Genomic DNA, 72,089 nt, shown 5'->3' on the forward strand with positions numbered 1-72,089 from the left:
CTACTTTCACTGACCTATCCCAGTGGTAGACTACGCTTTTAATAATTATGATTATGTCCATATTTACACGGCTGAGTGGTTTTTGCGAACATTGAGGTGAAATGAGTCATGTCCGTTAGTATCCATAATTGAGGGATATGGCTGTTATCGAGCCTTTCGTCAGTTGTTAGCTTCCTCTTGTGTGCCTCGAAGAACTGGAACAGCTACTTTGCGACGATTTTGCAACATTTCAGTGGTCACTATTTGAGATTTATGTGTAAAGATCCTCAAAAGGAATGAAGCTGTTCGCAATTAAGAATCCCAGTCTTTGACGATGTCAGTTTCTGACAATAAAACTCTGTTAGAATACTGAGGAGAGAAATACAAAGAAAGACCTGCACCGGAACCTGAAACGGAATGTAGCATCTCCCAGCTGGGGACGAGTAGGCCGGTCAACAGCTACCCACCGAGTCCTCTTTGTCTGTTTTGGACGACGAAAAAAAGGGGGCAGGGGTGATTGTGTATTAAACTGGCGAGGGTGTCCGGTTGTGTGCGTGGGCCGCGGGGTGCGGCGAGCTCGGTCAAGGGCGAAGGGTTTCCCTGTGACGGCAGGGCGGCAGCGGCCGCCGCGGCCACAGCCAGAGGAAAGCTGCTGCCGCCCCCCTCTGCGGCGCGCCTCATATAAAGGCGGCCGCTCGTCTCCGGCAGCCACAGCGCCTCACAGGTCCTCCGCACACACAGCCACCAGGCGTCTCAGCAGCAGCTTCCTAACAGGTATGCCCCGGCTCCGTCCTAGTAGCTAGTCCTACCATTACGGTTGCGACTTTCCGCGTAGTTTTCCCTCACCTTTAAACCTAGTATCTTTCCTGTTTCAGTTCTCTCTCCATGTACGTGTTCGCTATGATAAGCAGTATCTATACCAAAGTGCCACACAACTACAACAATTTTTGTTGTGCGCTTGAAGTACAAGCATCAACTGGTTGTGTGTGTGTGTGTGTGTGTGTGTGTGTGTGTGTGTGTGTGTGTGTTTCTGTTTGAGGGGTATGCTAGGAAGAATTTTTTAATTTGGTTTTTCCAGTTTACAAGTCATTTGGAACATAGAAGACCTTACTACAGTCTTATTACGATGATGTTTTTCAGCTGATACAATTCTAACAGCTGTTAAGCTGAGAGAACAAAATGGCTCTTTGGTTTTCGTAACGCTGTGAGTCCTAATGAATAGAAGAAAAGAAAAATTTTGATGTCTCGAGAAACGTTTACAAATATATTTTTAAACAAAGCATCAAAGTGAGCTGAATGTAATGCCGCAAGTTAAGGGTTCTTGGGACGTTCTCAAGCCGAAGATTCAATTAAGCTATCCCTTGTAGAGCAAGCCAAGGACTTTGTCGCAGTGGTAACATCAGTTCCGTCAGATCACTGAAGTTAAGCGTTTCGGGCTTGGTTAGCGCTTGGATGTGTGACGTCCGGGTCTGTAGAACGCCGTTGGCAACTGGAGTGCGCTCAGCCCTCGTGCGGCCCATTGAGGAGCTACTTGGTTCAAATGGCTCTGAGCACTATGGGACTTAACTTCTGAGGTCATCAGTCCCCTAGAACTTAGAACTACTTAAACCTAACTAACCTAAGGACATCACACACATCCATGCCCGAGGCAGGATTCGAACCTGCGACCGTAGCCGTCGCGTGGTTCCAGACTGTAGTGCCTAGAACCGCTCGGCCACCACGACCGGCTTGGAGCTACTTGATTCAGAAGTAGTGACTCCGGACACGAAAACTGCCAACGGCCGGGAGAACGGTGTGTTGACCACATGCCGCATCCAGTGACGTCTCTCGGCTGAGGATGGCACGGCGGTCGGTCGGCACCATTGGGCCTTCCGACGCCTTTGGAAGGCAACCTATAGTTGAAGACTTCGAAAGTCTTTATAACTTAAATTTTTCATATAGAAAAATCGAAGCCAGAAGGGAAACAAATGATACGTTACAGATACAAGTAATATAAGGAACTGAGGTTTGGGCCAACGTTTTTGGTTGCAATTTCGTTTCTTTAAACAGATATACAGGAAAAATGTGTGATTTATGTGTTGAAAGTTAATCTCATAACCATTGGTGTTATTTCGAAAGATTTCGATTCCATTTGTTTCGTCAGAATGAAACATATATTTCTTTCTTCTTATTTTTTAAACATTATATAAAATTGACATTTTGCTGAACCTCCTTAATTTGGCATCTTACGAAAGTTAGATTAACGTTGTTAAAATTCAATGCATTCTCGTTGGTTATTGGGTTACGGTGACAACAACGTCAAACGACTGTGCATAGTGTTCTTTACGTTTACAACTGGAAATATGCGTGCACACCTTTCTGTGTTTCACCTTGTCAAAATCACTCTATTCATTGTGCTCGCTATAGGAACAAATGACGATGCGTTGCCAGGCCATAGGTTCTCCAATTCCAGCACCACACCTATGTCTGTTGCTCTTATTTGTCTCCCGTCTATCTTAGACAGTTCTACCAATCAGTTAATCCCGCACTTCCTGTTGCCCTAACTTGGCAGTATGGCGTAGGGGTTTGAACAAGCTCCTCCAAGCCAACAAGAATGGGTTTCGAAAATATAGATCATGTGAAACTCGAATCGCTCTTTTCTCGCATGACATCCTGAAAGCCGTGGATCAAGGCAGTCAGGTGGATAGAGTATTTCTTGATCTCTGAAAAGCATTTCACTCAGTATCACATATATTCTTACTGTCAATAGCACGATAGTATAGGGTATCAGACTGACTTTGTGACTGGATTGAGAATTTCTTGATAGGGAGGGCCATAGCATGTTACCTTGGATGGAGAGTCGTCGACAGGTGTAGAAGTAACTTCGGGTGTATCCCAGGGTAATGTGTTGGGTCCCTTGCTGTTCATGTTGTATATTAACGATCTTGCGGACAACATTAATAGAATAATCTCAGACTTTTTTGCAGATGATGCAATGCAGTTATTTACAAGGAAGTATAGTCTAAAGGAAGCTGCACAAATGTTCAATCAGACCTTGATAGGATTTCAAAGTGGTGCAAAGATTATCAATTTACTTTAAACGTTCAGAAATGTAAAGTAGTCCTCTTCACAAAACGAAGCAACATAGTATCCTGGGAATGTAATATCAAGTGAGTCACAGGTGGAATCTATAAACTAGTACAAATACCTTGGTGTAACACTTACATAGGCTGATTCGTAGGTAAAGCACGAGACAGACTTTGGTTTACTGATAGAATACTGGATTAATGCGATCGATCTACAAAGGAGATTGTAATCGCGTAGGTTTTCTTGGCTTGTTATGTGATTATGTTCTTCACGGGTATGCTGCCGGATATAATCGTCTTCAATACACGACATTCTGGCGATCCATCTGGCTGCCATCTTCAGGTGCGATCGATGAGACACAATCACGCACCTGAAGATGGCGGCCAGATGGATCGCCCGAATATCGTGTATTGAAGACGATTATATCCGGCAGCATACCCGTGAAGAACATAATCAATACAAAGGAGATTCCTTAAAAATCACTCGTTCGACCTATTCTAGAATAAGGCTCACGTGTGTGGGACTCATAGCAAATAGGACTGGGAGGGGATACTGAACGTAGACAGAGAAGGGCAGCTGATTGGTCATAGGTTTGTTTGACCGGCAGGAGAGTGTCACGGAGATGTTGAAAGAACTGAGCTGACATGCTCTTGAAGATATATGGAAACTATTCCAAGAAAGTCTACTAACAAAGTTTCAAGAACCGGCTTTAAATTACGATACTAGGAAGATACTAATACCCACTACATATCGCTCCCATAGGGATCGCGAGGACAAGATTAGATTAATTACAGCACTCACATAAAGGTTTTAAATAATCATTCTTCTAGTGCTCTATACGTGATGGAACGTGAAAAATCCCTAATAACTGGTATATTAGGATGTACCCTATGCCAGAAGTAGCTGTAGATGTAGCTACGGTTGATAACGCAGAAGACACTCAAATCCCCTTTCGCTAATCCATGTTCAGGTGTATTGTGGTTTCTATGAATCGATTAAGGTGAATGTCTGAACGTTCCCTATGAAGAGGACAATGTTTCCTCCCCCACCCTTGTCTACTCTGAGCCTGTGTCCCGTTTGTGACAACCTTATCGTCGACAGGATGCTAAATCCTAATCTTAGTTTTCCTCTCGACCCAGCTCTGCACGGAACTGACGCAGCGGTTACGGGCGCACAGGTTTTGGCCGGTCACTACCAAAAGCAGGCGGCGCCAGCAGAAGCCGCCGTGGGTGTACGGCAGCTGACGGCGCCGTGGGCGAGGACGCGCTACGCTTTCAGGCGGCCAGTGAAAGTCCTTGCTTTCTTTGGATCGGCTTTCTCCTCTCTCTCCGTGCCTTACGGCTGACCTCCCGTTGCAATCGCTGGCCCAGGGGGAACGCCCTTTCCTGCCCCGGTGTCTCCGTAAAAAAGCAGGTAACGGGAAGGCGGGCGCTTCTCGCTGTTAACACTGGCTACACGCCGACGACGGCAGAGAATAGAATTGTGAAAATAATGACATAATGAACGTTATAATTGGAACGACCTGTTTTCTGTTTAATCGGATTATTCACCTACGTCGAAACACAACCGCTATTTCATAGACTTGATTCAGAAAGTCACTATGTAATTTTTTCTTTCCACTTTATTAACAAAATTGTTTCCAACGCGTAATGATTTTGAATACTGTCTCCTTTGATAGCTAGAGAGCGAGGTGATGTGGTGGTTAAGGCCCTGGATCCTTAGGTGCTAGGTATTTTATCGCTTCCTATCGCTAAATTACTGTTTAAGATAACATTATTGTTATTCGATTTCCAGGTCAATAAAGCTGGAGCATTCTCTTAGTTCAGACAAGAGCAGAGCTGTCGCCTACAATACGTTGAAGCTACGAAACAACACTCGCATAAATTCATTTTGTAAACTACGGGAAATGACTTTTGAGTCACCGTGACTCAAGCCACGAATATTTTAATGGCTGAGCCACTTCATTTGTTTATGACGACTCACTACAAGCGGATCAGAGCTTCACGGCTCTGAATGGATACCACATTCGTGCGTATGGAATCCTCAGTCTGACACGTTACTAGAGAGTTTAATGTGTTCAGTGACTCATATTCACTTAATCCGATGATGAAAGCTAAAACGTGAAATAAACAAATTACTAACCCTTAGAGTGCATTAGCGTTATATTCGTCCCAAGCTTTCAGGAAAATCTGTGTTATTAATTGCTCTTCCGGTCGTTACAGTACTATCTTGAACTAATTCTTTATTACTTTGCGGTCTATTCGTTGTTCTCCGCATTACCGCGTAATTCAGAAATATATGTTCTTCGTTCTTATTCTAACGTCCCCATCCTTGTTGAGAGTTCAGTAAGACTGCATCAGAGAAATAATCATAAGTAGCAGCAAAACAAGGATGCTGAAGGAAATTTACGATCTCAGTGCTTTAGGCGTTCTTTTGAATGAATCAACTGTACGCGGAACAAACGTATGCTACTTCTTGACAATCAGGGAACGCCCCTTTCATGTGTAAAACAATGACAAAGAGTGAGAACGTAATACTTACTAATGTCGCAATCACCACGGCATAGTTTCCGCTACAGGCCTTTACAGCGCTGTTGTTTGTAAACGGGTGCAAAAAAGATTCGAAACAGGAAGCTTAGAAGATTAGGGTTTAACGTTCCTTCGACAGCGAGCTCATTAGTGACGGAACACAAACTCAAATTCATTAAGGAAGGGGAAGAAATCAGCCGTGCCCTTTCAAAGGAACCACCACGGAATTTGCGTTTTGGGGAAATCACGAAAAACAAAAATGTGAATAATCAGACGCGGATTCGAACCGACATCCTACCGAATGCGAGTCCAATGTGGTAAAAAATGCGCCACCTCACTCGTTGTAAAGGTTCCAGGCTGGTACTCAAGACAAGCGGCATCCAGATACTGACCTGGTCATTATGATTTCAGTTGTCCTGCAGGTCACTTAAAAACCACTTCAAGCGAGTGTCACGGACGTTTCACCGACAAAGTCTCGGTTTCGAACGGCGTCGTTGTCGTCAGGCCATTCTGGTCAAGCTCTTCTCCTCCTCAACAATTTTAGACATAGCGGCTATGAAATTACATATACTGATTCTTAAAAACTAGTCGTGAAACAGTCCAAATCGCTTTTTATTTATTTTAAGGTGACCGTTTCAGTTAATCCAATGCCTTCAGAGGAAAATTTGTTTGGACAATGCGTTTTGGTCTGATGACCCGGTACCAGAATTAAGAAGTTACTTGAACTATTTCAAGATAGTTTTTCAGCCTGCTGAACATTGAACTGGACTTGTATAAACCCGTGTACCTGAACTCGAGAAACGTTAGCACTTATTAGAGGCTGCAGGACTGCAGTAAGGGTGCGGCTGCTTTCTGCGCTCACGGTTAATAGAAAGAGAGAGAAACAGAGAGAGAACCACGCCGGGTCGCCTGTCAGCAGAGGAAAGCGTGCCCCCAGCTGTTGTGGGCAGCTCCTCCGCCTCCGTGTAAAGACCAAACCAGGTGGCGCGCTGGTTAAGGCACTGCAGAAGCGGTATTCAAATCTCCATCTGACCCTTCGCATTTATATTCCCCGTGCTATCACTAAATTGCGTATTGCGATCGCCGTGCTCATTCATTTGAAAAGGACACGACCTACTTTCCACATATCCCAAATTTGTCAAATTTTTTACCGAATGAATGGCAGCCTTCTTTGAATGTAGATAAAAATAATTCCAACAACAAAGAGGAAGCTCCTCAATACTATCTAATTACAAGATAAGTGCTGAACACCTTGATCGCAACACATCGTTTAAGTATGTAAGACACGATCACATAAAATCAGTATTAAGACAGGCGCACGGAAGACTTTGGTCTGTTGAAAGAGTTCTGGGGAAATGTAATGCATACAGTTGGAGTCATTAAACGGGCATGACAACAGACATCGAACGAATTCAGAGGCGCAGTGCTCGACGAAGACTGTTCGATCGTTATGCTGCCGCCAACGTATGTCTTGGGTAGTTTTAACGAGGATAAGGTAAGAGAACTTGGAGCACCTATAGAGCCATTTAGTCATTTTCCTCTCCCATTACGCTAGTGGAATAGTAACGAAAACCGATAATACGATGAACACTCCTCCATACACTGTACAGTGCATTACGGAGTATGTAAGTAGGTGTAGATCTCATCGTCGAAGACACGTTAAACCCTAATATTTTTCCTTCCTCGTGCACTTTCTTCATTTCCATCATTCGGAGTGTAACACCGATATGGTGGACAGACCATAATAAGATACTAATTTCAAAACAAATTCATGTTATTAAACAATCCGAATAGAATTTCAGAGATTTGCGATTTCTTGGTTGTCAACTGCGGTTGCCTTGTGTTATTGTGCACGTGACGCGACGTCAAAGATCATACTGCATGATTATAGACGTCAGATGTCATCTGAACGAAGAACAACACGCTCTTATTTGGGAGAAGTACAATAAATTTAGCTACCAAAGTGACTGTGAACCTCCACCATCAGAAAGAGACCTTCAATAACACCGCGTGTAAACTACTTCTGTTTCTGATCTGTTGTACGTTCCACGCTGTCAGCTCTTATGAATAACTCAGATGTTATGGCTATGTTTACACAGTGTTGCTTCATTCAGAAAGCTGAATTAGCAACCAAATGTAGAAGTCACATGGCCTCTCGTGGTAAGCGACGTTATATAATGCGTAATCACGTGAAGGTCTACCTTCCGTGAAGCGCTCTGTGACCATTGGCCTCAACCTGGTAAGATTACTAACGAAAAATATTAATCTCCACCAATGGGAAAAGCATCCAGAATTATTAAATGAATTAGGGTTTTTTAGTATCCACACTGCACTGCTATAAACATGAATATAACACGAAGACAAGCAACAGAAAAAAGTCACAGTTATCTTGCCCCCCCATCTGTTCTTGAACTTCTAATTCAGCCCGGCAACACGTGTAGAAGCAGCTGCTAATACCATAAGCTGTTTTCATTCTGAATTTGAGTTTACAAAGTAGAAAGAAGTTTAAGTCCAGTAGGTTTCCCTGCATTTCTAGTTGTATTACCAAAAGTGAATTGCAGCTACTTTTTTGGCGCCGGCATGTATACCGACGTAACAGATCTATAAAGATCACAACTGGAAGCTGAGGGAAAGGGAAATACGTTTTTGCCCCTGGAGTGTAATTTCTGCTTTTGTTCAGTACATATATTATCACCATTTCAAAACAATTCGAGATTCAATACAAATAAATCTTGGTTGTCCGTAGGCAAGAAGCTTCTTTCGTAGAACTCACACAGGAACATTTTGCAGCCCCTCCAAGCGTGTAACCAAGTTTCACGCCTAGTAGGCAAAGAAAGCGAACCACATTGACTTCATCCCAGAATCTGTCGCTGCTGTAAGGAGTCTGGCGCAGAAAGTTGAAACGAACAGTGGGCGGTAATGGGAGGTGAGAGGTCGCTTTCTCGCCGCTGTTGCAAGTGCTGATTTCCGAGAAAAGAAGGAACGATCCGAAAGCTAAATCCACGCCTACGTCAGCGATCCAAGTCGGTGACAGACCACAAAATTTCTCTTGCCATAACGGCCTCTCGCGTGGGTGACGGTGCTGAACTTGTTGACTCCTCCTGTATAACTAGACGCGCTATACTACCCACCATCAATTAAAATTTACGAAAACTTTCTCGTCGCTCGCAAATGCCCACGGTATAGATCCCTGCTGCAAATCATTCCACTTTTACTTATAGCACTTCACTCACTGCTACCTTACCGAGTTAATGCCGCGCATTAGTTGTTATAGAGTACATGTCGTTGTCCAGAAGACACAACGGTGTCGAGCTGGGTGACAAATTTCCAACTATCTACCGACTGAAACAAGAACACTGCTTGAGCCAGTGCTTTTGAGTGAGAGAACATACTCTCTCTTTCTCTCTCTCTCTCTCTTTGCCTGTGGCTAGTTAGCATTAAGATCGCTTCACAATTCGTGCAAATCATGGACTGCATACACTAAGAATACATGTTTTTGTCTCGGACATACTTGCCCAAAAACAAAACGATCACCAGTCCCTTAGTTCCGAAAAAGGTTTGCGGAAGATTTCCGTTCCTTGTAAGCCAAGTGCCCGTACAAGGAGTCTCTTCCAATACATTCCCAATAGGGAACGCCTTTGTCCTAAAACTAGTTCACTAGAATTTGATTGAAAAGAACGTAGCTGTTCAATGGATCGAATGCATGTCAGACCACCCAAGGGGGAGGAAGTTAAAAAAATAGCGTATTGGCAACTTTTCATCACCCTTTTTCAGCTTACGACGAACGTGTGAGGTCTTGAGACACACAGAGCAACGTGGTACGGTAGCTAAGACGCCGGATATGTATTCCGAAACACCTGTTTCCAATTTCCGTCCGACCATCCAGATTCAGCTTTTCGATTGTTTTCCGAAATCACGTCACATGAATGCTGGTATGGTTCCTTCTAGATTGCCGCATGCGATATTATTGCCCACCATGTCGAACTGAGTTAATGCTCTGTCTGTAATCACGTCAATAATTACGAAATCTTAAGTAGAAATTCTGCCTTCTCTTTTTGAGATATACTTTCATTTAATATTAAGTCTGTATTATTTTTTCATGAAAGTTCTACACATTTCCTAGCAAATGGAAACCGCAAAGCCTGTAGCTGTCCATACTCTCCCAGAATATCAGTTATAGAAAGAAAATTTTCTAAGGAAAGTGACTAGCAACTACATACTCTACCACAGAACCGAGGAAGTGAAGAAGTTCGTAAGCGGAATATTTTTGTTTAGTGGTATTTTTGTCTTTCAGTGTTAAGTCCAAGGAGAATTACTTACGTCTACAATAAGTTTATGCTCTGCAACTTACGTACAATAACCCATGGAGGGAGCATCATACCAGTATTGTCTAATTTCTTCTCGATTCCATTCAATTGTATATGCCTCCGTAAGTGCCGTAATTTCTTCCGAAGATTCCCGTTTAAGTTCCTCGAGTAAATCTGTTTTCGCTTTCATTTGGAATATACCGACCTGTTATGATTCTAGGCATCACGTCTCTGTTTTCGATGATTTTTGTCATGAATGGGACACAAATATTGGGACAGTACTCTAGAACTGGTCGAACTAGCGTCTTGCACGCGATTTCCTTTGCAGAAACTTTTTATTTTTTCAGATCTCCTCCAGAAAATCCAATTATCTCATTTGCCTAACGTGCTATGAATTTCAAATGTTCGTCCCATTTCGTATTTCTGCTTAATACAGTATTAGCACAAAACACTTACCTGAAGTTACGTGGGACCCTGGCTATGTCTCTTTGTTATAGTCATTAAGTATGTTGTTTCGTTCTTACAGGTAAAAGATAGCATGACTGGATATTTGTCGGACTTCTCGATACTATTATTACTGACTTCCGATTTTCGGCTCCCCGGATGTCCGTCTCGCCATCCATTTGTCCGAGTTTACAACTTCCATAGATGCTCCCCAGGTTGTACACGGTTCCTCCGGTTCATGCCACGGACATTCGAGATGCGTTGGAAGTTAGAGCCAGTGAGTGACAGTTGCTCGCACTGCGCTCGGCATGTCCGTGACACGCCTGGCAGGAACGCTGGCGACATTTGCGGCCGGCGGGCTGGCATTGTCTCCGTGTGTCTTTGCTCGTCCCACGCGGCGGCATCCGGCATCCAGGGCAGCGCCGGGCTGGGCGGAGCGAAAGTGAAAGCAAGCCGCGCGGCAGACGTGGGCGGCGGCGTCGGCGCTTCCCGCGCGCCTCCGTCCGTTTCGTCACAGCAAGGAACTTACGCACCACACGTATTTGGCAGCTCGTGCTCGAGCTGGCCGCTCGTCACCAGCCCAAATGTCTTCCCTATTGAAACTATAACAACAGAAACGAACTAAAAATGTTTCCGGCAGCGTAATTTATTTCACAACAGCTCATTTTTTTCCACATACTTGTAAATAATTCCAATAGCGCTTTCTGATGTAATATTTACAAAACTTTTCAATTAATGAGAACACGCTTACTCATCGTTAACAGAGAACCCACTAGTACTCGATAAGAAGATTAATGGTCAGCTTCTTGGAGTTCGTCGCAGCGTGAAAATATTTAGGTAGAATGCTAAGAAGCCCTGTGAAATTATACAAACTCGTAAAAACCTGCTGCAGGGAAAGTGAAGGGATCATTTTGTATTGCTAAAAGAGTTCTGGGGAAACTGAACACAAGACGCTAGTACGACTGATTCTCGGTACGGAACCATTATCAAGCAGACATTAAATTCTTCATTTGTGTGGCCATATTGTCCGTAGTTGCTTTACAGTTCTTGAGGGTATTTTTATTCTGTCGTAGTTGAAACGACAGAACAAATACCCGCAAAAATTATGAACTAGGTATGACAACGGGCATCGAACGAATTTAGAGAGGCGTAACAAGAATCGTAACAGATCCGTAAAGTAAGTTACTCTACAACACGTGGCGAAGCCCACTTCATACCATTACTACCGGTCCCGTCGTCTCTTTTGTTTGCAAATAAAGCAGCGAAAAGGTGATCCCGTACTAGATTCCGTCATAATTTCCCTCTTCTTATCCTTGTGGGTCTTAAAGCGAACATACTAGAACGGTTTTTAAGTATTTCTTGACAAAGGATGCTCCAAATACGACTGGCACTATCTCAGGGGAAGAACATCGTCTTTTGCTCCTTACGGAATAGATTTTCATATGGACTTCATCTCACAACTATAGCCGCCGTAGAACGTATGTTTGTAGCTTCAGACTTCCCCTTCTTTCCGATTTGGGAAAGATTCCAAACACTCCTATATTACGGAAGACTATATCAGATACAGCCTCTCGTACCTGATGCACCTTCCAGCAACATATTCCAGTACAGTAACTTCTCCTTAGAACTCATTGTCACGATTCGGTGCGGATGGTGGATTTTAAATGGCACTCTTTTTCGGAAACTTCCACAGCTACTCACGTCAGACTTGATTTTATTCATAGAAAAAGCAGCAGTATAACTGGAAATTTCAACTGCGATATTTTCCAATTGTAATGCAGTACAATATGTTTACGCTATTTTCGTTAGTTCATTATACAATTTTTTGCGTACCACTTCGGTGGCGCGCAGAAATTCCAAATCCTACCTACTGTTGTTGCTTTTTTCAGTCGTAAGACTCGTTTAATGCACATATGCTCTGCAAGTCTCGTCATCTCCCAATAACTATTGCGACCTACAAGTATTTGAACCTGCTTTCCGTATTCATCCGTTATTCTCCCTCCACAATTTGTACCTCCACCTCCCTCCCCCCCCCCCCCCTCGCCACCACATACACTTCTGTGCATCAGTAAATTGATGATTCCTTAATGCCTCAGGTTGCATCCTATCAACCGATCCGTTCTTTTAGTCACGTTGTGTCCTAAATATCTGTCCTTAAAATATAACATTCCTATACGAACAACATCGACGAGGAACTCAATCGTTTCACTCTAATTTACTTTCAGCTCGCTTCATGTCACAAAAGTTTACAATTACTTTCTGTTGCAAAAACTATATCTTTGAACAATCTGCTTCCTAATATCAGAAAAAACATATTATTCACCTGCAAAAGTAAAGAAATACCTTTTGTGTTTAAATAAAAGCTGTTGTGAAACTTCCTGGCAGATTAAAACTGTGTGCCCGACCGAGACTCGAACTCGGGACCTTTGCCTTTCGCGGGCAAGTGCTCTACTGGAAGAGCCTTTCGCGGGCAAGTGCTCTACTGGTAGAGCACTTGCCCGCGAAAGGCAAAGGTCCCGAGTTCGAGTCTCGGTCGGGCACACAGTTTTAATCTGCCAGGAAGTTTCATATCAGCGCACACTCCGCTGCAGAGTGAAAATCTCATTCTGAAAAGCTGTTGTCCCTTTACTTCCCACAAATCTCAAAACGTCTTTACCTAAAGCCTAAAACAGATTATAAGGCCTTCCTCCTTTGTTGCTGGTGGATCTTCCTGGTTGCAGGGTCGTGAACCATGAAACTTTTTTTTACTCACTGTGGTTCAGTAATTATCGTATAGCAGTTAAACTTGGTGGGTTTGCTAATGCGTTAATGCGGAATTGATTTACACTGGAAAACAAATTAGTTCCAGTTCTGGTCAGCACTGCATATCGAAACATTTCTATACGTCTTTCTTGTATTCACAGGTCCAGATTTGCCCCTGGTGGCCAAAATTGTAACTAATTTTTTTCAAGCATAAATCGGTTCCTTGTTCAAGAATTAGAATATCTACCAAGTTTCGCTGCCACCCGATAGTTACATCTCACACTTGACCTCTCTGAGTAGCTGCATTTTACCATGGTACCACGACAAGGAGGGCTTGACCAGCAGATAAAATCCCTGTCAAAGATGAAACTTAACTATCGAACAATCGTCAGTCAAAGATAAAACTTATATATCAATTCTGCAGGGCTATAATCCCACGTAACTCTGTATGAAACGTTAGGAATAAAAAAGTTTCAAGAACCACCACCACACAACCAGAAGGTTACCAGGAACTAAGACAGTTCGCGCAAGCTTCCATTTGTATGGTCTTCTTCCTTTGAAATTTGTTTCTCTTCTTTTCGTCCTAAGTTTTGCTCATTTTCACAGTTATTTTCAGAACTCAGTAACGGATAGGAAACTATTAATCTCAGCGTTTGTTATATTTTCCTTAGCCACAAGTTTCAGTAATAAGCATCTTCAGTTTATCCATAAAAACAAACAATTATAAAAGTCCAACAGTTGAAAATAGTCATTTGACGAAGTTCTTTTATAGCGAGCTGTACAGGCAGCGAAAGCCATGTGAATTCTTTTTGTGTTTCGCCACTGAGAGTTACTTTGCATTTCTGCGAGCAGGGCTTGGCACGTGATGAAGCTCGCGACAGCATGGCGGCTGGCGGCGCTGCTGCTGGCCACGACAGCGGCGGCCACAGCGACGGCGACGGCGGACTCTGAGGACTGGTCGTGGGGCGGCGGCCGCGACGCCAGGACGCAGCAGCTGGCGCCCTCCGCCCCCACGGCGGCCGCCTCCGCCCCCGGCGCTGGCGTCCCGCCCTCGGCCGCTGACCCAGGTGAGGCGGCGCTCGGGCGCTCTCTACCTCTCCAGTAACGCTAGAGCTGGAGATCGGGCCCCCGTCCGCACTTATGAATTTTAAAATATTGTAAAGTTTTAACTTACTGGGAGACTGAGTGGTGTTGGCTGGATGCCCTCCATGTTTTTCTGGTGGCTAAAGGCAGTACCAACCTTCACCGACAAGTCCAAGCATGGAAGAACCGTCATGAACACTTCAGACTACACATTAGTACAGATAACATTTTTTTTTTTTTTGTCTGGTTACTAACACACAGCGTCAGTGTCAGATCCGGTCCAACTGTCTCGGTGGACAAGTAAGAGGAGACTCAAAGCATCGTCTGAATAACAGCCGAGCATAGCACTTTGAAGGTGTAGCGGTGAAACTTTAAGTTCCGTGCCACCCTCCGACGGTGGAAGGACAGAAGAGGGGTGCAGCAATGCGACAACTCTATGGTCATGGAGAAAAGTGGCTGGACGTGAACAGGCCACTGCTAGTGTCTGTACGAAACGGTCAGAAAAACGTGGTCGTATTGCGCCTATCGTCAGTCACAGCCCGAATCCGAGTCCTCCAGGATGGTGAGCGGAACGGTGCCAGCGCCGTGGAACTGTAGTGGCGATGGTTTGGAGTCCAGCGATTGTCTCACGGAGGACGTCCACTTTTCTGTACAGTTCTCGAGCCTTACGGCGAATGGTAGTCTTGAGTATAGAGAATACTTAACACCTCTTATCATAGATCTGCCAAACATGAGTACATTCAAGTACTTTCGCTCAAAAAACGCTGACAACGGCTCGCCCCTGCCCGAAATCTGAAACCCCATTAGCAATGCATCGCTTAAATAGCGGACAATAAATGATGTGCTTTGTAACAAGAAGATACCGGACCGACTCATGCCGAATTTACACGATCCAATCACATTATTGTGACCACAGCCTATGTTCGACGTCAATGTGCCATAACAACTCAAAGACAACAGGTGGCAGCACTAGCGAAGAAAATATGTGGAATGTCGGGGGAGACAGAAAATACAGCAGTTGCTGTCGTAATGCGAAATCGGAGCAATTTTATCTGACGCCCAAAACGGCACGATCATTGGCTTTCAGGCCAACGGAGGAAGCATTTCTGATACGGCTAAGTTTCTAAACTGTTCGCGTGCCGACATGGTAAAACATACCGTGCATGGCAAAATGGCACTATCCAAAATAACCGACGCAACTGTGCTGCAGCATGGGACATAGATGGCAGATGACTCCTCAACGAAAATTCAGCTAACGTTGCTGCGTATGGACCTCCCCAGCAGGCGCCTCGTTCGTGCAGCCATGACATGCTCATTCTTCGTTTTTGGCGAAAAAACGTGGTCAACTTGCTAGAAATATTCAAGGGTCTCTTAACGAAATTATCTGAGGCTGTCAGTTTTCCTAACATACCTGCGTTACGAGGTATGAAACAAAACCGCAGATCTATTTTGCAGGAAGCAGACTATCGAGTCGTAGTTGGATCAGATACATCACTACGCCAAGTACACTTCGCAGATCTTCTTGCCCTTGATATGACAATGAACAGAAAGTTCTACTGTTTCTTTCGTGAAGAGATACATAGAAATGAGCATTACGGAAAGTTTTTTCCTAAGATACAGGAAGTGTAGAATAAATGTTTTTCGATATCCCGCATTATGTGTCACTTTTTTGACGGAGTACCAATAAAAGCTTCGATTCGCAGTAAAGTGCATCTGTCTGGTAGAACTGTACACTTACGTAGCTATAACAAAAAATGTCTTTTTTTTTTTTTTTTTTTTTTTTTAAAGTTACTTCACAGCCGTTGGCAATTGATTAAATTAAGACATGTTTCTGCTGACGCTGTAAGTTTATGTCCTACTTCTATTTGCTATTGGCCAGTTCCAATCTCACGGTGATCATCAAGCATTTTCATGTACATGGTCATCCGTCTACTGTTTATAGACCGTACACGAAGTCAAAAACTAAAATATTAGAAAGAATGCCGCGGCGTGTTGCATCCAACGTTGTCAAACCACGGCGTATCGACAACTGTTACTGCACGTGTGTGCACCTTGCCTGGTAACAGTAGACATATGTCCATATACAAGCAAATGTTTGACAATGAGGTGGAAATTTTGAAAATAAGCGCATACTTGTCTTCATTTAGAAAACGTAGTGGTTAGAAGTGAACTGGTCACCGGCTAGGAGTGAGCCCGGTTGCTAGCAGAGCGCTCTCGTCTTGCCCGCAGGCGTGCTGCAGCAGGTGGTGGACTCGATCCTGCAGTCCGGCCGGCAGGGCCGCAACCTGGACGGCTACGACGACGTGTACAGCGACCCCAACGTGCAGCACGCGCTCACCGCCGGCAACGACACGCAGGCGCGCCACTACATCCGCGAGCGCCTCTGCAACCTGGGACTCATGGCGGTCAGTACCACATCTCCACAAAGCTGTGTCGCTGCGCTACAGCCAAGTACATATTTAGTGGAACACTAATGCAGGGGCAACTTCTCTGGTGCGCTTTCCATTCCGATTTTTGAAAGAGTATGGCCTTACTGCTGCACTCAGCGTCAGTCATTGATTTCTCCCAATATTGTGTGTCTACCTACTTAAATTCGAGCACTATCAAAGACCTTCATATCTGATGTTCATTGTCCTTCGTACCCGTATTAAACTGACAGATAATAACAATTAACTCGCTGGCTCTCCATAGATCTTTCCACACCGTGTGGACTGCAATAGACACTGGTACTGGAGAGACTGCAGAGCATATCATCCTGTTACCGGTGTCCTTCCAAGCGCTGCACTCACATTCTGGAGAAGTGTGGTTCAAAATCCTCTGCGTCATCAACATTTAGATTTCCCGTGGTTACTGCTTGTGTTTTGTCTTTGAAGACATAGTCGCTGAAAAGTCGTTAAGAGTTACTTTCCTCTCTACAAAACGTCCAAATGAATTAAAATTCTATCCATCCTTACGGCAAGACTAGAACTTACTTCCTTTGCTCATCCATATTCCTCACCGACAAATACAGGTAGCCACACCAGAAAAGAAGCACAGGATGCCTAAAATGTATAGACGAACAATTGTAATGAAACACACATGATTTTCGATTATCTCAGATTTATGTTGAATAAAATTTGCTACCAGTCACAACTGGGGATTGATTATTTAAATCGCGACCGGTATCGGGCTTAAGACCATCTTCATGTGACTATGCATCCAGTTTTATGCTTCCATCTTCAATGTTGTAGCTCACAGTTCAACCTAAAAGGGAAGTTACACGCTGTTGACTATGGAGGCGTAAGTTACACCACTTGATGTGGCAAAATGCCAATGTACTTACATATAGATGGTGTTTCGAAATGATGACAAATGTGCCATTACAATTTGGATACATATGAAGTATCCATATCGTAAAAAAAATGTGCAATAACAATTTGAATTTTCCATCTATATGTAGGTACATTCATCACTTTTCGCTTTGCCGCATCCAAGGTTTCACTAATGTCTTCCTAGTCAACATCACGCTAACTTGTCGTTTAGGTTCAGCAGGGAACTCCAAAACTGAATCTCGACGTAGGAAATTGAATGGATGATAACCTGAAGATGAGCAGAAGCCCGAAACACCTTCAGTTGTGACTGGTAGTGTATTATATTCAACGCACCCTTTAAAGGACCAGCTACGGAGCTGGTTGTTTCAGGTTTATGCTTAGCCTTACAATGTAAACATAACATACATAAGAGCCTTCATGGAGTATTATATGCTGCAAAATTTCATTTTTTATTTTAAAAATACTATGAACAGAAACCCAGGTTTCTAACATATTTCCTAGAGTCCTTTGTTACCGTTAGGATTTCACCAAATCCGAGGAGGGGGGGGGGGGGGGGTGCCAGTTGTGGGTATAGATGCACGATGTGCCGGATACGCTGTCATTCAACATCTCATTCAGAGCTGAGAGACGGCACTGAGCTCCATTTGCGCAGTGAGTCTGCACATCTCCTACAGTTTCCTTTCATTCTGTTCAGTGTAGGCCAGTGCTCACGTTGTCCCTCAAACACCATATCTTACACGTATCCTTCGCCTACCAATCTAATCCATCCAATGGTCTTCTTTAAAGTCATACGCTTGCAGCATGTGGCATTAGTCTGAAGATTATCACGGGCTGATCGAAAACGGTTATGCTGTTTTGAAATACCCACACTATTATGTCGTAGAAATGTGTGACAAGAATAATGGAATTTCGCATGGTTTACTGCACTGTCGGGAGTCTTCGAACGCATAATTTCTGCATTCTTGTCACACCACATAGGTCATCCATGCTTTGTCACATGACTGATTTTCAATTTTCATTTGGCTGCGCAGCTTCTGTGCGTCTTTCACACATTAACTACAGTCTGATCCATGAACGATGGCGGTTCGTGTAGCTCCTGACACGGACGGGGATTGTATTGTTGCCGGTTCAAAGCAACTGTTGCAGTAAGCGCATACTTGTGCTCTGCGCTTGAAGAAAGCGTGTATACTGCAAATTATGTCTCTCGCTTGCTTATGTAGAATTTGTCGCTTACCACTACCAGCAGCAGTGACAACTCGCCAGAAATAGAATAAAATAACTCGCTACGATCACGTTTAATACTCACATTGGCTACGATTTTCACAGCAGAGCGCTCAGAACACTAGTGAACGCTCATTGGCTGTCGGAGAATACGTGACGTGGATGCGCGGTACAAACTTAAATTCGCCCGCCATCGTTCAGGACTCCAAATAAGGTGTAGTGTACGAAGCAGGAATGTAATTTCCGGTCACGCCTGCCCCCACAGTGCGACGACGTGGTGCCGAAGCGGCCGTACGTCGAGCCGCACGAGCTGATCTACGCGCAACCCGTGGCCATCAAGCCGGTGGGGCATCCGATCCCGGCGGTGCCGGTGCGCGGGCCCCCCAAGAGGCTGCCGCCTCCGCCGCCCCCGCACCACATCCCCCACATCCCCCACAGACCCCCGCGCCCCTACCCGCCCGTGCCCGGACCCATCTACGGAGCGCCTAAGCCGCTGCCGCCGCCCGTCTACGAGCACGGCTTCGACGGCCCGGTGGCATCGCTGCCGCCCCTGAGGCCGCCCACCAAGGGCCCCATCGACGTGGTCGTCAACTCGCACAGCGGCGTGCAGCAGCACGTGCACCACCACTACCACCACGGCGAGGCGGGAGCCGCGATCGTGAAGCCGGTGCCGCTGCTCGACCACCAGCCGGCCACCGGGCCCGCCTCCTTCTACGAGCCGGGCCACACCTACGGAACGAGCGCGCCGGGCGGCGGCTTCACCGGGAGCTTCGCCGGGGGCAGCGGGGGAAGCTTCACCGGCAGCTACGGCGGCAGCAGCAGCGGCAGCTTCAGCGGCGGCTACGGCGGAGTCGGCGTCGGTCCCTTCTACAAGAAGGAGCTCTCCCTCAAGGCACCTCTCAGCGGTGAGTATCTCAGCGGGCCGCCACTCTCTTCTACTCTGCGACAGCCCGTGCGAAATATGGAATCAACATTGCTTTCACTACCCAGCTGATACTGTCATCTTTCCATAGTCAGGTACTTGTGCAAAAACGTGCTGCATTTTTCCAAAGTGGGTCCATCCTAGATGTCCTCATAATCGAATAACGCTTATTTCAGGACTTTTTCTACTTCCTTGATTTCTTTCCTTTTCTTATCCGGTAGTTTTCGCCACCGTAGCTCATTGGTCAGCGTGTCCGGCTGCAACGCGGAGAATCTGACTTAGATTCCCAGTACTGCCAGGGGTTTTTCCTTTGTGGTAGGACTGGACTGGGATGCACTCTGCCTCGTAATGCCAGTTGAGCTGATACTTGACTGAAAAGTAGCGGCTCCAAGGTAAAAAAAAAGCCGACAATAGCCGGAAGAGCGGCGTGTGACCCCATGCCCCCCCTCCCCCACCCCCAATATCGCATCCAATGAAGCCAATGGCAGAGGATGACAAAGCGAATGGCTGATCCCGATTGGAATATCAGGGCCAAATGTAGGGTTTCGCTTTGCTTTGCTTATTGGGAAATTAGCCAAAATCTTTAGGGCTAATGATACGCTTTCGAGTCTTCAGTCTAGTATTTGAAGAAGAGTACTCAGCCGGTCGTCAAATTATTGTCCACAAAATGGAATCAACAACTCTACTGATCACCTGTCAGCATATTATTAATCGGTCACGCCGAGAAAACCTGGTAGGATTGATAGTATTCGATACATTCCAGTCACATGATCTTTAAAGGCAACTACTCAGCTGCTGATCACAAAAGTTGTCCTGTGAATGAATATACGCAGAATGGCAAAAAGATGTGCCGAGTATGACGCTCGAATGTTACGCCTAGATGCGGAATATGGGGAGAGTGTAGACATTATATGAGAGGTTTCTAGTACCACTTGTCAGTACGTCGCGAGTTAACAGATTTTGAACATGGAATGATAATAAGGACAATATTCATAGCAAACCGGAGACTACCCAAGAATTCGGATTCAGAGGGGAACAGTGTCTAGGGTGGTTCTTTAACGTCACACGAGTATATGTTTTACGAACGGTCTTCATATATTCTTCGCAGAACCATACAGGGCGATAGAGTTCTACAGTGAGGTGGCAAAAGTCAAGGGGTTAGCGATAAGCACACATACAGATGCGTGAAGAATCGCGTTCACAAGGTACAAAAGAGCACCGCATTGGCGGAGCTGTCATTTGTACTCAGGTGATTCGCGTGAAAAGGTGTCCGACGTGATTCTGGCCACATGGCGGGAATTAACAGACTTTCAGTGCTGAATGGTACTTGGAGGTAGAGGTATGGTATATTACATTTAGGAAGTCGTCAGGGAATTAATCACTGCGAGATCCATAGTATCGAGAGTGTGCGCAGAATACCACATTTCGGGGATTAGGCCTCACCATGCTCAACGCAGCGGCCGACGGCCTTCACTTAAGACCGAGAGCAGCGGCGTTTACGTAGAGTTGACAGTGCTAACAGAAAAGCAACAATGCGAGAAATAACCACAAAAATCAATGTGGGCCGTACGGACCTACATCGTACGTATCCATTAGGAAAGTGCAGTGAATTATGGCGCTAATGGGCTATGACGACAGACTAGAGTGCCTTTGCCTTTGCCTTTGCCTTCGCATGCGGCACCTCTCCTGAGCCGGTGACCATATCGGTTGTACCCTAAACGAGTGGAAAGCGGTGGTCTGATGAGATGAGTCCCGATTTCAGTTGGTAAGAGCTGATAGTTGGGTTGGAGTGTGGCGCAGACCGCACGAAGCCATGCTAAATTGTCAACAAGTCTGCAAGTCGGTGGTAGCGCCATAATGGTGTGGGCTGTGTTTACATGGAATGGGCTGGGTGGTTTTGTTCGGTTACTTGAAGATCATTTGTAGCCATTCACAGACTTTTTGTTCCAAAACAACCGTGGAAATTTTATGGATGACATTGCGCCACGTCACCGGGCCGCAGTCGTTCGCGATTGGTTTAAAGAAAATTCTGGGCAGTTCGAGCGAATGATTTGACCACCCAGATGGCGAGACATGAATTCCATCGAACATTTATGGGACGTAATCGAGAAGTCAGTTCGTGCACAAAATCCTGCACCGGCAACACCTCCGCATTTATGGACGACTATAGATGCAATGAAGTTCCAACAATTTGTTGAGTCCACGCCACGTCGAGTTGCTACACTACACCGGGAAAAAGGAAATCCGTCACCATATTAGGAGGTATCCCATGACTTGTCGCCTCAGTGTACTATAAGTCAGACCGCTGCCAATTTGAATGAGAGGCGTCAAGAACCCACTATTACCGCACTGTACGGAGATAAATGTACTGAATAGAAAGCGGTGGTCGACGACCAGCATCACATCACTGCGTTTCTGTGACCTTTAGCCACTCACTGTCTCTATGTACATCGTGACTGTATCACTATCATTATTAACAACTGTCTTTGAAGACAGTGAGCCTGTCCTTATTTCGTCTCTAGTTTCTCGCTTAGCCCTCTATCGTTTATTTCAAGGCACTCTGCTGCAAACAAGGCCTCCCATCATGCGACATTGTCTCGACTGGGAAGGTTTTCCTCATTTATTACGAATTACTGACAAAGCGAGGTAGTCATGAGAAGGAGACTAGCACAGGGAAAGAGGAAATTCCTCTCCATAAGAAGCCTACTGGTATCAAACATAGGCCCTAATTTGCACCCTGTATACGGCTACACTCATTGTAACAAAAGAGTCATCTGATGTGCTGCCTACGTAAAGTGTAGTAAACTGTACGCAGGTGTGAGACGTACGCGCATGCGCAGGTAACGGCCTGGGTTCGTCGTACGCGGGCAGCGGCGGCGGCAGCAGCGCCGCCTACGAGACGCCTCGCGCCGACGGCGGCTACTACACGCAGGACTGCGTGTGCGTGCCGCTGGAGCAGTGCCACGATTTCGGCCGCAAGGAAGACGGCCTGCTGATCGACCCGCGCAACCTGCCCTCCACGATCGAGGCCATCGACGACGGCGCCGTCTACGTCACTGACGCCAACGGCACTGTGGTGTCCGTGACGCGGCACGCCAAGAGGGACGGAGAGGCCTCCAACGCGACTGCCGCAGACGACCAGGAGACGGGCACGAGCAGCAGGCGGCGCCGGGACGCCGAAGAGAACAGCAACGTCCAGCCGGTAAGTAGCGCGCCGGCGCCAGAGAGCACCAGCCAGGGGACGCTTCATTCCGGTCCTGAGTAGCAGTCACCATCCCGACATCGCTCCTTCCAAACCCATCGCAGTGCGAATAATTCTCCGCATGGGAAACTGATTACCACAAAATCTGTAATGGACAAGCTGATCTCATGCACTACAATGCACAACAGGTTCTATCTGGATGTCAGTCTTGCTCTGTACATGATGCTGGATAGTGGGAATCGCAGCGATAAATTATTTTTATTTGGAGCACACAGGCAATTTTTTATAATTTTCCACGCAAATTATTTCCCTTTACTTCCAATCGATTTTGAAGCCTTTTATGGGCCCATCTTCAGACATTTAGGCACAGCTATCTAAATGAAATACACTAGCAAATATATCTTTCCGCTGTATGACACCTCTGGACTAAACAAAATAGTAACTTACTACTTTGAATAGGACGCTACTTTTACCTTAGTATTTTGTCAATTTTGTATCGATAGGTGTAGTCCAGCTACAAGATATACAAGGTATGCCTAAATACCTGGGGACGAAGCCATAAGAGACTTTGGAATCGATTAATTGTAACTAGAGCAAACAGCAAACACAAATGAGTAGAAAATTAGCATGAATGTAAGCTGTGTGCTCCAAAACAAAGTTAGCCCTAAGCACAGGTAAGGGTTGTTGGGAACGAAATAGGAATCCCGCATTGCTGTCCTGGGTAAGGTCTTGGTGGTTTTCTCCCATCTCTTACCAAACATACTGTGTGTACGATTGTGATGAGCGTTTGTGCACAGTAGTGTTGTGTTTGTGTTATTATGGTACAGCAAGCGATGCTTTCCTCAACACGAAGACTGGTTTGAGCCTGCTTTACTAGGCGTGATCTTATTTGAAGTGATCTGTCTTTGCTTTTTTCGACTAGTCACTTGCAGAGGGATCTAAAGTTTAACATGGATTCCGAATCACGATGCAGTTTTCTCATTGAATGACTAATCATTATCATAGTCGAAACACGAGGCAAATAACAGGGAAAAAATTCTAGCGCCGTACGTCTGGAACAAAGTGAAGGTTTTAGCTGTCGTCTTCTCCACTCGAGTAGCATCAAGGAGACCGGTGAACTCTAGAAAATGTACCTCTTCATTCCTTGTCGGTCAAATATGGTGACGGAAATTACTTCCACCAACAGATTCCAACCCGCTAAATGTAGATCGAGCACCACAGAACTGTCTTCCTTTGGCCACCTCATCTAAGGAGCTGGATTGTTTCTCAGTAAACTGGTCCTAGGTTTCACACCTAACGCTAATCTCAACCACTTTAGTACAGAAACATGTTCTTTTTCAGAACTGAAGAACACTGCTCAGCAAAGTTGAGACATTTCAAAGATGTAAATGTAGTATGATTTTATTGGCACTATTTGCTTTATATGGCTGCCTGAAATACGAGCAACTGTAGCCGTACGACGTGCATTACACTTTGCCAATTCCGTAAGTGTAGCAATCATCTGATTAACATGGCCAGAAAGGATATTCAAAGGCCACTGTCAGGGGAAGTTAACAAAATAAGGGACAGAACGTTTCATTGCTTGGTATCCAATTAATCACACAGCATTCTTTGTTTAGGTTGCTAGGAAGTTCTCAAAACGCGAAGAGTTAACGAAAGAAGGTGCGTTGCACCACTGATTTGGTCGTTTATAATGAAACTTAGTTTTGTAGCAATAAAGAAGCTTTCATGTGATAGACTGATTTGGGGAGCTTGGTCAAATCAGTCTTAGAACTATCACAACAACAACAATGTAACATTCATCGGAAATTAGTTGAGATGTTGTCCGTTACCAGTGAACCGGAATGAGGCGTCTGCGCTAACTTCTGCATCGTTTGAGCATTGATCTGCTGTGCTCAGCGCATTGGCTGTTTCTTATGATAATGACTAATTTTATTGTAATAGCAGAGGCGGTTCTGTTGATAATGCTTTATAACCTTGCACTTACTGTATATAACACCTCACAAAAGCCTCGCTTGTACAGCTAAAATTTAAACCTGCTTTTTGTAGCGTGAGGTGACGGAAGACCCAGATGTGGCCAGCACATCTAACACTGAGTCCGATGCCAGTGGCGCTTCTGTAGACGCAGTAAGTTACTCACACTGCACACGCATAAGAACATATGCACATTTCCTTCAGTTGCAGTTTATTGATAATCTGTCGATGGAGCAAGACGTCATCTTCTGTGCTGGTGCATCTGTGTTACAGGGCTCAAAAGGCCACAAATCGATTTATTTCCAGCAATTCCACAATATTTGCAATAGTCGATTAAAGTACATAAACTATCCTGCAACGTAAATATCAGTGATTACTTTTTAATCTAGCGATTTGTACTTCAATGATTCTGTTTCTTTATTCAAACAGCACTGATCGTTCTCGTCCACTCTTTATCACTTAGTCGGATGTCAGAAATGCTGGTCCACGGCTAGGTATATGGCCGCGGACATAGGTGATCGGCCAAAGACGCCGGTACATGAGAGATACGTTCTGCATTGTGTATGGTGAATGGACATTCATACTGTTTCACTGCATGCATCCATTTTTCCCAACACCTATCGGAACGTTGTGAAACGGTCACTTGTTTCAAACCAAGCTACGAATCACGTCTTTGAGCAATATCCTTAACCTATCCATCACCGCCATCCTCTCCTCCCAAAGAGGCACGTGGGGTTCATTCCTGGTTCAGTTGACTAAAAACATTTAGTAGTTCACATCTACTAAGAAACCTAAAAACCTAACCAAACCATCATTAGATAGAAATTTATTACAGTAATTTTTACTAATAAAGTGTAGTTTAGAGAGGATGTAACGAATGCACGCGGGGTAGAAAGGTCGGTGTGATTCGTCTACGGGTAGTGTGATTGTGGAAAGTGGCAAGCTGGTAGTTTGGACGTAACTGTGGTGGGGTGTTCGCTTGGTAGTCCAGCGCTGTTACAGCGCGTGCCGCGCTAAGGCTGAAGGTTGCTGCTCGTGTTCACAGCGCCTGCTAGGCGAAGACAGCAACGTCAAGCTGAAACCCACGTTCGGAGTGTCGTTCGGTCTGCCTCAGGGAGGAGGGGGAGGTTATCCCTTGAACCCGTTCGGTCCCAACCCTGCCATCAACCCTTACGGCGGCTCCGTCGGTGGTCCCGGAGGCATCAACCTCGGGCTCGTCAGTGTGAACCCGCTAGTGTCCGTGCAGGTGACCAAAGACGAGTACGGAGACAAGGTGGTGAAGCCTCTGGTCAACCTGCACGTCACCCCCAACCCGGGCCTCGTCCACAAGCTGGGCAGCCTCCTGCACGGCGGCTTCCACAAGCCCGGCTACGGCCTCTTCCACAAGCCGGGATTCCCCTCCTACGTTAAGCACGATCACGATCACCACCACCATCACGTGCACGTTTCCAAGCCCGCACCCGTCTATCACAAACCACATTACTACTACCCGCCCAAGCCCTACTACCCGTACAAACCAGCGCATTACTCGAATGGCTACTATCAGTCTGGGCCCAGCTATTACGGCCAAAATTACTACGACGCCTACCGCACGAACGACGACGATGTGGAGGAAGGCAGTGACGAAAGCGGCCCTTACTACTCCGAGAGTGACGGCTACGCCCCGTCTGGAGGCTACATTGACGACGAGGAGGACGCCTACTACGGCCGCAGCAGCCGCTCCAACATCTCCGCCCTGCCCCCGTCCCACCCCCACAACCCGGCCCCTCCCGCTGGCTCCTCCCCCGAGGCAGGGCAGACCCGGGGCAGCGGCGTGGCCTTTCCCAGTGACAGACGCAGCTTCACCGAAGCCGACGACTACGACGACAAGCGCACCAAGCGACACTCTGAGCCTCCACCCCCGCAGGTGGTACACCGCCAGAAGGTGAGTAACCTCGACGTTGCCCTGGGAGCGACACAGGCCAGCCGGACAATCATGAAGAGAACACATCCTCCCTTTGAACAATATCTCCAGTAGAAAGCACAATAGGATAGTTAGAAACAGTCTGAAAAGCTTATAAGGATGTTGCAGGATAGGTTGTTCTGAAAAATAACTGTTGAGAAAAACATTCGATACACTGCACCGTTTCTAATTAGCACTGAAGTCAGCGAACCAGCCAACTGCACCCCCAAATTCAAGGGGCTTGCCAGACGCAATTAGTTTCAGTTGTTCTCACAAGGTAGATGACTGCGCACGGAACTGCTACAGCCTCTGGCTCAGGTTCGACCCTTACTATCGTCCCATGTCCGACTTTTATGTCGCTCTCTTGTTAGGGTTGGGTTGTGTCGGGGGAAGAGACCAAACAGCGAGGTCATCGGTCTCGTCGGTTTTGGGAAGGACGGGGAAGGAAATCGGTCGTGCCCTTTTCAGAGGAACCATCATGGCATTTGCCTGGAGTGATTTAGGGAAATCACAGAAAACCTGAATCAGGATGGCCGGACGCGGGATTGAACCGTCGTCCTCTCTTGTTAGGTTTCAGGACACCAAAGGAAGAACACATTTGGTGACACCGTCTCTGACGGGTCGTTTGAAACTGCGCGTGCAACGGCCTGATTGGCTAATTTCAACGCTAGGAAACTCGGAAAGGTGCAACATATCGAATTTTTACTTAACAATTATTTCTCAGAACAACCTACTCTGCAACACCCTTACGAGCTTTCCAAACGGTCACTGTCCACCTTGTGTATCAAGATTTCCACATGAGTGGTTGAACCCTTCTTCTTCAGAATGAGTTTCCAGTGTCCTCACTACTATATCATATTTTTCGACATGTGAAACGAACGAAATGCTAAAGAAACAGCCTGAAATCTCTATAACTAGGCGTAAAATGATACCCACCGGGTTATTTAAGAGACATCGACGAGTCGCAGGGATCTGTAATCGCTTGTTCAAATAAGGGGGGAGGGGGGGCAGGGTGTTCCTAAACTTAAATATACTCTCCAAAAGTGTACCTTGAGCGAAAAAAGAGATTAAATTTTTGCAACCAATGAGATTTAGCACTCATGTTGTGTACATAAGATGTCTTCATGGGCTATCCTAGATTATCTAATCCTCCGCTTTAAATACACAATATCAAAGTTGGGGGTTACCATGCGAGTAGTAGAAGGAAGGGGTTTCTTAATCGTTTTAACGTCAAGAATAGCTATGTATTATTTATAAAGAAATGCTGGAGAAACAAAAAAAGAGGTTGATTATAAACTGCATTTATCCGCCTTATCGTCTGCCTCTGAAATCTAGTCTGCACTAAAAGGGAATATGAAACTATTCACAATAACTCGACATACTCCTACGTGTCCATTTTATTACCCCTATCCATAAGATGGGGACAACCTGTTATGTCCATAAACTATTCTGTCAGTACTGTTATTAAATTGTGAATCATTGGGACACAGCAGTTCAACTTCCATAAGCGATCGTAAAAGATTTACGTTTCCAAGACAATTATTACATACCATTCCAGTCGCTATGCTAAATTCCTCTCTAGGGATCTACAAACCTTCTGACCGCTTTACCCGACGTAACTTCATAATAATGACAACGAACTGCTTACGGCGCAGAACACATTCGTAATAACCGTCAAATAAACGTTCAGATAAACTTCCAGAAGCCGAAATAACTAAAGGCGCTTTCCATCGACAATTAATACCAATGATTTTAAGGTACACTTCCAAGAGTAATACCGACGTTTACTAAATGTCCTTTGCGTTCCTGAGTCTGAGGCTGTTTCTCAAGACCTGGTTGTGTCTCGCTGCCTGTGTCGTTCCCATTCTGTTCCTGACAGATGGTTCTCAATCCTGTACTGAGTGTTCGCAGGCGACCGCCAGACGCTGAAACTGACAACCGCAAATGTGGCAAGACGGACGCTGACCAAGGATGGACTTCGGCGCCATGTCCTGGCGCCATGGACCTCTGGTAGACTCGACATGACCCATCTCTCTCTCTCTCTCTCTCTCTCTCTCTCTCTCTCTATCTCCCTCTCCCTCTCTCTGTAGAATTTATGACGAACAGACTTCTCAATTAAAATTCTTACCACAGGATCATTGTATGCATAGTACGCCATATTTCTTCTTGCTCAATAATACGAACAGCCATGTCTCACCATAACACTAATAAGTTTTGTTGATAGTAATCTCGTACTTCCGGGCTATAATGGCTAAATTCTCTTTAATTAGTCGCTGCACGGTTTTTAAACACGCTGATTCTCAAGTTTAATGCCGGCAGCATGTTCGTACATTCTCGTGAGTAACGCAAATGCACTACCAGTTCCCTACCTCCCTGCTCGCCGCTGTCCCTCCGTGAACTTGAGTGCGGAGCTCTTCTCGGTGCTTTCACTCCGGACGCCGCGTGTAAAACATTCGTCCGGCTGTGCTCGGGACTTTCACAGGAGCTAGCCAGGAGCCGGGCACGCTTGGGGAAGCGTGGTGCCTGGAGAAAGCCTCCGCTATTATTCCTCTGACACTGCCATGTCTGTTTTTCCAGTGTCACCTGGTCCTCACAAAAGTCTTTCCACTTGCTGTGCCTGTCACAGCCTCGGTCGGCATGTTCTCCGTCTCTCTGGTTTTTGATTCACCGTATTTTAAATTTGAAAAAAGCTATATACGCGTTGCTATACGGTCAGTTTTGTGTGTACAATTTTCCTCTGCCGTGAAAGATCAGTCGTGGTATAACACAGCTGCATAACATACGAGATGGCGTACTTTCCTAACAAGAATCCAACTCGACAGTACAGGTTTGAGTATTAAATTTTCCTCTTTGACATTACAGAAAACTTTCTCCTTCGATACAGCTTGTTATAACAAGCTCTCTGCTTTCAGTCAGTATTCTATAGCATAACATTAATCATTTAATTCTGTATTTATATATAACAGAATTCATTGCAAAGATGTTGTATCCCGCACGAGGTGAAATTTGTCCTATAGCAAACATACCAACTTAATATGTTTCAAAAAGAGCAATGGATATATAAGAGACTGTGGACTTAGCTCTAAAAGTAAGTGTTGCTTTTGAAATTGTTCCTGTAACACTGGTGCATCGGATGGTAGTTACGATTTGCTCCTTGAAAGCTAAATAATATGTTTTCAGTGAGTTTTTTGCTAGTTCTCTTTAATGTTGTGCATGTGTTGTAATAAAATTAGTGGAATGATTAATCTTTTTCTTTTCTCATTAAGATATGTCCTCATTCACTTGTTGCAATACATAAAATAGCATTGTAATTAAAACAAAAACATCACAGAAATATTTGCTCATTAACAAAAATCTAACCATAAAATATACTGTTTTAAGTATTTAGATGTTAACGCATTCATACGAGCTCCACTCGCATATAAATAATGACAGATTTTAGCATCGTACACATTCTATAACCATCTGAAAATAAAAATTAACAATTGAAAGTTCCATTTCCCAGAATGTACGAAAATAGTAAATGAGGATCTTGTAAAAGATATTTAGAAAGGAACGTGACCGCTTTCAAACTATTCGGCGAATTCTAGCCGTTGATAATTTGCCCACTGCATAAAATGTCTGAGAGACAGAAGAGATGTTTTTACATCTGTATTACAGTATTTTCTCTGTAACGACTGCTTCTGTACCATAAAGGGGTTCTTGATTAGAAATAATTACTCAATTATAAACCTGCAAGTGGCCTGCTTATAATATATGGTATGCTTCAGCTGACTCCATCTGTGGGTTTTATGCAACACGCAACGCTTTCAATATTTTCATATTCTCTCCCTCACTACATACAAACTATCATTCCTACAGTAAAAACGAGCTCAACCTTTTTGTAAAAAAATTAATGTAATTAAATTTTGCACTGGAATATGTTGTTGGCAGAGGCTATAGTTTCCGAATTATGCAATAGAAAGGTACCAAAGTGACCTAAAATGCGTTTTTCTTGAATAACTCGAAAAGTGTGGCCTCCAGCGAAAACATATCCGACTCAAGATTTAACTACATTAAATTTCTTACAAAAAGGTCGCGTTAATTGTTTCTTTGGGGCAAATAGTTTGCACGTATCGAGCTAGAGAATATGAAAATCTCGCTTGCTGTTTTTAAGGCGTTGCAGGTTGCATAAAACCCACAGGTACGGGCCGTCGAATCACCCTTTATACACATATTTTACACTCTTGCCGCTTTAAGGCTTGTAATCGAGTAATGTTTGTGTGGGTTGGTGGTGTAGCGGGTTAGAGAACTAGACTCCGGCCCTGCAAGTCCTGGTACAATCCTAGAGGAGGGCGGGGACTTTTCGTCGTCTCAATCCCTCTGGGAGAGACGTAACTCAGCCTGCTACCAAACGAGTGCCGGGGATGTTTCCTGGGGGAAACCACCACCCTCCTCAACCCAGAGCCGCTGCAAAGAAAGGGTGCACTAGCTGCAGTTACGAGAATTTGATGTACAGAACACTGGAATTCTCTAAGTATAAGCTGATGTAAATATTATTTGTTGCCTGATGATCGTTGGGTGATCGAAACTGGTAGCATATAAAGATGTATTTCATCAGGAGCTCTTGGTTATCCTTAAATATGACGTTTTTTTTTTTTTTTTAACACATATGAACTGTGGGGCACCACCTACGCGTCTTACGATACTAGTTGTGTAAATAACGTACGTTTTTGTTGGCGAAACAAACAGGAGAGAACAATGAGGTGGAGACTGACAGTTTGCCCGTGTGCTCCACAGAGACAGGCGTTTGGCGGCCGGTGCGGCCCGCGGCTGGTGTGCTGCCGCCGGCCATCGCAGCCCGCCTACCGCCCCTCGCAGGCCGGCCAGTGCGGGCGCAGGAACGCGCACGGCATCAACGGACGCATCAAGACACCCGTCTACGTCGACGGCGAGAGCGAGTTCGGTGAGTGCGCACCAGTCTGACTACCCGCACCTGCCTACAACATACGGCAAACAGAGTTTTACACTGTCTAAATGATAACTAAATGTGTGCCCCGACCGGGACTCGAACCCGGGATCTCCTACTTACATGGCAGACGCTTTATCCATCTGAGTCACCGAGGACACAGAGGAGAGCGCGACTGCAGGGATTTGTCTCTGGCACGCCTCCTGCGAAACCCACATTCTCAACGTATTGTCCCGCACTACATTCGTAGTGCCCCCGCCCATTATACTCATTACTCGCGGCGCGTTGCCGATTACCGTAAAGAGTTCGGGCACTGTTTGTGCATTCGCACAGAAGAAGAAGATGGTCAAGTGGCCAGTGAGTCTTAACTATATGTACACTAAGAGTGACACAAAATAAATTTTACATAATACTATCCGAGCACCCGGCGTTGCCCGAGTATGTGGGAACGATAACCTAGCAGTTTGGTCCCTTCCCCCTATTTTAAACCAACCAACCTGGTATGTATTTATTCCAATCTTCTATAAGTTAGTCTCCTCCTCTTCCCTTTCTCTGTCCATTCCCTCCTTCCCTACTCTCTGTCCATGTCCTCCTCTCCCTCTCTGTGTTCATTTCCGCTGTGCCTCTGTCCATCTGCTCCTCCTCTACGAATATCTATCTCCTCCTTCCCTCTCTCTATCTATCTCCTCCTCCCCCCTTCTCTCGCCACGTTATGAAATGAATCTTAGAAGGACGCTGATAGTTCTTGCTCCCACAGTGTCTCTTTCCATATCGTAACTACTGTCTGTACCAAATTTATTTGAAATCGTTCCAGGGATTTGAGATGAGCTTTAGCCGTGCCTTTGTCCACATACGTACATTTCTAACGTATTTCACAAATATTAAAAATATTTCACACGTTTTTGTACAGATATTTCATCTGTATCTCTAGCGAACTTCGTCCTACAGTTTCGGTTTCACGCAGCTCAATGTTTATGATGTCGTAGCTCCTCTCCTGTTTGTCATACAGTGATATAATATTGCAGGTACGTCCAGTGGTATATGTGTCTACTGTCTACGAAATGTAAAGAAGGAATAAAGTAATGCGTCGTGCATGATGCGACATATTTTCAAGCATCGCAGTGTTCATGGCGTCATTTCTCCTGAACTACCTCTCGTACAATGATATGTTTTCCTAGGTACATTCAGCAGTATATTTAGATACCGTCTGCGAAATGTGGTTTGAATAGAGCTGGTAGCAAAGAAGTAATAAATTTAAAGGTGTGCATGATGTGGCTGTTTTACACGAATTTTGATGTTTCTGAAATATCTCCTGCGTTATGTATCGTAGACTGTTATAATTTTACTTGAACGTTCAACGGTATATGTGCATACTGTCTGCAAGATGTGTCGCGAATGAAATTAGTAATAAATTAAAACTTCATGCTTCATGCAGCGCCGGCCGGTGTGGCCAAGCGGTTAAAGGCGCTACAGTCTGGAACCGCGTGACCGCTACGGTCGCAGGTTCGAATCCTGCCTCGGACCTGGATGTCTGTGATGTCCTTTGGTTAGTTAGGTTTAAGTAGTTCTAAGTTCTAGGGGACTGATGACCTTAGAAGTTAAGTCCCATAGTGCTCAGAGCCATTTGAACCTTCATGCAGCAGTTTTTACTGCATGAACAGCGAAAATGTAGAGAGCGATGATTTTGTTTTCTTTCGACATATTGTGGAGGGTTGTCAGCGAGAAAATGTTTCGTAAATGTTTGAAATTATGTCCAGAGTCTGTTGCAACTCATTAAGTGCTCTCAATCTCATGTACTGGATGAATAAAGAAAGGGTAGTTGCATGTCGTGGGATTCATTGCTTTTCACCCCCATCCATTTGATAGGTACGTGGTTCTTACCCACACAGCGATTACTTCCAGACAGTGAGTGATCTGTGCACCAAGTTTGATTGAAATCGGTTCTGTGGCGTAGGAAGGGATGTGGAACATGCATATATACATATATACATACAATCATCTATTATAAAATGTACGGATTTTTTCCAGTAACTGAAATTCCCCTCCATTACAGGCGAGTACCCATGGCAGGTGGCCATCTTGAAGAAGGATTCCCAGGAGAGCGTCTACGTGTGCGGTGGCACCGTCATCGATGAGCTGCACATCCTCACTGCCGCCCACTGCGTCAAGTCGTAAGTAGAGCAACGCCTTTACGTCAGTACAAGAATTTACTTAGCCGAGTGTCTAGAGAGACTGTTACTCGTTTCTTAAGCTGCAGAAAGTCAATTAGACCAATGCTCCTTTTTTTGGCATCGTGTAAAGATTGTACGTAACGATTATTCCGCCGAAAAATATCTGTTTGGCTACTGAAAGTAACGCCACTGTCTTAACAGTGTCGTAACAGCAGTCTGATGCTCTTCCTTCCAGATAAGTCTTATCACGGGGAGTCCACAGAGGATATGGAGATTAATGTGAGATCCACAACTGACGTGCTCTGGAGTATTTTACCCAAAAACGAAGTATAGTGTTCTTCTGCAGCCGTTTCCAGTACTTAAAACGCTATAGTTTGTAACTGTTCTAATATTTTAATCGTCCATGTAACTAAAATGTTCCCATTCCTGTTTCCTCCCCTTTTACTAATATCCAATTTCCACTTTCTTACCACCAACTAATTTACATGACACATAACAATATCTCCCCGACTTAGGTCTGTACTTGGTTCCACTATCCTTCTTCCAATGAACCACGTTTTGAATCTTCTTTCCTTTTATTTCTCAGAATGCGTCTTTTATGTTAGGACAGGCTCATTTCCCTTTCTTCCATTTTTAAGAAAAATTCTGTGGTTGGCTCGTCGTCATTAGTATCAACGAGGACAAATATATTTTATGTTTTCTTTTCCCGCTTGTTTAGTTACGTGTTACGACTAATTTGATTTCGTTCTCAAGGTCTTACAATCCTGATTTAGAGTTACCACGACTTCCCCAAATCGTTAATGGAAATGCCCAAGTGCCTTGCGGGATTAGCCGAGCGGTCTAGGCGCTGCAGCCATGGATTGTGCGGCTGGTCCCGGCGGATGTTCGAGTCCTCCCTCGGGCATGGGTGTGTGTGTTTGTCCTTAGGATAGTTTAGGTTAAGTAGTGTATAAGCTTAGGGACTGATGACCCGTAGCAGTTAAGTTCCATAAGATTAAAAAAAATTCAGAAGTGGATCCTTTAAAACACACTTTATAAATAAAACACGGTTTTATTAAAGTGCTTTAATCAATGCTTAAAACAAATACAAAAAGTTTCGTTTTGTGATATTTTTACCCGAGTACGGGGTAAACCTCGTTTGAGGGAGCGAGGGAAGGGGGGAGGGGGAGGCAATGGAAGGTTTTGAAATGTGGTGCTGCAAGAGAAGGCTAAATATTAGATGGGTAGATCGAATAACTAATGGGAAGATACTAAATCGAATTGGAGGTAACAGTTATTCAGAGACGAACAGGCTTGTACACCGTAGATCAGCGTTGAGAGCTGGGTGAAATCAGTTTTCGGACTGAAGACTAGAGCAACACCTAGCGGTTCCGTGTGCATCTGCACACGTCTACTGCGAGCCAGTATAAAGTATGTCGTCGCCTTCAGGAAGCACGTTTGCGCACAGACTGACATCTACATCTACATCTACATCCATACTCCGAAATTCACCATACGGTGCGTGATGGAGGGTACCTCGTACCACAACTAGCATCTTCTCTCCCTGTTCCACTCCCAAACAGAACGAGGGAAAAATGACTGCCTGTATGCCTCTGTATAAGCCCTAATCTCTCATCTCTTATCTTTGTGGTCTTTCCGCGAAATGTAAGTTGGCGGCAGTAAAATTGTACTGCAGTCAGCCTCAAATGCTGGTTCTCTAAATTTCCTCAGTAGCGATTCACGAAAAGAACGCCTCCCTTCCTCTAGAGAATCCCACCCGAGTTCCTGAAGCATTTCTGCAACACTCGCGTGATGATCAAACCTACCAGTAATAAATCTAGCAGCCCGCCTCTGAATTGTTTCTATGTCCTCCCTCAATCCGACCTGATAGGGATCCCAAACGCTCGAGCAGTAGTCAAGAATAGGTCGTATTAGTGTTTTATAAGCGGCCTCCTTTACAGATGAACCACATTTTCCCAAAGTTCTACGAATGAACCGAAGACGACTATCCGCCTTCCCCACAACAGCCATTACATGCTTGTCCCACTTCATATCGCTCTGCAATGTTACGCCCAAATATTTAATCTACGTGACTGTGTCAAGCGCTACACTATTAATAGAATATTCAAACATTACAGGATTCTTCTTCTATTCATCTGCATTAATTTACATTTATCTATATTTAGAGTTAGCTGCCATTTCTTACACCAATCACAAATCCTGTCCAAGTCATCTTGTATCCTCCTACAGTCAATCAACGACGACACCTTCCCGTACACCACAGCATCATCAGCAAACAGCCGCACATTGGTATCCACTCTATCCAAAAAGTCATTTATGTAGATAGAAAGCAACAGCGGGCCTACCACACTTCCCTGGGGCTCTCCAGATGATACTCTCACCTCCGATGAACTCTCACCATCGAGGACAACGTACTGCGTTCTGTTACTTAAGAAGTGTGGTGTGCTCTCCTGCAGGTACTCGCCGTACGACCTGCGCGTGCGCGCGGGCGAGTGGGACGTGAACCACGACGTGGAGTTCTACCCGCACGTGGAGCGCGACGTGGCGCAGGTGCAGGTGCACCCCGAGTTCTACGCGGGCACGCTCTACAACGACCTGGCCGTGCTGCGCCTCGCCTCGCCGCTCGACCTGGCGCGGTCGCCGCACATCTCGCCGGCCTGCCTGCCGCCGCCGGGCGCCGACTTCTCGGGCCAGCGCTGCTGGGCCACCGGCTGGGGCAAGGACGCCTTCGGCGACTACGGAAAATACCAGAACATACTCAAGGTGCGTCCCCAAATGGCCGGTTTCAAGCAGTCGGCGTTTGACAGCTGGCGGAGTTGCACTGCTCCGGCCGGCCGGAGTGGCCGAGCGGTTTTAGGCGCTTCAGTCTGGAACCGTGCGACCGCTTCGGTCGCAGGTTCGAGCCCTGCCTCGGGAATGGATGTGTGTGATGTCCTTAGATTAGTTAGGTTTAAATACTTCTAAGTTCTAGGGGACTGATGGCCTCAGAAGTTAAGTCCCATAGTGCTCAGAACCATTTTGCACTGCTCCGGACACCAGTACACCAATGGGAGACTGCCGTTCTTGACACCCCTGATAGTCAGAGCATAGCTATCGCCTGCCATTATTCTAGTTGAAAACTTTTCCAGAAGCAAAAACTCCGCCTGTTCGAGAAAAAAGCTTTACTCAGGCACTTCTGAAAATTAACAATATTTGACATGACTTGAGATATTACCGATATCTACACCGCAAATTAATTTCATAGATATTATCTCATTTTTCTAGCACATAAAGTCTTTTAACAGAACACAAAAAAGCGCCGTTTTCCGAAACTTGTAGGCAGAAAGCGCAACTCTCAATGGTTCCACGCACCCTACTTGTAGTACCGCTTCTCTACAGACTTTTGTAAACTGGTTCTTTACCTGCCGGCCGGTGTGGCCGTGCGGTTAAAGGCGCTGCAGTCTGGAACCGCGTGACCGCTACGGTCGCAGGTTCGAATCCTGCCTCGGGCATGGATGTGTGTGATGTCCTTAGGTTAGTTAGGTTTAATTAGTTCTAAGTTCTAGGCGACTGATGACCTCAGAAGTTAAATCGCATAGTGCTCAGAGCCATTTTTTGGTTCTTTACCTATCGGTCACGGTAGAAACTCTTCAATATGGCGATTTACGTAGAGTAGCGAAGCTGTGGAAGTCACAACCTGAAGCAAAGAAACCACTGTAGCACAAGTTGCTGGAGACGGAGCCAGCACGTAGAATGCCGATGTAGATAGCTAAAACAGCCAAATCCCAGAAACAAGGCGAGATCGTCGCTCACCAGAGTCAGTAATACCAAGAGAGAATTCCGAGAGTTAGTAGTCCAAGACAGTAATGAAGCCTCGTTGTACTGGTACTGTTATGGCGGCTGATCAGTAGCTTCATAGACAGATATCAATTCTCGGCTTTAAAGCCGAACGGCAGGAGTCACACCTTCTTGGTGTCGGCGTGCGCTGCGTACCCGCGCATGGCGCTTTGGGAGTAATCTGAAGGCGCTGTCTCGCTTACAGTTAAAGTTTCTGCTTCATAGTGTATATTGGCGTTGTAGGATGTTTTAGTGGAAAAAGCGGACAGAGATTGGTGAGGCACAAAACCTAGTCGGAGTCTACTTTCAACAATGAATTTTTAATAAAGTGCTCGTCGGCACCTTACACAATGTCAATAACATTACTAGCGTATAAAAATAATTCTTATAATGATTCTCAGCATGTATCATGCTCCTAGATTGTGACACGTTTCAGAACGAAGGCTCTTCGCGGCAACCATAATACAAACGGTACCCTACCGCAAATAGTTTAATTTCTTATTTCATCATCTCGGATCCATCGCAGTCCATTGTCTTTTCAGGCATTCCTCGCGGTTAATTCGAAATACATTAATATTGTCAGTGCCATCAAGTCCGTCACAACAAGTATTTGTGTTATTGTCATCTTGCCAATTGTGTCACCGGGAGAGGAGGTGCAGTAGTTAGCACACTGCACTAGCATTCGGGAGGACGACGGTTCAAACCTGCGTCCGGCCATCCTAATTTTTTCACGTGATTTTCCTAAATCACTTCACGCAAATGCCTGGATGATTCCTTGAAAGGGCACGGCTGACTTCCTTCCCCATCCTTTCTCAATCCGATGGGACCCATGACCTTCCTGTTTGGTCTCCTCCCCCAACCAACCTGTTGTGTCACGGTGTTTGCACTGTTGATAACCGATTACATCGCGACTGGGACCAGTCTTGACGGTTTCTTCTTGGGCGCCAGCAAATGTACAATGAATCGCGACGTACTCTCTCCATCTCGGAGAGTTTCGTTCATCTGTTTATATTTGTGGTTCCTATTACGGTCTAGAGTCACCGGAGCAGGTAGCTGCACTTTCACCTGGAGATACTGTCTAGCAAGCACACACAACAGAGAGAGTGAGCAAACCTCAAAATGCATTCTGCCGTTGCATCCTGAATAACGTAACAAAACTCTATGAACGTCTGGACACTGATAAAAATTTTCTTGTCTGGCCGTCGGTAATAATTTCATCAGTCTCCCATATTTTCATCACTTACGATTTCAAACGAATCTATATGGTGCTACAGACGTTTTCAAGTCTCACGCATCTGCGATGTATAGATGCAGACTATAGCGAAGAATGAATATTTGTACCAAGGCTAAGACTCCTATCTGTGTCTTCGTCTCACTAGACAGATGCTCTAACCACTATGCCACCATGGCGCAATAGCTTTGCACAACTGCACGATTCAGTCTGCATATGTACATCATAAATGTCTGAGACTTGAAAAGATCTCTAGGACCATATAACTTCATTTGATTAAAGCACCTATGCCTGAGTTTCAGGCAGGACCCCCCGATTCGTTCGATGCTGAAGTGCTATTCGAATGCAGTTGGAGAGCCTCTGCAGTACTGTTTGAGATTGGAGGAATACCAAATTGGGCTGAGACTTGAATGGGAATTTGGATTGAAGAGGGAAGCGTCCTAGGGTAGACTCTGCAGTTGTGCAAAGTCACTGTGCCAGAGTGACGTAGTGGTTAGTTCATCTTCCTACTGAGCAGCAGACCCAGATTCAAATCTCAGCCTCGGTACAAATTTTCATTCGTCGCTTCAGTCTACTTATAGACAACTTACAATTTCATTTTACCCAGTTCATACTCAAAAAATTTGTTGATTCGCACGTTTCCACATTTAAATCATTTCCTTCCTGACTACTTCTTTCTTTGTCCATGGGATAGAATAGGAAGTACGACAAAAGGGTTTATGCGCGTACGTCTTTATATGGTATTCAAAGTCTTTTATTGTACCAGGACGTTTACTAAAAATCGACTGATATGCTTCCAACAAGTAGTACAATTCGCCTCTTTGGATAACAGATAAATATTCTAACACCTTTTCCTGCAATGACATTTTATCCAGCATTTCTTCAGAACATTCAATAAGGCAGATATCATACACATTTTCATCATCAGTACTGACATATTTTACCATTAGATTCATACACAGTTGATTTGGAATTACTCGGCCCTTTCTCATGGTGGCTGTCAAAACACTACCATTGGAATTAAATACACATTCACCTTCCTCTAAATTAATGATTGCACCGGTCTCACATAAAAAATCCAAACCCCAGATACATGGTACTGTCATTTTAGGAACAACCCGGAATGTACTTTCTATTTGAGCCCCTTCGTATTGTAACGTCGACACGTATCTGTTTCACAACTCTTTGCATTTTTGCTCTGACACGGTACATCCATGATAGGAAAAGTGGGCATTTTTACCCCTCGGCTTATTTGTTTTAAACAGTCAGCGTCGTGACACTTATAGTCGCTCCAGTATCAATTAATATTTCAACATCAACATTATTTATACTTGTTGGAATTATTGCCTGTAAAATTTGTCCGCATTTATTACAAACTTCAGGTTTTTCTTCAATTCATTCCTTATATCCTGATCATTATTGTACCTTGATATTCCCAGTTCAAATTGATGCCTGCCTTCCTTCTCTCTTCCAGTCATCCTAGGAAGGCATTTGGTGACTGGTATTAGTTTAATCTATCTCGTTGAGTCACTGGTGTGGGTTCATGAACTTCCACAATCGGTAGAGTATGATCCGAGTTATTTTATTCACACCGTCGCACATGGAGGCTCCTTCGCTCATTGGTATACAGGGTGTGTCGTCACAATGTTGTCTACATTATTTTAGCGCCCTAGGACTATAATTATTCCGAACAGCAACTTTTGTGAAATTCTTGGCTCTGTCCGTAACGCCGCAGTGTTGACGGTTTCCAGGAGGTGGAGGTGCCCATCCTGCCGTTCCACCAGTGCCAGTCGCTGCTCCAGCAGACCAGGCTCGGCTTCGACTTCCGCCTTCATAACGGATTCCTCTGTGCCGGAGGAGAAGAGGGCAAAGACGCCTGCAAGGTACGTACCAGATACAGGAAATTAGGAGGAAATTTCAAATTTTTATCGTAAATATTTGTTAGCGATACGAATTTAATTTAGGGTACGGACGTCTCACTGTTAACAAATCACGAAAAACTGAGAAAGATGTGCTAATAAGGCCGTTAGCTGATGCTATATAAATTAAGTTAGTCAGAGGGAAACAAGAATTGTAACTTACTCTGGAAATATAGTTACAACACACGCGAAAGTCTAAGTGTACATGAGGAAGGACCAAAAATATGTCAAACGGTCTAATTTCACCTGATATCCTCATTTCAGGATGGGACTGACCTAGCATGAATGCTTCTTCTACATGGTTTATCAGAGTCATCTCAGCGAACGTTGGTTGTTTTCGCTTTCTGTTTCACTAACAGTGTGGACAAACAAAATGCATGGTGCGAAATATCCGTCTGCGTCCACGCTACAGGGGCACTCTTTCCCCTCCAGTAGGCAAGCTGAGTTTAAAATCACTCCAGTGACTGCCTTAGGCAATAGCCATTGCAACGTTGCACAAAGACTGAAAAATGTGTTAATAGTAGAGGGCGCTGTCAAATTTATTCAACACACTACATATAATTCTCTAGCCTCTGGACGCTACTCTAGTTTGTCTTTCGAAGTGCATTCTTATTACAATCATCAATACACAAAAATTAATTACTTTAGTAAAAAAAAGAATCCATGCCTACGAAGTTCATATAGAAAACGGGTACATATATTTGTATAAATTTTGCTTCTAAAATCATTCAAAAAGTCATCTAAGAGTATGAGAGTATAAAAAACTTCCTTCCTCCAGTAGAAACTCAAAACTGTAAGGGTTAGGTGCAAAATTAGGATGGATCAAAATGAGAATGATGACAGGCGTACTGGGGGCTAATACCACATCTAGAGCTATTTTATGACACTGCTGATTTACAGCTCTTAAATATTTTTAAGAAATAATGATTTGTCACTGTAGCTGCATGTCACTTTATGGAAAATAACAGTTTCAGTCAAACAACGGGCCTTCTCACGAATAATAAAAAACAAAAGTAAAACATTAACTACGAAGCATAGTCCAATAATGATCATTTGAATCAAGACGAACGTTATACATTAACTGCAACAAAATTATAGAATGTAGTAGAGACTTGACTGTTAAATTACGTAATATTTTATCAGGTCGAAGAAAAAAGCAGATCCAGTGGTTATGATTGAAAGTATATCCTGTACTTTATGTCTGTTGTTATCTTGAGCAACCACTAAAGGAAATAAAGTAGAAATTGGAGAAGGCATTAAAAAATCATGGAAAGAAATAAAAAGTTCTAAGTTTCTCAGTGACATTGCAATTCTGTCAAAGAACAGCAGTTGTATGGAACAGATAGTGTCTTGAAAAGAAGCTACAAGATGCACATCAACAAAAGGAAAACAGGGGTAAATTAAGTCAAGTGATGATGAGGAAAATAGATTAGGAAATTAGACACTAAAAGTAGTAGGTGAGGTTTGCTGTTTGGGCAACAAAATAAATGATATACAGAGGATGTAAAAAGCAGACTCACAATAGCAAAAAACGGGGAATTTTGAAAAAGATGAATGTGTTAATATCGAATAGGAGTCTGAATGTTAAGAAGTCTTATCTGAAGGTATTTGTCTGGAGTATAGTGGTCTTGTGAGGAAGTGAAACGTGGATAAACAGTTCAGACAAGAAGAGACTAGAAGCATTTGAAATGTGGTGCTACAGAAGAGTGCTGCAGATTAGATGAACGGAAATGACGACTATTGAATGGAACTGGGGAGAAAAGTAATTTATGGCACAACGACTAAAGAGGGAATGAGTTGATAGGACACGTCCTGAGGTGTCAAGAAATCGATTTTTGTCTAACAGAGAAAAGTGTGGGTGGGTATAAATTACAGAGGGAGACCAAGGGATGGATACAGTAACCATGTTGAAGTAGTTATTCGGAGATGCAGAGACTTGCGTAGGACAGAATGGTGTGGAGAGCTTCGTCAAACCAGTCTTTGGATTCAAGACCACAACATAAACACGTATTTTCTATTAAGATAGTCTGTTGTTTGACCTCAACTAGTTGTTTTAATGACGTGAAATATACACTACTGGCCATTAAAATTGATACACCACGAAGATAACGTGCTACAGACGCGAAATTAAACCGATAGGAAGAAGATGCTGTGATATGCAAATGATTAGCTTTTCAGAGCATTCACACAAGGTTGACGCCGGTAACGACACCTACAACGTGCTCACATGAGGAAAGTTTCCAGCCTATTTCTCATACACAAACAGCAGTTCACCAGCGTTGCCTGGTGCAACGTTGTTGTGATGCCTCGTGTAAAGAGGAGAAATGCGTACCATCACGTTTCCGACTTTGATAAAGGTCGGATTGTAGCCTATCGCGATTGCGGTTTATCGTATCGCGACATTGCTGCTAGCGTAGGTCGAGATCCAATGACTGTTAGCAGCATATGGTATCGGGGGGTTCAGGAGGGTAATACGGAACGCTGTGCTGGATCCCAACGATCTCGAATCACTAGCAGTCGAGAAGACACGCATCTTATGCGCATGGCTGTAACGGATCGTGCAGCCACGTCTCGATCCCTGAGTCAACAGATGGGGGCGTCTGCAAGACAACAACCATCTGCACGAACAGTTCGACGACGTTTGCAGCAGCATGGACTGTCAGCTCGGAGACCATGGCTGCGGTTACCCTTGACGCTGCATCAAAGACAGGAGCGCCTGCGATAGTGTACTCAACGACGAACCTGGGTGCACGAATGGCAAAGCGTCATTTTTTCGGATGAATCCAGGTTCTGTTTACAGCATCATGATGGTCGCATCCGTGTTTGGCGACATCGCAGTGAACGCACATTGGAAGCGTGTCTTCGTCATCGCCATACTGGCGTATCACCCGGCGTCGTGGTATGGGGTGCCATTGGTTATACGTCTCGGCACCTCTTGTTCGCATCGACGGCACTTTGAACAGTGGACGTTACATTTCAGATGTGTTAAAACCGTGGCTCTACCCTTCATTCGATCCCTGCGAAACCCTACATTTCAGCAGGATAATGCACGGCCGCATGTTGCAGGTCCTGTACGGGCCTTTCTGGATACAGAAAATGTTCGACTGCTGCCTTGGCCAGCATATTCTCCAAATCTCTTACCAATTGAAAACTTCTGGTCAATTGTGGCCGAGCAACTGGCTCGGCACAATACGCCAATCACTGTTCTTGATGAACTGTGGTATCGTGTTGAAGCTGCACGGGCAGCTGTACCTGTACGCGTCATCCAAGCTCTGTTTGACTCAATGCCCAGGAGTATCAAGGCTGTTATTACGGCCAGAAGTGGTTGTTCCGGGTACTGATTTCTCAGGATCTATGCACCCAAATTGCGTGAAAATGTAATCACATGTCAGTCCTAGTATATTTGTCCAATGAATACCCGTTTATCGTCTGCATTTCTTCTTGGTGTAGCAATTTTAATGGCCAGTAGTGTAGGTTTTGCGCTAAAGCATAATATTTCAAAAATTTCCAAGATTTTTCTGGCGTAATGAAAAGAGACACCCCAGTTCGTTACCGTTAAGTGAGAAACAATGTCCAGAAGTGAGGCGTGTCAATAGTGTTTCGCCTGGCGCTGTGCGGGTGAACACGTGTGCGACGACGTGTTGCAGGGCGACGGCGGCGGCCCGCTGGTGTGCGAGCGCGGCGGCGTCTGGCACGTGGCCGGCGTCGTCAGCTGGGGCGTCGGCTGCGGCCAGCGGGGAGTCCCCGGCGTCTACGTCAACGTGGCGCGCTACAACGACTGGATACGGCGCGCCACCGGCAAGTTCTGAGGCCGCTGCCCGCCCACCGTGTAATCGTCTGCTCACACATCGTTAATTTATTTGTTGCTTCAACACCAACTATTGTTTCTGGATTCAAGGCCGTGCCATTGGCGAGAAATAGACAGTCTCAATGCCCCGGTCTGGAATTCGGGAGCACCAAGTACTGCATGTTACATGCACTCTCTATTGTTTGTCAGTAATTTTAAGGACTAGTATGTACTCAATGTTTAAAGTAAACGTTAGCCTCTAAGTCAATTTTTATTTGTAACTTAATAAAACATTTTACAAAAAATTACGTGTTTCTTATTTCAGTAACAACCACATATTGTTTGACATTGTGTTTTAGGCAATGAACGTTGAGGTCATCAGCGCCAATAATATACCTCTTATGACTGACTGCTGTTGTAATAGTTAAGATCTGTAATAGTGAGCAGTCAAGTAGGGTATTAAAACGCATCTGCTTGTGTCAAAACAGGCGTGCGTGCGCTCTCTCTCTCTCTCTCTCTCTCTCTCTCTCTCACAGACACACACACACACACACACACACACACACACATACATTTTGAGAATATCAATAAAATAATCAAAAGTACGGAATTTTCTATTTTAAGACTAAATTTGGAAGCTTAATATGAAGTTGCATGTTTCGTGTTAAATACGCAAAAGATAGGATGAAGCAATCACCCTGAGATATATTACAATGTCATTTCCGTCCGTACGCAAAAGTCTGAAGGACGTTCTAATTTGTCCTGTAATTACCGCGTTTTGGTGACATATTCACCTTAAAACCAAGTTCCCTCCCTTGCGTCATCATAAAAAAATACATTCAGTAAAAATACTTTTCACTATAGGCAGTACATCACAAATGTCGCACACAGGACGCAGGAAACCACGCAGTAGTAGGATAGGGCCAGTGCACTGACTGTGAGAACAACTTCGGTTCTTCTAAACAGTTAGATAAACCGAGCGAGGTGGCGCAGTGGTTAGACACTGGACTCGCATTCGGGAGGACGACGGTTCAATCCTGCGTCCGGCTATCCTGATTTAGGTTTCCCGTGATTTCCCTAAATCACTCTAGGCAAATGCCGGGATGGTTCCTCTGAAAGGGCACGGCCGACTTCCTTCCCCATCCTTCCCTAATCCGATGAGACCGATGACCACGATGTCTGGTCTCCTTCCCCAAACCAACCAACCAACCAACAGTTAGATACGCGCAACTTCTTTTCAACTTCAGACAATACTCACATCCAACCACATCGTATCGTATTGATATTACTGGCCCCTCAATGCCGTAACAGGTCGCAAAATGAAATGAAATGATGGTACGGCACTGCCGGCCGGGAGGCCCCACACGGGGAAGCTCGGCCGCCGAGTGGGAGTCTTATTACACTCAACGCCACATTGAGCGACTCACGTGCCGGTGATAAAGATGAAACGATGATGAGAACAACACAACACCCAGTCCATGGAGCGGGGGAAATCTCCAACCCGGCCGGGAATCGAACCCGGGCCAACTGCACGGTACCCGAGCATGTAACCACTCAGTTAAGCAGGCGTACGAGAGGAGTAGATAGAAACCTCCTGCCGCGTTAACTTTTCAGTACTTTTCCCATAAAGCGTGCCTCATTAGTAGGTAAGTATACTTCCTATATCATGATTACACGGCAACTGGGAACAAGAAACTCTGACATCTTACCTAATGTGGAAACAGGTTGAACACAAACTGATGTTTGGCCTTCCGTTCGCGATGAATGCATTGTCTGGTCAAAAGTACCCGGACATCGCTACGTAATTTGCAGTTTGCTACTAGATGACATGAGAGTCACCCTTTCCATTATAAAAGGGAAAGTACTGTGCTGTCAACAGAGAAGCAGTAACAGCAAAATTGGCGGTTCTAGAGAGCTCTGTGGCTTCGAAGGTGGTCTGGTCAATGGGTCTGGAACCACGCGACCGCTACGGTCGCAGGTTCGAATCCTGTCTGAGGCATGGATGTGTGTGATGTCCTTAGGTTAGTTAGGTTTAAGTAGTTCTAAGTTCTGGGGGACTGATGACCTCAGCAGTTAAGTACCATAGTGCTCAGAGCCATATGAACCATTTTGGTCAATGGTGATGAACTAAGTGTCAGACCCATCAGGAACATTTCAACCCTTCTAAAGTTGCCCAAGTCGACTGTTGGTGATGTGATTGTGAAATGTAAACGTGAAACAACAACCGCAGCTAAACCAAGACCAGCTAGACCTCATCTACTTACGGACAGGGAACGCCCAGCAATTCGGAGGTTGCTTTTTAAAAACTTAAAAAATCGCATGAAAACTGCGGAACGAATCGCTTGTGAGTTCCACAGTGCTACCAGTAGCCCAGATAGCATAATGACTTTGTATAGAGAGTTAAAAGAAATGGAGTATAACGGTCTAACAACTACTCATATAAGAAGTCAAAGCTAAATGACACATTAGGTGGTGCAAAGAGCAACGCCTTTGGGGAGTGGATGACTGGACAGGAATGGCAAACCGATGGAAGGATGTGAGTTTGGTGAATGCCTACAGCATATTGCCGTCCATCATGTGCAGTGCCAACAGCGAACTGCGGAGGAAGTGGTGTTACAGTATTGGGGTGTTTTTCGTGGTTAGACTATAATCCCCTTATTGGCTTAGCCAGACGCTTACATATGGAGGGATACGAAGACAATTACAGCATCGTGTACTTAGTACAGTAGAGGAACAGCTCAGAGACGATAATTTTTTAGTATCAGTATGATAATGCCATAAAGCAGCGTCTGTCAGGCAATGGCTTGTGGGCAATAACATTCATGTAACGGACTAAACTGACCAGAGCCCGATCTGGACCCAACAGGAAACCTTTGCAATAAGTTAGAAGGTTGACTTCCTCCAGACTCCAGCGTCCGCCATCACTACCTTCTCAAGATTCGGCTTTTGGAGAAGAATCGACTGTCATTGCTCCACAGACATTCAGACACCTCTTTGAAAATGCCCCCAGCAGAGTTTAAACAGTCAAAAAGACAAAGAGTGGACACACCCGAATTAACGTCCACTAATAGGTGTCTGGATACTTTTCATCAGAGAATACGTATACAAGCCAGTAGGCCTGCAACACCATGCAACAGGCAAGAACAATTTGTCATTTCATTTAAGGCTGATCATTTGACTTGTAAAATTTGGACCATATAGCAAGCTTTTTATTTAATTATTAATTTATACAACACATAGAAGTACTCTGTATTAGTTGGAAATAAATGATGGCTTTGTAACTTAGCACCGAATAGATTATTACATCGGTAATCCTAACTTTGTTTAATAGAAAAGATAGTTAATTATAATTTGGAAAGCAAAAATGGTAGTAATCAATGGAATTACTTCATACGTTTTTTCAAAAATTTGGAACGTACGAATATCAATCCTTGCAATAGTATCCGTGTTGAGTTCTAAAACAGTTAACTTTGTGTAGCCCTGAAACGATGAATCATGTGGTTAGCCAGTAGCGATGCGTACTGTGGCTGATCGTGCAGACAGTAAAGATGTGGAAAATAAGTCTGTCACGAGAGGTTCCCAGAACGTGAATGAGGAGGAACAGGGTTGTTAACGAAATCTCTTGACAGGAAATACGACTTCATCAGATTCGTACACATAAAGAGTTATCCAATATTCTAAGGCGAAGCCTCAATCTCAACAACAGTTATCAGTAGACAAGGACATATTAAGCCATCATCCATGCTGAAGTGTCGAAGACACATATAGGAACACAAAAAAGCTAAGGAAATGTGTACATCCATCCATTGTCTCTTGGACTCGTAGACGTTTTCTTTTTTTGAGTAAGTAGGCCTACATTAAAGTGTTGCATCTACATAAATGGTCTTTTTTATGTAAGTAATACCAATTGATACCTGCAGCAGAGGGATATTTGATTATAAGTTTCTGCGCATCCTGTATGCCTTATAACTGAAAAATATATTTTTGATGGATTGGAGATAATTCGAAGGTACACAAATAATCTCATAAAATATTAAATATCTCCATAAAATTGCGCTCTGGGCTGTTTGTAGCGCTATAGATGGCGGTAAACAGGTACCAGACAGTCATGTGACTATCCATCGCTGTCGTTAAGTCGTGGCAGTGAAGTGGTTTGTATGTGCCAGACCGTTCATGGAACCGGCGAGGTAAGACTGGTCCATTAGGAGACGTGGAAGAATGGCTGACAGGATCTATGTCCACATCGGGAATTGAGTTGCCCAATTTGTTGGTGTATCATGCCGAACTGTCCATTGCCGCTACAATGAGTGCTGCACCATTCGCAACCATTCAAAAACGCCGTAAGAACAGCTGTCGTGGCATGAGCCTAATAGACAGGGACTGGGGGAGGGTGTCACGCCTTGTCAATGAAAATCGGTTTCAGACTCGACAGAGACTGTTGCTATCAGTGAATTTAGGTCCGTCTCAAGGATTTCCTGGCAGAACAATGTGAGTAGATTTGCATGCAATGGACATTTAGAGTCGGGCGCTCGCAAAAGGCCTTTGTATCTACTCGTACACCCACATCCACATGATTACTCTGAAATTCACATTTAAGTGCCTGGCAGATGGTTTCATCAAACCACCTTGAAACTATTTCTCTGCCGTTCTACTCTCGAACACCGTACGGTAAAACGAACACTTAAATCTTCCCGAGCTAGCTCTGAGTTCTCTTATTTCATTACAATGATCATTTCTCCCTATGTAGGTGGGCGGCAACAAAATATTTTCGCATTCGGAGGAAAAAGTTGGTGGTTGAAATTTCTTGAGAAGATCCTGCCGCAACGAAAAAGACCTTTGTTTTAATGACTGCCACCCTGATTTGAATGTCACATCCGTGACACTCTCTCTTATTTCGCGATAACACAAAACGAGCTGCCGGCCTTTGAATTTCTCATTCCGTCCGTCAATACTGTTTGGCAAGACTCTCAAACAGCACAGCAACACTCAAGCATAGGACCAACAACCTTAGTGTAGGCAGTCTCTTTAATAGACATGTAGCATTTTCTAAACGTTCTCTCAATAAATCGGTGTCTTTGGTACGCTTTTCCCACAACATACCTATGTGATCGTTCCAATTTAAGTTAGTCGTAATTTTAATCCCCAAATATTTACAGCAGTTGCATCCACAGCCTTTAGATTTGCGTGATTTATAGTGTATCCGAAATTTAGTGGATTCCTTTTAGTACTCATGTGATTGACTTCACACTTATGAGGAACGGTGTCAAAAGCCTTCCGAAAATCAACAAATGAGGCATCCTCTGCCGATAGCACTCATTACTTCGTGAAAATAAAGAGCTAGTTGTGTTTCACAACAACGATATTTTCTGAATCCTCGTTGGGTAATCGCCAATAGATCGTTTTCTTCGAGGAAAGTCACACTGTTCGAACACAGTGTATGTTTCAAAATCGTGCTGCAAATCGACGTTAGTAATTTAGCAGTTTACTCCTATTTCGTTTCTTAAGTATTTCTGTGACATGTGCAACTTTCCATTCTTTAAGTACAGATCTTTCGGCGAGAGAGGGGTTGTATATGATTGCTAATCACGGAGCTGTTCTGTCTGCATACTCTGAAACGAACCTAACTGGTATACAATTTGGACCAGAGCCCTTTCCTTTATTACGCTATTTAACCGAGGCTATCTACGTCTAAGTTACTCAAGTTGGCAGTTGTTCTTGATTCAAATTCAGCCACATTTACTTCGTCTTCTTTGGCGAAGGAATTTCGGAAAACCGTGTTTAGCAACTTAGTATTTTATTGTTTACACAGGAAAGCTAATTACAAAGAGAAGTGTTCATTGCGCGTATTGATACTCCAGTAGCTACGGGTTTATTTATCGACTGTCATTTTTGTTTAGAACCTCAACCTGTGAAGCTGTGCTTGAGTTTACATAATTGCTATTTTCAACTGAGATTTTGATTGTGATTCGTTGGCCAATTCTGCTTTATCGTTTAAGCATTTCAATTGTATTTACAACTGAGTATATTGATACGGTATTTCGGTATGGGGTTTGTCATGGAAACACTGCTGCTGCTTGTACAGAGGACGTTAGATAAGTTCAATGAAGCTATTTTGTTTAATTACTGGCCTGTAAATTAGTTGGAAGTTGTCATTTCAACATTTCTTAGTCGAATCAGCAATGTATGTAATTAACGAAGTCCGGTATAGATTATTATTATCAGGCAAAACTAACTTTTTACATTAATGACTAACAACAACACGGTTTTGCGGAACCAAGCTTGCCACTTTTTAACAAAGACTCCTGGGCGTGAGGCTAAAATTATTTTGTGTCATAAAAAAGATTCAAGAAGGTCTATATTATTTTATAAAATTTTCACTATTACGGTTTTCTTCTCTTATTGGCAATGTGACGTATCCTTCCTCTCGACAACATTTTACTATCACGAATAAGTGCAAAATAACAAATGTCCATACCAGAGGAAAGAAGATACATTACAGTGGGTCATACCCATTCTATTCGTCAGTAGCGCCTCATTTCATACAATCTGTCTCTCTCTCTCTCTCTCTCTCTCTCTCTCTCTCTCTCTCTCCCCCTCATACAGTTTACGACAAGAGTTATGGAAAACTATTACATACACACATCGAGATTGCAAATCCATTGTGTAAATACTTGTAGTTATAGTCAAGATGCAATGTTTCACCTTTTCCGACCCTGTATGGGTTTTGTTGTTTTAAATTTGTTCATAAAAGTAAAATATTATCGAAGAAAGGATATACTGCATTGCCAATAAGTAAATGAAACATGTAATCATAAAATTGGCAAGAATGTATTAGCTTTGTTAGTCTTTTCTTACAGCATAAAACTATTTTTACTCGTGTGAATTTACTTTCATTCTCATGCAAGAATTCGCTTCAGGTCAAGCAGTCGGCGTTGGAAAGCAACGATCTTGGAGACGAGAAACAGTGTTATCGTTCAACGATAGTACAAATATCTAATTACGTCATAGTCCCAACATGCACAGTCGTGACATTACTGTGAAAATTGTTACCATCTGACAGTTTGAACGACACTAGCACGTCTAGCGGCGAGAAATCAGCCGCAAGATTAACGTTTTCAATTATTTTTCTACTTGAGTAACGAAATGTTTATTATATTTTTGCTTTACAAGAATTAACAAATTATTGAGAGATATGAATGATCGTGATATAAACGTAGAAACGGACGAATATAACTGATTCCGGGCCATAAGCTACAACTTATTCATGAAGAAATACTTTCTAATACGTGTATAATTGCAGCTTATATCGCTGAAACCGAGAAACTATAAACACATATTTCACCCATGAGGAGCATATATTTCTGTTTTGTCTGTTCCTTTTATTATTGACACTTTCCTTGTCAGGTAACAATATTCTATATGGAGTCTAATGATTCGTAATTTCTTACACTTCACTCTACTTTTGCTTCAAAACCGAATGTGTTGAAGATTCTTGCCATTTGTGGCCCAGATATAGCAACAATAGTGGAACTGGTTTCTTCTGTGTTCAGAAACAGTTTTGTTGCTTTTGACATTTTACTGTCAGGTCTGTGTAATTTTCCCTTCAGCTACAGTTGTGATGGCTTATTTGATACGTTAAATAATATAGGTACTGCAATTCCATTCATGTTTCCTATATTTCACATTCACTGATTTAGCTGGACGTGTAGTGAACAAAACTTCACGATGTTGAGTAGAGATCCCATCTTTCTGCAAAAGGTCAGTATTATGTTGTTTACCACCTATTTTTTGTTTTTAAAACAAAACGACATTCGTTAATATATATTTGTTGGTTACAAGAGGATAGTAAATTAACTGTTCTGTAATGTACCGTTTCATGCTTCCCAGGCTCCTTAGGAAAGTAAATAAACCAAAATCTGATACCATTTTTCAGTAATTGCCGATTTTAATGGCACTACATAAGCGTCCCATTGTAAAAACTACACTGAAGAGCCAAAGAACCTGGTACACCTGCCTAGTATCGTGTACGCCCCGGCGAGCACACAGAAGTGCCGCACACGATGTGGCATCGACTCGACTAATGTCTGAAGTAGTGCTAGAGGGAACTGACACCATGAATCCTGCAGGGCTGTCCATATATCCGTAAGAGTACGAAGGGGCGGAGATCTCTTCTGAACAGCACGTTGCACGGCATCCCAGATATGCTCAATAATGTTCATGTCTGGAGAGTTTGAGGTCCAGCAGAAGTGCTTAAACTCAGAAGAGTGTTCCTGCAGCTACTCTGTAGCAATTCTGCCGGCCGGAGTGGCCGTGCGGTTCTAGGCGCTACAGTCTGGAACCGAGCGACCGCTACGGTCGCAGGTTCGAATCCTGCCTCGGGCATGGATGTGTGTGATGTCCTTAGGTTAGTTAGGTTTAATTAGTTGTAAGTTCTAGGCGACTGATGACCTCAGAAGTTAAGTCGCATAGTGCTCAGAGCCATTTTTTTTTTTTGTAGCAATTCTGGACGCGTCCTGCTGGAATTGCCCAGTCCGTCTGAATGCACAATGGACGTGAATGGATGCAGATGATCAGACAGGATGCTTACGTATCTGTCACAGTCGTATCTAGACGTATCAGTGGTCCCATATCACTCCAACTGCACACGTCCCACAATATTACAGAGCCTCCACCAGCTTGAACAGCCCCCTGCTGACATGCAGGGTCCCTGGATTCATGAGGTTGTCTCCATACCCGTACACGTCCGTCCGCTCGATGCAATTTGAAACGAGACTCGTCCGACCAGGCAACATGTTTCCAGTCATCAACAGTCCAATGTCGGTGTTGAGAGACCCAGGCAAGACGTAAAGCTTTGTGTCGTGCAGTCATCAACGGTACACGAGTGGGCTTTCAGCTCCGAAAGCCCATATCGATGAGGTTTCGTTGAATGGTTCGCATGCTGACTCTTGTTGATGACGCAGCACTGAAGTGTGCAGCAATTTGAGGAAGGATTGCACTTCTGTCGCGTTGAACGATTCCCTTCAGTCGTCATTGGTCCCGTTCTTGCAGGATCTTTTTCCTGCTGCAGCAATGTCGAAGATTGCATGGTGGATCGCTATTTTGAGGCGATTTGTATTGTTCATGTGAGGGGCTTGGGGCTGGGTGAGGTATGGGGGGCCATCTTCATAATCCAAGGCTACAATCATAGAAGAGGGAAAATTACCCTGTAAGGTGTAGAGGAGGGAGGATTTATTTTCCTAACCTACAGGCAAAGTTGTAATGTGGCAGTAACAGAAACTCAGTTGGTCATGTGACTAGGTATATCGGCACTGTGGTTTAAATGGCTTGCATTAGTATTGGAGCAAGGCCAGTTCTGGCGGAAATTACCATTATCCAATATGGTGGCGAAGACGTCATTCAAGATGGCGGCGATGACGTCATCCAAGATGGTGGCTTTTGGCAGGAAAGTGCCCCTCCCCTCCCCCAGAAAAATGGCAGGAAGTTCAAATTCAAACAGGATATTGTATCACACTACAGTTATCTCTACTAACCTAAGAAAATCGTGGGAAGATAGGTCACTTGGGATACCCCCACTATCCTAAGTCATCTGACCGCCACCTCCTCCTAGGAACTGGAGCCGAGTTTGAATTTTGGCGGTAAAGAAAGGTCACTTGCGGTTTCTCTACAAACCTAAGAAAATTGCGGGAAACAAAGCTCACCTCCACTAACTTAAGTCACCCGGCCGCCACCTCTTCCTAGGGGTTGGTGGGAAAAGTACTCAGCTTGCACTGGGCTGGTGGAGAGAGGAAGGAGTGTACTTTATTTATTTTGGAACAATTTATTTGTGGATGTAGTATATTTATCACAGTGATACAGAACAGACAATCTGACATGCCACTCAGCATACAGACCTGCAAACTACTCCTACATAACTCATGTATAATGCTCTACACATGTGCTTACTAATTGTAAACTGTCAAAATAACGCATTGCACAGCCTACAGACGTGCAAACCACTCGTAAATAATGCAATACATTTACGTCCAGAGAGCCAAACAACTAATAAATTGCCAAAATAATAATCCATCTGAAAGACTCTGCAAACATGCACGCTAATTGTCATCTGTCGAAATCACGCACCATTCTTTATTTAAACAGTTAGAGGCAGCACCAACATCCAGTGTGTTCATCACAAGGTCCGCACTCCAACTGACCTAGTACACAATACCACCACCAGAGAGCACTGTTGTCCATATCGTGATGTAATCCAAGATTGTGGGCGGAAATGGTGGGAAAATGACTCTGCCTGTCCTGGACATGAGTCTTTATTTTGCAAGCAGTGTCTCCACCATGCGATCTAGACTCCAACTGACCTAGTACACAGTACTGCCACCAGAGGGTGCTTACATCCATCCTGTGACGTAATCTGAGATGGTGGTCTGGAGGGGAAAAATGGCGCGAAAATGACTCAGCCTGTGCTGAGCTGCTGGGGAGAGTGAGGAAGGAGTGTACTCTATTTATTTTGGAACATTTTATTTAGGGGTGGAGTATTTTTATTACACTGACGCAAAACACTCGCCCTGGTGTGCTTGGGGTCACAATACACAGTCTGCAGACCTGTAAACTACTTCTAAATAACGCTGTCCAGACACGCAAACAACTTCTAATTTACCAAAATAATTTCAGTACAGATCCACAAACTGCTCCTAAATAAATCAGTACACAGATGTGCAGACATGAAATCAACTCATAAACTGTTCAAATAGCGCATAGCACAGCCTACAGGCCCACTCGCAAAATAATGCAACAGACATACAATCAACGCATGCAAGCACCAACCCCTACCCCCTGTCCAATAGAGCGCACAGAAGGCTAGTGACAGCCCCCATGAAGTGACGCAACCATCAGCTGTCAAACCACACACGGACTCCTGTTACGGTCCCGCAGCCATGAGGCAGCGGCATCCCTTTCATACTTGACGCCTGAGAAATTCCTATCGAAATAGGTGTTCACCTAGACACCGGTGCTGGCGTGAGCGGGCGAGAGCACAGACTCGCCAGGGGCGTGCCATCACAGCCACAAGGAGCTGCCGCATGCAGGTGAAAGTTGCCTCTATTTTCAAATACACAGTCACTGTTATACTGACGTCACAGAACTCCAAGGCGTGATCAAGCAGACCCCATACGCGAGACACCTCTGGGCAGCACGTGTCTTTACCATCGATGAAAGAGTAGCACAGGGTGCATTGTTCCTAGTGCGACATGAGACACATGTCTAAACCTACTTAACTGCACAATGTGACTGACGCAACGCCGCAAAGTGCATGCGGGTAACTACAAACCTTCGCAAGTGCATCCAACATTGTTCTCAATCTTATACTGATTTCACGTGACTATGTAAAAAATAAGAAGCAAGTCAACCTCGCGGAAATTGTATAGTGTCCCAGAAATATTTAATGCTCGCTTTCTTGATGCCCCAGCTTGTATGCACGAAAATTCTCGCCCAAACAGAACCTGCTTACGAAGATAATGCAGAATACAATCGAATGCAGTCTTCCTCACAGACATAATGTGGTACTCAATCCATCACGTGTTACCCTTCCTGCTTTCAACATGCACACAAACGTTCCCTCCACTATGTAGAGGCTCCTATTTCCCAGCACAAAGGACATGAATGAATTGAGCATTATGATAGCCTCTTATCGAATTTACCCGCCGAATTACTGAATCACTGTCGAAGCACCATCCACCTGTTCTTTCTTTCTGGAGACGGGACTTTCAGTGGTAAAATTATTTTGCACAAACCGCTAAATTGCATTGACAGTTGAACCTGCAAAGTCATCTACAGATCATCAAATACATATGAGACTCACAAGAATATTGGAAGCCAGGAACATATTTACCTGTGTAACTACAATTAAATATTGCGATTGCTGCTACAGTCTGACACTGATCGATGTACAGGTAATGTCTCCTTTTGACGACTGTGCTTCTGGAACTAATCTCAGTATCTATAGTTCAGATAATTTTCCATGTAAAAAATCTCTCTCCTACCCTCACAGTTGTTGATGTGCTAAATCTATATGTCCCTCATGATAGGACACACAGTCATCCTCTCTAGTCATGCCACAATATAAACCATAGTAACTTTACAAAGCAATATACACACATTTCACACAACGTAAGCCACGGTAACTTTACAATACAATATAGACACATTTTACACAAACAGTGCAGTTATCTTTTATATCTATACAGCTCCCAAGAAAATTATGGTACGCCAGCATTCACACTGGCTATATGTCACGATGCTCCTCAGTCCTAGGGAAGCACTATCAGCCTTTCCTTCTTTCTACAGACGAGACATTCAGTGGCAATATACTATTTTACACCGATCACCATATTGCACCAACAACAAAACCTTGAAAAGTGCCATACATATCGTCAAATATGGAAAGACTCTTACTCAATTACAATGCTCACCCACTGAGGACAAGATCTTGAATATTAGAGTGTGAAACCGATCTCCAGCCCAGCAATATATCACCGCATACCGTGTCGATGTAGTAAACATACAATTCATATATTTCACAATACAAAATCAACCCTTTTACATCAGAGCACCCTCAGCGGACCAATGTCGCTCTCAGAACTGTTCTACAAATTCGGGATCGTTTCCCCTCAGCACGCGTTACTGTTTCTGCTCCAAGCCTGCTTCCTTGCTTGCTCGCTTTTCTACGCACATCTCCAGACTTGGGGATTACAAGAACACACCTATTTTTGCATGGTTCGCCATAATATTGTACCATTTTCGTGTTACTTCTCGATATCAAGCACTAGGCAGCATCCTACCGAATGCTAGCGCAACATAATTCTCAAGGTATAGTCTGGAAATTATTTCTCTACAAACCCCAAACGTTAGTGAGGTGCAGTATGCTGTAAACCACTGAGTAACTAGAAACAAATAGAGGAAACTGATATTTCCACTCTCGAATACCAACATCGGTGATGTAACAGATTCGAAATCATCCCTATAATTTACAATCCAACTGAGGTCTTTCCCATGTCTAGAGAACAGACAATGTGTCTTCCACATGATAGATGTACACACCACAATCGATGTTCTCTCAACTAAATAAATGCGCGAAGTGTGCAGAAGAAGTCAACCGAACAATTTAATGGGAGGGAATAACGGTCCACTGCAAACGCACCTCCATACACAATCTTCTCAAATTTCCACTTGATTACGAAAGCCGCCCAACACATACTAAGTATTAGTTTGCTATTCGGTCGTCTAGACGATAGCAAAGTTAACTCAGATACATTCCTACACTCCAACAGGCCTCTGCATTCAGACGGCTGCTGCCATTAACAGGAAAAGTTAATCACTCCCACTACACGCCATGCATACACGGAATCATTTTAGAAAACTGGTCACATATATGTTTAGCATTATACTTACAATTAAATGTTACAATCGCGGTCTCAATTAAACAACATTCGACAATGAGGGAAGTATTGGAAATACACTCTGCTGAAAGCTGTGTCTCTGGAAATGGAAATATATGTACCTTCCTTACGACTGGACATAGTCATCTCCTTTACATATGTAGGGAGACAAACACATACATTATAAGCCAGATGCTCAAATGAGAACATATCACGCCCCCCCCCCTTCCCTGCCACTACTACTAAGTATAATACTTGACCAATAAATGATTCCACACAATGCAAAATAATACTGACGGAAAATCATTGATGGGTGGCCATGTCTATTAGGTTTTTCTTGCTAGCGCTACCACTGTGTCTTAGAAAGAGAGATGTAATTGGCCAGATGTTAAAAAAAAAACAGATCGCAACTGCTACTGTATGTTACTGTCACAAGTGGTCTTGGTTCTACAGATGCACACAAGTATCCATGCTAAAAGCTATACCCGCTTTACAAATCGAGGTACGAAATTATCTATGAATGAGGTGGTTTTTTCAGGATAAATACCTTGACGGTGATTGTAGGAATGTGTATTATCAGACCAACACATAGCCCACAATGCAACCTCATGATAAAATTACCGCATTTTGAAAGTGATTCGGCTAAGGAACATGGTATGCCCCAGCTAGATAATTCTATAGTAATTGTAACGCATTGATACCACATCAGAGGTTCCACGATATATCCACTGAGTTATAGGTGATGACTGATTGAGAAGGAACACAAACAATAGTAGTAGATGATGTGCTGATTGTGGTCGTAAGAAAATGTACACTAGCTTCTCAGAAATCTAGTGTTACGCTATCCGTTACAAATGATGTCTGGGATTTGGAAACAGGTCATTCCATTCAAGCACATACCTGCATTGGATCCTATTGACAATTCCTTTAATGATTATAACCACTACTCAGACATATTTCTGGCACTCCCATATATCGAAACGAGTCATCTTTCCCGAACCAATGTGGTTTTAGTTACCCCCTATGCATCTTGCAACTGATCCCATTTATACAGATTTCTGCATGTGATCGTTCCAATTTAAGTTAGAACACAGCAGAAGTCGGAGAAAGACATATCTACCACCTTCAGCACCCCATGTAGAAACAGAACGACCTGAGTTAGTGCAACAGGACCATGTTTTGTCTATTCGAGGGAAATGCGCGCAATGTCGTACGCATCCTAATTAGATACAGATACTACAGTCCGAAGGAGATCCGCATCCATTCATATCAATCAGCCCAACATGCTATCATCGTTATTCTCTACCCCCCCCAAGAGAGAAACATTACGATCTATAAAAGGTCCACTAACTTCATCTGATATAGAAGTCACCTAGGCACCGATGCTGGCACAATGACGCAAAGCTGCGGTGCAGTCCAGTGCGGAGAAAGAGATTTTGCAATGCCTCCCAGAATAGCACAGCGTGCAGCCCTCCAAGCATTCCTAACGGTATACCCAGTCCCAGACCGAATTTACCCATCAAACTGCTGCTGCTACTGCTGCCTGTGTGGAACAATCCTATTAAATATGTAGGCACTGCAGATTCCACTTTTAAAGTTTGATCACCTATACTACAGGCGAATGATCGTATCACACAGGCTATACTAAGTCGCAAAAGACGCTCCCTCTGGTCCTCTCTAGTTGTTTGAAACACTGTTTTCTAACACGCATTTGTACAATGCTACAAATTTCGTTTTTCTGCCACTACTTCGAGGCCTGTACCAGGTTCTAATCTGACATTAAGAAGTTCTGATCCAAGGCCTTTCGCAGGAAACTAGATGCTGCATGGTGTAAATCTTGTTCTTACGGCCGATAGCATAACATGCCACACATCGGCTGATTTTAAATAAAAGACAGTTACAACATAAGCAAACTGGAACAGTTTTACAGCGTTGGCATAAGTCTCCAAACTAAAGTCCAAAGGTGATTCACGAGCTCTACATTTAGACTCGTCTCTCACACTGATGGACTAGCTGATGGCTCTGCATTCCCTTCCGACTGATTCCTCATATTGCACTCATGTACACGATCAGTGTTTCAGTGCTATCCACCCCAGAAGGTGCTGTCCATCCACCAAAACTCTTTCCCCAACTCAACCAAGCGATATCAGTCAATCATAATGTGGTGACCAACAGTATGCCAGTGCATGGATGGGATGGAAAAGACACCATCGATGTACTCTAATAATAAGCATCACAGTTGATAGCATTAACAATTTTAGGAATTTTACAGTAACTTCAACACCGACCAGTGATGTGACAGCACGTCCCCCCAATTTCAGTATCATAGCTAAACCACCCCTACTCCACTTTGCGAGTATCATTGCAAACATAGATAGATGACTGTGCAGTATGTCCATGCAGTGTTAATTCTCGAACGCATAAATCATCAAAGTATACCAGACAGCGCTCCACATGTTTCTATCGCCTGGAGCATAGTGTTTAATTTGGTTCAAATGGCTCTGAGCACTATGGGACTTAACATCTGTGGTCATCAGTCCCCTAGAACTTAGAACTACTTAAACCTAAGTAACCTAAGGACATCACACACATCGATGCCCGAGGCAGGATTCGAACCTGCGAGCGTAGCAGTCGCGCGGTTCCGGACTGAGCGCCTAGAACCGCTCGGCCACCAAAGAGTGTTTAATTTACGATCTATCTCTCCGCGTATGGGAGTTACAGAGCATTCTCGCTGTCTTAGGGTAAAACTAGAGAGTGAAAGACCCTCCTCACACTGTCATTAACCAACCCGCCCTGCAGGACCGTTAGCGAATTAATCTCGTCCACTGCTCTAGGGCATCATACAAAATACTTCTTGTTGATTACTAACATGCTTCAGCCTCCCTGTTTTGCCGGTGTGCACCCCCCGCCCCCAGAAAATTCGCGGTTCTTTCGTGAGTTCGTGCATGGCGCCCATTCTTCCTTACCAGGCTGCATTTCCTTCCCCGTGCCACCCCTCCCTATCATCGCTCTTTCCCCTCTGCCCCCTCCTTCCTCTTTCTCGATGTTCTTACTTATGTCGGCCTGGTTACCCACCAGGTTTCTTGTATCCCTTGTGGTTTTTGTTCCCCTTAACTTTTCTTTTTCACCTCTCCTTTTTCGCATTTTTTGGTCCCACTTTGGGGATTAACCTCCACTTCTACATTTTCTCTCTGTAGTTTGAGCCATATGGAAAAGAACTCGCCGCCGTCTTTGGCGCGAATTCCTCACATCTATCTTCCCCTCTTCCTTCCCTGCTGTAGCTCCCTCCCTTGTCCTGCTAGGTAACCAGCACATGTAGCCAGTCCATATGGTGTGGCTGTTATATACCCATGTTGCTGAGCCCACTGACAACACAAAGATTACACTTTTGATACCAGAGCTCTTGCGTCCCCATGTATGCCTAGGTGTGGTTGCTTGTCATTCTGGGCCATCAGAACTATCAACAACAGCCGTCATGCCGGATGGCTCTTGCTGTGACTGGATGGCCCTCACAGGGAGATCCCTTGATTGGAGCGGGTGCTTACAGCTCCAAAGAGCTGGCCGTTCTTCTAAAGCCGTCTCTTAGGTTGGCAATGGAACAGTAACTGTTCTTTCGAGAACAAGTTACTGTCTTCGTATATATAGTTAAAGGCTACCCAGCCATTGACCTTCGTCTGTGCGAATGCGCACAGGTTGCCCAAACTCTTACGGTAATCGCCAAAGCGTGCGCGAGTAATGAGTGGCTGGGCAAATGTGTATAAGGTACAATACATATATAGAATTGTGGACAGTTGGGAACGTGAGTCTCACGGGAAGCGTGCAAGGGATAAGTCCCTGCAGTCGCGCTATTCATCTGTGTCCTCGGTGGCTCAGATTGATAGAGCGTCTGCCATGTAAGCAGGAGATCCCGGGTTCGAGTCCCGGTCGGGGCACACATTTTCAGCTGTCCACATCGAGGTACATCAACAACACCTGTCAGCAGCTGAGGTTTTCAGTTAGTCATCGTATATGAGGATATTGAAAGGGTAATACAGCACGTAAGGGGAGATGAAAATCTATTAATCATGGGGGACTGGAATGCAATTGTAGGGTAAGGAGTAAAAGAAAATGTTACAGGAGAATATGGGCTTGGGTCAAGAAATGAGAGAGGAAAAAGAGTAATTGAGTTTTCTGTTATAAATTTCAGCTAGTAATAGCGATTACTCTGTTCAAGAATTACAAGATGAGGAGGTATACATGAAAAAAGGGCGGGTGATACGGGAATATTTCAGTTAGATTACATCATGGTCAGACAGAGATTCCTAAATCAGATACTGGATTTAAGGCGTTCCCAGCAGCAGATATAGACTCGGATCACAATGTACTAGTGATAAAGAGTAGGCTCAAGTTTAAGAGATTAGTCAGGAATAATCAATACGCAAAGAAGTGGGATACAGAAGTACTAAGAAATGACGAGATACGTTTGAAGTTATCTAAGGCTATAGATAAAGCAATAAGGAATAGCTCAGGAGGCAGTACAGCTGAAGAGGAATGGACATCTCTAAAAAGGACAATCACAGAAATTGGAAAGAAAAACATAGGTACAAAGAAGGTAACTGCGAAGAAACCACGATTAACAGAAGAAATACTTCAATTGATCGATGAAAGAAGGTAGTACAAAAATGTTCAGATAAATTCAGGAATACATAAATACAAATCGCTAAGAAATGAAATAAATAGGAAGTGCAGGAAAGCTAAGATAAAATGGCTTAGTGAAAAATGTGAAGAAATCGAAAGGAAATGATTGTCGGAAGGACTGACTCAGCATATAGGAAAGTGAAAACAATCTTCGGTGTTATTAAAAGCAAGGGTGGTAACGCTAAGAGTGCAACGGGAATTCCGCTGTTGAATACAGAGGAGAGAGCCGATAGGTAGAAAGAGTACATTGAAGGCCTCTATGAGGGGGAATAGTTGTCCGATGTGATAGAAAGAAGAAACAAGATTCGATTTAGAGGGGATAGGGGATCCGGTATTAGAACCAGAATTTAAGAGAGCTTTGGAGGACTTAAGATCGAATAAGGCAGAAGGGATAGATAACATTCCATCAGAATTTCTGAAATCATTGGGGGAAGTGGCAAGAAAACGACTATTCACGTTAGTGTGTAGAATGTATGAGCCTCGTAACATACCATCTGACTTTCGGCAAAATATCATCCACACAGTTCCGAAGATTGCAAGAACTGACAGGTGAGACAATTATCGCACAATCAGCTTAACTGCTCATGCATCCAACTTGCTGACAAGAATAATGAGGGGGTTCTGTGCAGACTCAGAGTGGAAAACAAATGTGGAAAACACTGACAAGGAGAAGGGACAAGATCATAGGACATCTGTTAAGACATCAGAGAATGACTTCCATGGTAGGATGTAGGTTTCAAGTGCTACTCTGCTCTGGAATTCGTGGCGGGCCACATCAAACAAGTCAGAAGACTGATGACTTAAACAAAAAATCAAAAAAAGATGAAGACAAGTTTGACGAAATCAAGTTTCTCAGTAAGGTGTGGTCAGGTTCGCTGTTGATCAAAACTTCTTCTTTCGCCAAATCGGCAGCCCTTCGTGCTTGTGATCATCTTGGTGAGCTCATCCTTCATACCAGGAAGGAACTCCAGGCCAATCTGGAATGACAGGGCCTTCATTTAGATCGATATGTTCATAAAGGTTTTCAGGACAATCGCATTGATACCAGCGCCCTTTTTCTGGCATTTGAGGGACATACCCTCCCAGAGAAGGTCAAGGTTATGATTTATCAGTGTGACGTGAAATCGTACATCCCGGCATCCATGCGGTACTTTCGGTACTTGCGTTTCAGGCACATGTCTTCCAATTGCACGGAGGACCCTCTATGCAATGAATATGGACACACACTCCATGATGGGAGCCCCTCTATTCCACACCTCATATGTTTTAATTGCCATGACCTTCACTCATCACACTCGCCAAATAACCTTATTTGTAATAAAGTAAAGAAGATGCGGGAGTATAGGTTCCTTGATCGTTTATCCTCATCAGAAATATGATTGTCTTCACCCTGTGTCAGTGTTTCCTATCTTTGCCTCTGTTCTGCCCTTTCCTCCTCCTCCCTGTTACTTACCTCAGTCCTGCCCCTCTCTCCTCTCCCCTTCCCCTGCAGTTCCCAAGCCCGCAGTTCTAGGTGCCACTCCCCCTCCCTGGCTAGAGAAGTGTTCCCCTTCTTTGGTGTCTGCCAGTGATGAGGCTCCCTCCTGAGACCCCTCCCCAGATGTATCCGAGGCTGGAGGGCTGCTGCTATAACTCATTCATGGGACCCCATGCACCCCAAGGTCTTTTAGAAGCTTGCTATTTCTCTGTCCCCTGCTTTCCCCAACCTATGAAAGAGAAGAAGAAGAAACGTGAGTTCCAGGACAAGGCACCTCTGGTGGCCCTGGAGGTGCCATCTCTCCCCTGCAACCTGAATCTGACCTCTTATTTATGGATTCACCTCATCCTCGCTGGTGATGGATGGTTACTCAGCACCATGATTGGCTCCGGCCCGTTCGCCTCCCATTTGAATCCCTGTTCCATGCTTATTACCACCTGGAATTGTGATGCCTTATTTCCTTTTGCTCAGCGGCTTGTGGCGTTCTGCAGGAATCACATTTTACTGGTGCTCACTCATCAAGCGTAAGTGGGTTCTGTGTTTTCTGCTGGAACCAGGTCAGCCCTTTGAGGGCTTCCTGTGAAGTCTGCATGTTGGTCTGTATGGATGTTGTACATGGATCGCCCTCCACGGCACATTGGAAGCAGTTGCCTCCAGGTCCTCTTGAATTCTACAGTCATGGTTTGAAATCTTCATGTCCCTCCTGACAGACCACCCTTCTGGCTGCCCAAACTGCCTTCCTTGAGCAACTCTCACCTCCCTTCCTCCTCCTTGGGGATTTTAATGCCCTTCACCCCTTGTGTGGCAGTGTTTTTTCGTCTAGCTGGGGCTTTTCATTGACCAGTTTTTGCCAGTCACAACCTGTGCCTTCTTAATGATGAGTCCCTTACTCATTTTAACGCCACCTGTGACACTTTCCCTGCCACCGATCTTTCTCTCACTTACCCTCCCTTTCTTCCTTCCCTACACTTGTTGTCACACAGTGACCTCTGGGATAGTGACTTATTTTGATTCTCTCATTGTCTTACCACCTCCCAATGGCCAGGTTACCCCACTGGGCTTTCCAGCTTTCCATCGTACTGATTGGCCTCTGTATACCTCCCAGATTGTGTTTACACCTTCTTTGTCAGTCTATACTGATGAAATCGTTCGTAATTTGTCTGATAAGATAATTCGCGCCACTAACATTGCTGTTCCCCATTCAACAGGTCCCATTCATCACCAGCCAGTTCCATGATGGAGCATGGCCACTGCCACTGCCATCCTTGGTTGTCATCACATCTTGAAACGTCTTACGAGGCACCCGTCCCCCGCCGGTTTTCTTACCTTTAAATGTCCTCTCATCAAAGGCCATTATTTAATCTAAGAGAGCAATTGGACACCCACTTGTTGGGAATGCTTTGTCTCCTCCCTAGGTTCTTCTGTCACTTTGTTATAGGTGTGGGATACCCTCTGCACCCTCAATGGTTGTCAGTGACAGTCTTCCCTTCTAGGCCTTTGTATAGGTCCATCAGTCCTCACAGAATGCATCATGACCCATTTTGCGACAGTGTCAGCATCAGCCTCCCATCCAGCCACCTTCATCCTCCAGAGAGAGTGGGCTAAAGCTTCCCATTTATGTTTTACCTCTTGTTAGGCAGAATCCTACAATGAACCTTTAACTGAATGTGAACTTCTTCTGGCCCTCTCTTCTTCCCACAATTCAGCCCCTGTCTCTGATTCCATCCATGACCAACTGCTTCAACATCTCCTCCACAGCAACAATGTCTCCTCCAGGTGTGTAATCATATGTTGCTTAAGCTGACAAGGATCCATCGTCCCTCAACATGTACCAACCAGGAAGTATGACCGATTTCCTCGGTATTTAGAATAGATGGTGGCTCATCAGCTCAATTGGGTCCTCAAATCTCAGGACCTTTTATCTCTTTACTAAAGCAGATTTTGGGAGGAACGATCTCTGATCGATCAACTGCTTTAGTTGGAAACCACAGTTTGGCAGGGCTTTTCTCAGCACTGCTATGTTGTTGTAGTTTTCTTCATACTTCATAAGGGCTACAACACATCTTAGCGGCATCAATCCTCCATATGCTCCATTAGTGCAGTCTTCAGGGCCCCATGACGAGATTTATTCGCCAGTCCCTGTCTCGCCATTCATTCAGAGTTCGGGTTGGCACTGTTCTCAGCTCTCCAACAACCCACAACAAAGCAATTCCGAAGTGTTTCATATTATATCTCTTTCTCATCCCTATTAATGGACTTGGGACCTCTGCTGGGCAATTGGTCACCCCTGCTCTGTATGTGGATCATGTCTGTATTTGGGCTAGCTCCCCTTGGTGGCCTCTGCAAAGTGTCAGGTCTAGTCTGCCACCCAACCCACTTCTGTGTGGACACTTTTGTATAGTTTCAATTCTCTAAGTCGAGTGTGGTACATCCCTGTCGTCATAATATGGTTCATTCTGATGGGGAGCTATACCTTGACGACCAACACCCAACCATGGTCCCCCAGTTCCTTTTGGTCTTCTTTTTGACAGCAAGCTTACTTGGTTGGCCCACATCCGCCTTCTGACGACTGGTTGTTTTCATAAATTCAACATCCTTTGCTTTCTTGTCCACACATCTTGGGGCACGGCTCATTCGACTCTTCCCCACCTTTATTGGGCATTAGTTCTGTCTCATCTGGACTATGGTTGTCAAGGTACAGCAGCCCCTTCCATACTGCTCCTCTTGGCCTGCCTTACCATCATGGTATCCATATGGCCAACGGTGCCTTTCACACTACCCTTGTAGATAGTCTTCTGGTTGACACTGGGACTCCCCTTTTGGGTTGACGGTTCCAGTTCCTGGTTTCCTATGCCATCAGTATCCATTCTTCCTCTGCTCACACTTCCTATTCTTTTGTTTTTGTTGCTTTGGGACGTTGTCTGCCCGCTGCCTGCCCTCAGGCAGCGGGCGGCAACGTCCCAAAGCTCCACCTCACTTCTATTTGCAGCAATTTCCACCTCCCCTCCTTGTCCTCATCCTCTATGTTCTCTCCCAACCAGCTCCACTTGGTTAGTTCCTCAGACCCAGATTTGGATAAATCTCTTCTGGAGTCCAAAAGTCTCCATTGCTTGAATGATGTTCCATTCTTTGTTCCACCCACTCTTATGGAAGTTTCAGGATGTAACTGTCTTTTACAACTGAGGCTCTAAGTCTGCTGATCACACGGGATATGTCTTCACATCTTCTGTTAGCGTGGAACACCAACACGTACCTGCCATGTGTGGGGTGCTTACTGTGGAACTGAGTGCCATCTATTGGATTCTCTGCTTTATTAAATGGTCCTCCCTCACCAAAGTTTTGTTATGTATGGCCTCTGTGAGTGGCGTTCAGGTTATTGCTCAGTGCTTTTTCCTCCACCCGTCTGTCTCTGCCATCTGCACCCTTCTCGTCAATCTTGGCGATACTACTTGTTTGACTGATTTTCTTTGGGTTCCCAGGCAAGTGGGTATACCAGATAATGAATTTTCCAATCACTTGGCTAGTGGGGCTGTTACCACCCCTCATTCTCTGTGACCCCTCCAGGTGTAGATTCGTGACTTACATCAAATCCCTTTTTGCTCAGTCATGTGACGACCCTTGGAGCAAACCCCCTGTCTAATGAAGAGAGACTACCACCACGTGGCATTCTTCCCTCTGCCTCTCCTAGTGGGGATCAACCATCATTGTATCAGTCATAATAAGTTTACCCATGGTTGTCTACTCCACAGTGACAGTGAGCCACCCCCCCCCCACCCTTTGTAGTTGCAGGGCCCCCCTCACAGTGATCCTTATTTTGCCAGCCTGTCCCAACCTTTTGCCCCTTCACACTAAATATGCCCTCCCATCTTTCTTTTCCTGGGTGTTATGGGTGAACTTCACATGGTTACCTCTGTCTGTGGTTTTCTGTGCAAAAGTGGTTTGTCCTCCCACGTTTAGGTACCCGAATTTTCCTCTGGAATTGGAGTCCCTCTGTTAGCTTTGGCGTTGGTTATGGAGGTCTTCGCCTTGCCTCCACACCAGCCAGGTTCCCTCCCCCCCCCCCCCCCCCCGGTCCGTTCCCTACGTTTCATCTGGTCTTTTGTGGCGCTTTGTTTCCCCTTCTCTTGTGTCTTCTTCCCCCAGTATAGACCCCCTTATATCGCGATTATCATGTGGTATCGGGAAGGGTAGGCGGTGATGCATGTGTGCCAATGCACGTAGCATCTCTGGAGTACCCCTGTCCCCCCTTCCCCCTCCCATTCTTTACCCTTCCTGCTGGCCCAACGTTCCTTTTATCTCTTTGTTTGCCTGTTTTCCTTTCCCCTTAACTGGACTGTGCTGTTTATGTTGTTCCTCCCTTGGCTTCTCCCAACTTAGATCATTTGACCGACAACCTCACTGTTTGGTTCCCTTTCCCAAATCAACCAACCAACCATCCGGCGTGTAATAATAAAGGTTCAGTCTTATACCAGAATGTAAACAAACGGTCTCATACATGTCTCGTGAAAATTTCAGTTTGATGGTGAGAAGCGTGATATTACAGTTTAACATTAGACCCTTATACTGCAGTCTAACACATGTATGAATTAGACTGTACGGATCCTGTTCAGAAGCAACATGGATTTTGTACCCGCGTCTCGTAGGCATCTTAACAATTTGCAATCGCTATCTGGAATAAACTTGCGTTAAATAAAACGTAAATGTCATGTGACTAGCGTCTCCCGTCGGGTAGACCTTTTGCCGGGTGAAAGTCTTTCGATTTGACGCCACTTCCGCGACATGCGCATCGATGGGGATGAAATTATGATGATTGGGACAACACAACACCCAGTCCCTAAGCGGAGAAAATCTCCGACCCAGCCGGGAATCGAACCCGGGCCCTTAGGATTGACATTCCGTCACGATGACCAAGCAGCTACCGGTGGCAGACTTGCGCTAAAGCTATAAGGAAATAAAAGCAAGGGTATTCCGCTTGTTTGCGACCAGTGTCACAGCTCAGATGTCGGAATTTGATTTTAATAGGAAAACAGGAAATAGACACCAATATTTTTAACGTTTTACTGAAATTTATAGCACTGCCGAATCTCTGTTTTTAACATGGGAACATGCTGCGGAGGCATTGTGAAATGGCTTGCTACGCACTAATTTGAAAGTGTCCCGAATATGTAGCAATGACATGCAGCAAATTATAGTTTTTATCACGCTTTAAGATATTTTTAAGGACTAAATTCTTCCGTGTTTGCTTTCTGGTACAATCTTTTTAATCTTTGTACGTCCTTAGGAAAATTAAAACATTAATCGCATATAATCACTCACCACGTCGGAGCAACTTCATGCCTACTCTAAAATAATATGAAGAAAATGACTTAGATTACCATATATAAACATTATCTGCACATGAACATTGCTCGAAATGTTTATACATTCAGCGGACTGATTGGCAGTACAGTCTCAAGCTAGTGAATTCATCTAGCACTTGTCTAATAAATATATGGTCGTACAGGCACAGAAAATACCCCTACGATATTAACTTTTTATTACACTACACGTAAATATTTGCAACATATAGCAGCTCTTTGTGGTAAGACATTTGGTATTAGATCGTTGTGGTATTTACCTATGAAAAGTAACTTTCCCTCCTCTGACGTGCTTTGATCAGCATCCGTAGCAGCAACAATTATTCATAATTGCTTTTGCTCATAAATGAAATAGTGCAAGTAAATGTAATATTAAAGATTCTGTCTTACACCAGAATGAAAACAAAAGGTGCCATACATATGTCACATGAAAATTTCAGTTTCATGTTAGTGACAAGGGTACCACAGTGTAACATTAGACTGTGATATCGCTTCTAATACATGTATGAATTACACTGTGGTAGTACGCGTAACTCACTTCATAGATGATGTTTCTCTGTGATTACAAGTGTCCGTTTACTCCGTGAAAATTGTTCGTTGTCGGGATACGTAGTTAAGTTGTTTGCTCTAGGACATATAGTATCTGATCATGCGTTCGTTACTGATATAGACTGATATATTTCAAAGGCGAAGAGCGTCCAGCCTGAATAAAACACACGAGTACGAAGGAAAGCAATGTTCAGCCACAGCGAATATCGGGAGACAGCGACGTGGAGGGAGATTATTCAAGGTATGGTATCCCATATTCTACGGTATTGTATCTTCTACAAATCTACACTAACGTAGGCTTGCAAATTCCTCATTAGTGTGCATAGCTGCATGTGTGTGTGTGTGTGTGTGTGTGTGTTACAGTACACTGAAGAGAGAAATATTATACCTACTGACGACGAGATTATTAGAGCTTATTAGAGAAGTACAAGCTCAGAATCGACAAAAATTGAGAAGGAAATCTACCCATGTCCTTTTCTGAAAAGGAACCATACCTGCATTGTGTCCGATTCCACTCCTCGGCTCATAGTAGTGAAGAGAGTAATACCAAATGTAGAAATCCTATAACACTTCTGCGCACACACAAGTTGTTAAAACGGTCTAAATAACGGACTGTGGAATGGTTGGAAACGGTAACTAGAATTTACCTATACAGGTCAATTCTAGTTACCGATTCCAACATTTGTCATTTTTCTGCAGAACTTCAGAGAGTAGTTACAAATGCAGAAATCCTATTACACTTCAATGCACACACCTGCTGGGAAAACCGTAATGTACCATGGAATTGTTCGTATCGGTAACCAGAACTCACCTGTATAGCTTAATTCTAGTTACCGGTTACAATATTCTTTATACCCTACTTTTTGTGAATTTTCGTTACTTGGGTATTAGTCCCGTTAGATTCAATAATTGTTATTACAAATAAACATTATTTCACAATATTATCACTTCATCATGCGCCATGCTGTAATGGATTTAAAGGTTTTCTATGCTTTTCTTACTAGCATAAAGTGCAATAATAATTTATTCAGACATGTATACTTCTCTTTTTCTGTTGTTATTTATTTGCGTTACCTTCAGTTCTCTTCGATGTAATTTGTGGCTAAGTAATTAATCACGTGAACTGCTATTGCAACTTTATCGTATGCTACATTCGTTTGTTTACACATATGATCGGTTACTTTCAAAGATTGCCTCTATGTAGCGTCTCTGCGTTAGGTATGACGTCATTCCTCAAAGGTAACGGGTGGAGCCAGACATTGGGATTGACCCAGAATTAGTAAGGGTTGCACACTGACGAACAGTAATCTAGAACATACTGAACAAGTATTTTTAGGCAATCTCTTTCGTTAATGAACTATAGCCTACTTGTTTAAGATTCTTCCAATGTACCTCTGAGTGTTCTCTTCCTCACTCACAGCTAGGTGTAGTAGTGACTGTGTGTAGTTTTGATAGGTGATTCCCCGACCAAACAAAAAGAAAATGTTGCCTATTTAGCCGTAAAACGTTTGTTCATTTTGAGGTTCATCCCTAGGCTATCCTAAATTTTGTAGCTGTTCTCAGAATACTGAATCCACCTGATAGCCTTAATCCTTTGTTTTCGGGATATCATGTGAGAATAGTGCAAGTTAAGTTTCCACTGCCCAATGTTTCAAGAACGCATGCTGGCTGGCGTTGATGAAGTCATTCTTCTGCCAAGTGAGTCACACAGGTGCTGCTTTCATCGACGAGGTTGCACTAGTAAATACTGCTATTCCAAGGAAAAATAGATAAGATCTTGATACTATTTTTTATCTAGATCAATATCCATATCCTCCAACCACATGAGCAGAAAGAAATGATATACAAAAAATATTCGTAAACAATTCCCTTTACTTACGTACAAATGCTACATTCGTTTGTTTACAAATATGACTGGCTGCTTTCAAAGATTGCCTCATGTAGCGTCCCTGCGTTAGGTATGACGTCATTCCTCAAATGTAGACTATACCTTGCGGCACTAAACACTC

At 44.3% G+C, this 72,089-nt stretch overlaps 1 protein-coding gene across 1 annotated transcript; it reads left to right on the top strand.

Moving 5' to 3' along the window:
- Positions 1–14,879: 14,879 nt before the first annotated feature.
- On the top strand, positions 14,880–44,615 carry LOC126176385 (uncharacterized). Its single transcript, XM_049923543.1, has 12 exons — positions 14,880–14,883; positions 16,379–16,554; positions 18,947–19,055; positions 19,164–19,433; positions 22,444–22,805; positions 25,825–26,511; positions 26,569–26,648; positions 31,503–31,666; positions 33,723–33,840; positions 36,297–36,603; positions 40,639–40,770; positions 44,454–44,615. The coding sequence occupies exons 1-12, from the start codon at positions 14,880–14,882 to the stop codon at positions 44,613–44,615; spliced, it is 2,571 nt and encodes an 856-aa protein (XP_049779500.1).
- Positions 44,616–72,089: the final 27,474 nt, after the last annotated feature.

This window comes from Schistocerca cancellata, chromosome 3 (genome assembly GCF_023864275.1).
Source record: "Schistocerca cancellata isolate TAMUIC-IGC-003103 chromosome 3, iqSchCanc2.1, whole genome shotgun sequence".
In the NCBI taxonomy this organism is placed as follows: domain Eukaryota; kingdom Metazoa; phylum Arthropoda; class Insecta; order Orthoptera; family Acrididae; genus Schistocerca; species Schistocerca cancellata.

Coding starts and splice junctions, on each gene's coding strand:
- LOC126176385 (XM_049923543.1), top strand. Junction 26,649..31,502: donor GCCGACGACTACGACGACAA/GCGCACCAAGCG, acceptor TGCTCCACAGAG/ACAGGCGTTTGGCGGCCGGT. Junction 33,841..36,296: donor GCCGCCCACTGCGTCAAGTC/GTAAGTAGAGCA, acceptor GCTCTCCTGCAG/GTACTCGCCGTACGACCTGC.